Source organism: Dromiciops gliroides, chromosome 4, assembly GCF_019393635.1.
Source record: "Dromiciops gliroides isolate mDroGli1 chromosome 4, mDroGli1.pri, whole genome shotgun sequence".
NCBI classification, from domain to species: Eukaryota; Metazoa; Chordata; class Mammalia; order Microbiotheria; family Microbiotheriidae; genus Dromiciops; species Dromiciops gliroides.
The window spans coordinates 188,116,322-188,188,229 of record NC_057864.1 but is presented as its reverse complement, the minus strand read 5'-3'; the positions used below and the strand labels follow the sequence as shown (position 1 = coordinate 188,188,229).

The 71,908-nt window shown below is 44.7% G+C and overlaps 1 protein-coding gene across 1 annotated transcript; it reads right to left on the bottom strand.

The window, feature by feature from the left end:
- Window positions 1–36,799: 36,799 nt before the first annotated feature.
- On the bottom strand, window positions 36,800–65,554 carry NGFR (nerve growth factor receptor). Its single transcript, XM_044000214.1, has 6 exons — window positions 65,449–65,554; window positions 58,979–59,120; window positions 50,666–51,025; window positions 42,745–42,997; window positions 41,325–41,485; window positions 36,800–39,616 (listed from the first exon to the last, which is right to left on the bottom strand). The coding sequence occupies exons 1-6, from the start codon at window positions 65,491–65,493 to the stop codon at window positions 39,315–39,317; spliced, it is 1,263 nt and encodes a 420-aa protein (XP_043856149.1). The 5' UTR covers window positions 65,494–65,554; the 3' UTR covers window positions 36,800–39,314.
- Window positions 65,555–71,908: the final 6,354 nt, after the last annotated feature.

Here is a 71,908-nt window from a genome sequence, read left to right as displayed (position 1 = left end):
TGGGGTCAGATTGATCGTGAGTTGTCCCAAAAGAATTACAAGACTCAGTGACTCAGTTTCCCAAGTTTTATTGCAATACTGTGGGTGACCACAGGGAGAGAACCAGAATATTGGAAAGGTATCTCTCGAATAAGGAAAGAAAATACAGTTATATTTATAGTATGGATAAATTGATTATCAGTCTCATTATAATATTCTCCACCTAGGGGTGTTTCAGGGCAGGGCTTATCCTAACTTGGAGTTCCTGGGGTCCTAAGCCAACCCCTGAGACGGGAACCTTTTTCAGTGGAGGTGTGTTTTGGGGGTTTACACGTCATAAGGTGAATCTGGGGACAAATTTGGCCTTTTCTGCGCATGTCTCTTTCTGATTCCCATGGCTAGTTTCAAAATACAATCATTTTTCTTTAGAATTTCTATAGCCTTGTCATTTCCTTTATTGTTATTTGACCTGACCCGTTTTTATGGGTACTGATCACTGTGGGTATGAGAACCTGGTAAGTTATCCATTAACTAGGGTCTGAATCCCTTTTAGAGCTAATATCTGAATTAAAGCTTGGGTCTTAGTTTTTTCTATTGACCCTTTTTGCCTCCTACATCACTACTACTACTACTACTACTACCACCAGCAGCAGCAGCACCACTACCACCACCACCACTACTACCACCATTATTGCTGTTGCTGCTGCTAGTATCTGCTGCTACTACCACTATAACTACTACTATTATCACCACCACACTAACTGATGCTGCTACTATACCTACTACCACCACCCCTACTATTACCACTACTACTTCTGTTGCTGTTGCTGCTATACTACTATAACTACTACTAGTTACATTGTCCCCATTTTTCAGAGTGGTAAAATGAATTGACCAGAACCATACAGCCAGTAAGTATCAGATGCAGGATTCAAACTCAGATGTCTCTAGTCAGCTCCAGTACACTACTCCCTGTACCACACTGCCTTTTTTTTTTTTTTTTTTGCGGGGCAATGGGGGTTAAGTGACTTGCCCAGGGTCACACAGCTACTAAGTGTCGAGTGTCAAGTGTCTGAGGCCGGATTTGAACTCAGGTACTCCTGAATCCAGGGCCAGTGCTTTATCCACTGTGCCACCTAGCTGCCCCCACACTGCCTTTTAAAGAAGTCAGAGGTGAAGAATTAGTTTCCCCAAAATGTAGACCAGCCTTAACCATCTGCTAGAACATACTTCTTACTAATCAAGCAGGAGAAAGAGAAACACATCCTGATGAGGGTAGGATTTTCAGAGGCCAGAATCAAAGACTTCCTGGAGAAGGATGATGGAATGCAAGGTCAGTACAGAATAGCCTAAAGCCCAGGGGATAAAAACATTTTGGAGGTGCGGGTTGGGGTGGACAGGGTAGGGTAGGGGGCAGCAGAAAGAACAGAGCTATCCTCTGTTCCTGGGTTAAGGAGCAGGGACTCTCCTGAGGAAAAGTACAACACAACCCATTTTGAGGAGGGGATGACCCAGGGACTCACACCCAGAGAGACTAGGAAGCAGATTTTGGAAAGGATTAAGTGCCTCTTAGAGGGACCAGCCAAGTCAGACTGTTCTGGACTTTAGCTAAGTTAGGATGAAAAATCTGTGTTTTGTAAACACATCTATTTCTAGGCCTTTGTGTTTATTTTCTTTTTCCTTAATTTCTCTGAAAAAAAAGTTCCTTTTGAAAAATTCCACCTTGTCTCAATTGCAATGAGGGGGACGGGGATTTTTATCTACAGACCAATTAAAACAAACAAGAGATTAGAATGTCCCAAAGAGGTCAAACAGCAACATTCCGGTGACTTGATTCTAGTGAGACATGGTGAAGCTGAGGCAGAGGGGTCCAAATGCAAAAGAGGAGAGTCAGGGGCAGTTGAGAAAAAGGATTCCTTACCTTCCAGGTAAAGTAGAATAATTTTGAGACACTTTATGATCTTCTAGTCCAATTTCCTCATTTTTCCAGAGGAGTAAAATAAGGCTAGAAATAAGAAGTCATTTCCTCAAGGTCACACAAGTGCCAGAACTTGAACCCAAGGCCTTTAACCCTGAAGTTAGTACTTCTTCTACTGTTCCTCTATCCTGTGCTCTGATCAAACAGTGTTTACATTGTTCCTTCTATTTGGAATGGTTTCCTCCTTCCACTTAACCTGTTGGAATGATTTTGCAGCCTAGCTCAAATATTATTTAGATTATTAGATTATCAGAGCTAAGAGACCTTACAGACCATTGCATCCACCTTACTCATTTTGCAGAGGAGAAATCTGTGGTGCAGAAAGGTGAATCAAAGTGCCAAAGGACATGCCACTTATAAATGGCAGAGGGGCCCTACTGGTAGCAGCTGCTGCTCCCAGTCTTACACTGTGTGGACCCAAGTTCCTACAGCTATAGTTCATAAGCCCCCACCAGTTTGCTTCCATTTAATAATCAGCCAGTAGACCCGATTGGTTCAAATCAGAAACATTTGCCGAAATTGTTTAACAGGGACAATAATTACAAAACAATAACTATAAACCTGGGGCATATTCGTCCTCTAATATAGGCAAAGTGTGTGGGAAGAGTGGATGGAAACTTAAGCTATACTGGTAGTGAAACACACACATAGGGGATATATGTGACCGAGGTAACTCAAAACTCTGTTATTGCAGGACCTCAATGTTCTTGCTTTCCTGTGATGTCTACACACTGCTCTATTTTTTTTTTTTACTTAATAGTATTTTCCCCCAATTACATATAAAGATAGTTTTCAAGATTCATTTTTGTAAGATTTTGAGTTGCAAATTTTTCTCTCTTCCTCCCTTCCCTCTTCCTTCCTCAAGAGAGCAATCAATCTAATATAGGTTGTATATGTACAATCATGTTAAACATATTTCCACATTAGTCATGTTGTGAAAGAATTAGGACAAAAGGGAAAAACCACAAGAAAGAAAAAAACCCCCAAATTTGAAAATAGTATGCTTTGATCTGCATTCAGACTCTGTAGCTCTTTTTCTGGATGTGGAAAGCATTTTCCAAACACTGCTCTATTCTTAATTGCTAGGGCCAGGTCTCTCTTGAATCCATAGCTCTTTTCTTTCTTGCCAGAAGTCTTCCTCTAGGCAGCTGCTTCTTCCCTCGATAGATACTTTCTTGCATCTATATGGAGAGTGTGGGCCTCTACTTCCTCCACTGTGCCTCAAATTCTTTCCAACTGCTGGAGAGATCAGTTACTAGATACCATGGCCATTTGGAGGTGGGGCTGGAGGAAGAAATTCTCTCCTCCTCCCTGAAGGGGTCACATTCTACAAAACATTCTAAGGCTGGCTGAAAGACATAGCTGTTTAAATGCCTACAAGGGAATGGCATCCAACTGACAGGCTCCCTTTAATTCCATCAGAAAAGGAAGTGTTTACACATCACAAAGGAATCTTTGGTATTAACACTTTGTTAAGATATTAACACCACCATCACCTGTGATTATATCCTTTGGTCCAGCTGGGGAAACCAAGTTCCCCCCTCCTATATGCCTCATGAAAGCTATTCTCAGCCTAATAATTGGAGGTGTAGTTTAGTCAACCGGTCAACACGGTATAGAAGAGAAGCCACCAGTATGAAGAACATGGCAGCCATGAATGATTCCACTGTGAGGTGAAGACTAACTTAGAGTATAAAATAGGGCAGAGCTGCAACAGAAATTCTTTTCCATCTGTGGCAAGTTTCACAAACAATAATTGGTATAGGGAATACAAACACCTTCATTTGAAAAGATAGCAACTATGCAGAGCAGGTGAGAAACTCAACCCATTCAGTCCTCTGGATAGTTGGCTACACCAAAATCAGTTAGCCCAGAGTATCCCCTTTCTGGTCTGGTAATTAAATGGATTGTCTGGGGGCTTAGAGCTTTGTGAATTTTGTTAGTTGCCTCTTTAAGCTTTTTAATTCTGCAAAAGAGAAAAGCCATGTGGAGCCAAGTCCTTTGGGGGAATTACCAACAAGGTAGTCTGGAACTTGCCCCCTTAGGGGAAGGCAGGTGGGCCCCAGAAAAGATAGGCTAAATGGGTTACATTCCTGAGGATAGAGTAGGTAGCTTATTCTCTATCAACCTCTGATGTAGGCAACCCTACTCTGTCACTCTCTCTCCAGGGCTTGTCTTCTCACCCATCATAACTCCTTTGGGCAATTAGGGAATCAAGGCATAGGACAAGGGTATAGGGACTTCTGGACAACAGTATGGAGGAAGAGTGTGCCCTTAAGTATTTATATCTGAGTAAAGCTCTTTCTGCTCTACTAAACCCATCCATACAGAGGGGTTTTCTTAAAGGTTTCTGAGGGCCAAGGACTGACATAAGGAATCAAGGTCATGGAACCACATGCAAATACAATGCATCATGAGACAGAAAGCTAATTTGAGACCTCCTGGAGGTGAATGTTTAAGTTCAAATCAACAAGCATTTAGTGAGCACTTACTATGTGCTAGACACTATGCTAAGTGCTGGGAATACAGATGTAGCATGAGGTGAGGCATGTGTCCCGTGCATGATTATCAGAAAGGCAGAAGTAGATACACCTCTGGCATCTCCTCCTCCCCCCTTCCCCAAGATAGACTGATTTCTGCCTGGAAAAGAAGCCGGATTCTAGGGTTACAGACTAGCCACCACTCTGCTGTCCTCAGAGACAGGGATTACTGAGCTAGAATTTTGTCTGTCTGTACTTTTCAATATTAGTGTTACGGATATGATTTCTAGGTTCAAGCTAAACTCCTGATTGCTATTCATTAATGGGAAAAGGGGTTCCCCCAAGCTTTAGATCCAATACTTGTATGCTAGAGGCAGCTAGGTGGCACCACAGAGCATAGCACTGGGCATGAAGTCAGGAAGACCTGAGATCAAATAATTTGGCCTCAGACACTTATTAGCTGTGTGACCCTGGGCAAGTCACTTAACCTCTTTCTACCTCAGTTTTTTCAAATATAAAATGAGGATAATAATAGCACCTTCCTTCCAGAGTTGTTGTAAGGATGAAATGAGATATTTCTAAAAATACTTACTTAGCACAGTACGTGGCACATGGTAGATACTATATAAATGCCAGCTGATATGTTGTTGTTGTTCTGTGATGAACATACCTAGCAAATAAAAGAAACCCATTTATCCAAGTCAAAAGCAAAACAGAAATCAGAGAAAGTACACATAATGAGAATATATACCAGACAATACACAGTGAAGGAGATCTTCCATTGGGAAGGGAAGTTTTTGTTGCTTAGTTGTGTTTGACTTTTCGTGATGCCATCTGGTGTTTTCTTGGCAAAGATACAGGAGTGGTTTGCCTTTTCTTCTCCAGCTCATTTTACAGATGAGGAAACTGAGGCAAGCAGGGTTAAGTGACTTGCTCAGGTCACCCAATTAGTAAGTATCTGAATCCAGATTTGAACTGGAGTCTTTTTAACTCCAGGTCTGGTACTTTATCCACTGCACTGCCTAGCTACCCTAGGAGGAAAGTAATTCAGCTCAACTAAGACAGCGAATCCCAGATCTCACTCAAAGGAAAAATTCTAGCAGGCTAGGGATAGGGAGATGATGGAGATAGCCAGCTCCTTTTATGTTGCTTCTTCCCAGAGTCTTTTTCTTCCTTAAACAATGTGAATTAGGGTTGACGTTGTCCATCTTTTTTTTTTTTGAAGCTGGAAGTCAGAAGAGCCCAAAGAAACTGAAGAGCCCAGAACTCTATTTTCTTTTACTCTTGACAACTCTCACACAAGTGCCAAGCACTGACCTTCACCAAGTTGAAGAGAGTCCCGGAGTCTCACACAGTTGGCCCCTTGAGCTAGGGTTACAGAAATACAAGCAGAGAGACAGTCCCTGGGGGCAGCTAGGTGGCACAGTGGATAAAGCACTGGCCCTGGATTCAGGAAGACCTGAGTTCAAATCCAGCTTTAGACACTTGACACTTAATAGCTGTTACCCTGGGCAAGTCACTTAACCCTCATTGCCCCGGGGGAAAAAAAAAGACAGTTCCTACCTTCAAGGAGCTTACTTTTTTTTTTTTTTAAGTGAGGCAATTGGGGTTAAGTGACTTGCCCAGGGTCACACTGCTAGTAAGTGTTAAGTGTCTGAGGCCAGATTTGAACTCAGATACTCCTGACTCCAGGGCCAGTGCTCTATCCACTGCACCACCTAGCTGCCCCTAGGAGCTTACATTCTAATCAGGGAAGACAACACATAAAAGGAAGCTGAAAAGGGTGGAGTAAATGAAGACATGGCTGGCCTAGGTGTTTGATAAAGTCTGACAAATTTACATATTTAAGTAGTTGTAAGATCCAGGTCTTCAGACCTGTGGATACTGACTCCACAGACACAAATCACAGCCTTTTCACTCCTTAGACACTTTTTTTTAATTAAAAAAAATCATTCATAATTTGTTTTTCATGACTCTATATATAATTGCAGGTAGGTGGCAAAGTACACAGAGCACTGGGCCAGGTGTCAGGAAGACTCATCTTTCTGAGTTCAAGTCTAGCCTTGGACTCATACTAGCTATGTGACCCTGAGCAAGTCATTTAACCCTGTTTGCCTTAGTTTCCTCAGCTGTAAAAATGAGCTGGAGAAGGAAATGGCAAACCACACCAATATCCTTGCCAAGAAAACTTCAAATAGGGTCATGAAGAATCAGACAGAACGGAAATGATTGAACAACAACGTATCATATTTCTTGCCTTTTCAATAGCTGGGGGAGGGAATGGAGGGAGGGAAAGAATGTAAAACTAAAACTAAAACTAAAAATTTTTTAAAATCATTCAGTGTACTTAAGTTTAAACACATTGGTCACCTCCCAGCAATCCCATATGAAGTACATTCCTATTAAAAGTTAGTTTATTAATTGTTAACCAAAAAGAAGGATGTGTCTTTTAACTTTGACCATGTGGTACAAACACTGACTAAACAGTGAATGAGGGCTTTGTTGTCTCTGGGCTGACTTTATTTACATAATAGCAGTCACTGTATGTTGTTCTTTTGGCTCAGTTTTCTTTTTTTTTTTTTACGGCAGGGGCTGTGCGGGGTGGCAATGATGGTTAAGTGACTTGCCCAGGGTCACACAGCTAGTGTCAAGTGAGGCTGGATTTGAACCCAGGTCCTCCTGAATCCAGGGCCAGTGCTTTATCTACTGTACCACCTTGTACCAGCTGCCCCTTGGCTCAGTTTTCTTTACTCTGCAAACTTCCATATAAGTTTTTCTACATTTCTTCAAATTTCCTCACATTTATAGGATCATAGAACTGGAAGGAACCTTAGCGGTCAGCTAGTCCAACCGATTCATTTTATAGATGAGGAAATTGAGGCCCAGAGAAGTTAAGTGACTTGTCCGAAGTCACACAGCAGCTAAATGGCAGAGCTAAACCTTGAACCCAGATCATATAACTCCAGATTCAGCATTACTTTTCACTGTACCAATGTTGCCTCCCTCTGTCATTCTTTGTGACCCAGTAATATTCCATTATTCACATATGACAGTTTGTTCAGCAATTTCCCAGCTACTGGGCACATGTTTTGTTTATTGCTTTAAGTTATTAAATAATTCTGCTATGAACATTTTTGTACAAATGGGTCTTTCCTTATTGTCAATAACTTCCTTGGGGTATAGCTTCAGTGGTGGAATCTCTGGGTCAAAGGTTACAGGCAATTGAGTAATCTTTCTTGCGTAAGTCCAAATTATTTTTCATAATGTTTAAAGCAATTCACAGATCTACGAACAGAAAATGTCTCCCCGTCTTCCCATAGCTCCTCTAATGATGTTTTCCTATCTATGCTAACTTAACAGATGTGAGAAGATAACTCAAGTTTGTTTTAATTTGCATTTTCTCTGTTTCTAATGATATTGAAAATATTTTTTAATGGTTATTGATAGTTTTTTATTTCTCCTTTTGAAACTTGTATCCTATTTGCATCAATTCCCTATAGATTAGAGGTATCAGACTTTTATCAGAGATTTTAAATATAGATCAGTCAACATGCAAATATTTATTTCAGTTGTTTTTCAGTCTTGTCTGACTCTTTGTGACCCCATTTGGGGTTTCCTTGGCAAAGATACTGGAGTAGTTTGCCATTTCTTTCTTCAGCTCATTTGACAGATGAGGAAACTGAGGTAAACAGAGTTAAGTGACTTCCTCAGGGTCACACAGAAAATAAGTGTCTGAGACCACATTTGAACTCAGGAAGATGAATCTTCCTGACTCCAGACCCAGCACTCTACATCCACTGATCTACTTAGCTTCCCAAATATTTATTAAGAGCCCACTGTGGGGGCGGCTAGGTGGCGCAGTGGATAAAGTACCGACCCTGGATTCAGGAGTACCTGAGTTCAAATCCGGCCTCAGACACTTGACACTTACTAGCTGTGTGACCCTGGGCAAGTCACTTAACCCCCATTGCCCCGCAAAAAAAAAAAAAAAAAAAAAGCCCACTGTGTGGGGGCAGCTAGGTGGCGCAGTGAATAAAGCACTGGCCCTGGATTCAGGAGGACCTGAGTTAAAATCCAAACTCAGACACTTGACACTTACTAGCTGTGTGACCCTGGGCAAGTCATTTAACCTTCATTGCCCCACCCAAAAAAACCAACCACACACATACACACACACACAAAACCATCATATTTGCCCCCCCCCCAAAAAAAAGAGCCTGCTGTGTGCCAGGCACTGGGCTAGGTGCTGGAGATAACAAAGACAAAACTAAAAATCTCTGTCCTCACAGAACTTAGATTGTATCAGAAAAAAACATGTACACATATCAATAGATACAAAGATATATACTAAGGAAATACATGATAATTTCAAGGAGTGGGAAGCTCTGGCAATTGGGATGATCAAAAAAGCCTTATAGAGGAAGTGGTACTTCAGCTAAGCTTTGACAGAAACCAGAGATCTGAAGAGGCTGAGGGGAGGAAGGGCATTCCAATCATGAGGGACAGCCTGTGCAAAGACCTGATGATGGGAGATGGATCATCATGTGTGAAGTTCTAGGGAGAAGGTGAGTTGGAATGGTCAGTAGAATGTACGAAAGGGAATAATTTGCAATAAGCATGGAAAGGCAGGTTGGAATCAGTTTTTGAAGGGCTTGAATGAACAAAGGAGTTTACAAAAATATTTTCCCCAACCCATGTCTTTTCTTCTGATTCTAGTTGTATTGATTTTATTTATGCAAAACTTTTGAAAAAGTCGTGTAATTGGGGGCAGCTAGGTGGCGCAGTGGATAGAGCACCAGCCCTGGATTCAGGAGTTCCTGAGTTCAAGTCTGGCCTCAGACACTTGACACTTGCTAACTTTGTGACCCTGAGCAAGTCACTTGACCCCCATTGCCCCGCAAAAAAAAAAAAAAAAGTTATGTAATTGAGATTTGTTTTGTCTTTTATGATCTATTCTAAATGACCCGGTTATAAATTGTTCTACTAGCCACAATCATAATATATAACCTTCTATTCTCTATTTTTTATGATATGACTAAATTTTTAATATTATTTTTTCAGTGAAAAAAAATCATTTCCCCTTCCTCCTATCTCCATCCCCCCTTCCTTCACAGAACTTTTTATATTTAGATAGCTACTGAAATAAATATTTGCAGATTGATTGATATTTAAAATCTCTGATAAAAGTCTGATACCTCTAAGCTATCTAAATAGTTTATTGTAGTATTTGATATAAGGTGCTTATCTAAACCTTTTTTCTCCCAGGTGACTTTCCAGTTTCTTTAGTCATTCTTGTGGAATAAAGAGTGTGCTCTCGGGAGCAGGTAGGTGGTTCAATGGATAAAGCACTGGCCCTGGATTCAGGAATACTGGAGTTCAAATCCAGCCTCAGACACTTGACACTTACTAGCTGTGCGACCCTGGGCAAGTCACTTAACCCTCATTGCCCTGCAAAAAACCAAAAGCCAAAAAAAAGAGACTGTGCTCTCTAAGTACTTTGTGTTCTCAAGTTTATTGGATGAGAGGTTGCTCTATACATTTGCCTCTGGGTCTTCCTTTTTGAGTCTACTCCCCTGATCTCTTAGTAGGCAGTTTTGTATGTTCCTGTGGGCCAAAAATGCATCACCTGGGAGCAAACTTCTGGTGAATGGCCTCAGCATACCTTGGCTGGTCCACTGATAGCAAATGGACCATCTATCACCAGATCTCTGCTCTAAGCCTTTCCATCTTACTAAGACCTTCTAGGCATCTGTTCTGTCTTAACCTTTGAATTCTTAGGCTCACCTGCACATCATACAGGTACAGAAGTGAAGAGGAAGGTTTCACTAAAGGGAAAGATAAGTCTATAGATCATGTTTAGATTTGATTTGATTTGATTTTTTAGGTCCACTTTTCTCCCCCAGCCCTTCTGTCCCCTTGTTGAGAAAGCAAGAAAAATAAAATGCATTACAAGCATGTAAAACTAAGCAAAACAAATCCCTGTCATATGAATATATACACTTGAATCTGCCTCTGATTTCATCACCTCTCTATCTGGAGGTAGGCACTTTGTTTCATCGTGAGTCCTCCATAATTGTGGCTGGTCATTAGGTTGATCAGTTTTTAAGTCTTTCAGAGTTGTTTGTCTTTACAATGTTGTTCTTTTGTAAATTGTTCTCCTAATTCTGCTTGCTTTACTTTGCATCAGTTCATACAAGTTTTCCCAGTTTTCTCTAAAGCCATTCCTTTAGCTTTTTTTTGGGGGGGGGGCAGGGCAATGAAGGTTAAGTGACTTGCCCAGGGTCACACAGCTAGTAAGTGTCAACTATCTGAGGCTAGATTTGAACTCAGGTCCTGCTGAGTCCAAGGGCTGGTGATTTATCCACTGCCCCACCTAGCTGCCCCCTCCTTTAGCATTTCTTACAGCACTATTATATTCTATTGCATTTATATACCATAACTTGTTCCCTGTTAAAATAAATATTTGAGTAAATATTGACTGAAATAAATATTTGCAGATTAATTTATCTATATTAAAAATCTCTGATAAAAGTCGGGCACCTCTAATCTATAGAGAATTGATACAAATAAGAAATGAACCATTTTCAAAAGGAGAAATAAAAACAATCAATAACCATTAAAATTTTTTTTAAATCACTAATAACCAGAGGAAAATGCAAATTAAAATAAACCTGAGGTATCTTCTCACATCCATTGAGTTAATATAGGTGGGGAAACTTATCATCAGAGTGGTTATGGGAAGACAAAGAGACTAGTTATGAGATCCCCAAATAATAGTTATTCCTGCAGTTTCTAATTCTTTGCCACCTCAGACTTTCTAGGGAGCAGCTAGGTGGTGCAGTGGATAAAGCACCAGCCCTGGATTCAGGAGGACCTGAGTTCAAATTTGACCTCAGACACTTGACACTAGCTTTGTGACTCTGGGCAAGTAACTTAACCCTTATTGCCCTGAAAAAACAAAAAACAAAAAAAGAAAGACTATATATTTATACACATGGGTCCTTTTCCTCTTTCTTTGATCTCTAGAGTATAGAACTAGTTGTGATACTGCTGAGTAAAAGGACATGCACAAATTAATCGTTCTTTTGTGGGGTGGGTTCTGCTTCCAAAATGATTTCCAGAATGTCTGAGCCACTTCACAGCTCCAACCAACAATGCATGAATTTGCCTTTTTCCACAGCCTCTCCAGCATTTATCATTTTTCTTTTTTGTTAGCTGTGCATGGCCCACATTTATATAGATTGCCTGGAAGTTTAAGAATTGCTTTTCTCTTAACAGTTCAATGAATTAGGCATCATAAACATTCTTCTCCGTGTTCTGCAGAGGAGAAAAGTGAGGGGGCAGCTAGGTGATGCAGTGGATAAAGCACTGGCCCTGATTTCAGGAGGACTTGAGTTCAAATTCAGCCTCAGACACTTGACACTTACTAGCTGTGTGACCCTGGGTAAGTCACTTAACCCTCATTGCCCCACCCCACCCCCAAAAAAAATTTAAAAAGAAAAGAAAACTGAGACTCAGAAATTAAGTGACTTGCTCAATCTCCTGCTAGTGGAAATTGATGTTACTTAGGGGGAGAAAGCACTGAGAAACTGATCCCTGGGTCCCCTAAGAAATCCATTATTTTTTTAGATGAATTTTGGAGCATACAATTTATTTTGTAGGGTCAAAGAAAGCATCTTTGAACAAATTTCTTTAGCAGACAGGAAGACAGAACTGTTTCCATAGGTTTTCTGTTTCTTCCCGCATATTTCTGCATTAGTTTAGAGATCCTGAGTATTGACTATCACTATTCTCCATTTCTCTCCTTGATTTTTTTGTTTAGAATTTTATTTTCCAAATTACATATAAAAACAAATTTTGACATCAATTTTTAAAAACTTTGTGTTCAAGAAATCCATTATTATTTTTTATGAGATATTTTATTTTTTCTGTTACATGTAAAGATAGTTCTCAACTTTTGTTTATACATGCTTTACAATTTCAGATTTTTCCCCCTCCCTCCCCCCTCCCCTAGACAGCAGGTAATCTGATATAGGTTATATCTATATATCTCTATACATATACATATAGATATATATATATATACACACACATATATATACACATAATAACATTAATCCTATTTCTGCATTAATCCTGTTACAAGAGAAAGAATCAGAGCAGTGATGCAAAACCTCAAAATAGAAAAAAAAACAACAGCACCCAAAATAAAAGAAATAATATGGTTCAATCAGCATCTATACTCCACAGTTATTTCTTTCTTTTTTTTTTTCTTGGATTTGGAGATCCTCTTCTATCATGAGTTCCCTGGAACTCTTCTGTACCATTGCATTGGTGAGAAGAATATAGTCCATCACAGTAGGTCAACACTCAATGTTGATGATACTGTGTACAATGTTCTTCTGGTTCTGCTCATCTCACTCATCATCAGCTCACGTAAGACCCTCCAGGTTTCTCTGAACTCTTCCTGCTCATCATTTCTTACAGCACAATAGTATTCCATTGTATTCATATACCACAACTTGTCCAGCCATTCCCCAATTGATGGGCACTCCCTCAACTTCCAATTCCTTGCTACCACGTAAAGAGCAGCTATAAATATTTTTGTACATGTGGGTCCCTTTCCCCCTTCCATGATTTCTTTGGGCAAAAGACCTAAAAGTGGGATTGCTGGGTCAAAGGGTATGCACAGCTTTATCGCCCTTTGGGCATAATTCCAAATTGCTCTCCAGAATGGTTGGATCAGCTCACAGCTCCACCAACAATGCATTAGTGTTCCAATTTTCCCACAGCCTCTCCAACATTTATTATCTTCCTTTTTTGTCATTTTAGCCAATCTGATAGGTGTCAGGTGGTACCTCAGAGTTGTTTTAATTTGCATCTCTCTAATCATTAGAGATTTAGAGCATTTTTTCATATGGGAATAGATAGCTTTGGTTTCTTCATCAGAAAACTCCCTGTTCATATCCTTTGACCATTTCTCAATTGGGGAATGACTTGGATCAAGAAATCCATTATTAATAATTATTTTCTCATAGCCAGTATTCTAATTCTGCTCCTCTGATTCTGAGATCAAGGCTCTTTCCCCTGAACTGTGCTATCTCTCAACAGAACAATGTGGGGCTCTAGTGATGGGAAGCTTTGCTAAAAAGGAAGGAGAGATCTGAAGATAGATCTGCCTTCCCACTTAGGTAGACTTGAGACTTGTTAGTTAGAAAAGGGAAGTGACTACCCAAGGTACACTAGCATTGTCAGAATTTGAAACCAGCTCCTTTGCCTCCAAACACAGTGCTCTTTTCTTTGTTTCTTTGTTTGTTCCTTTCTTTCTTTCTTTCTTTTTTAGTGAGGCAATTGGGGTAAAGTGACTTGCCCAGGGTCACACAGCTATTAAGTGTTAAGTGTCAGAGGCCAGATTTGAACTTAGGTACTCTTGACTCCAGGGCCAGTGCTCTATCTACTGCGCCACCTAGCTGCCCCGACAGTGCTCTTTCACACAGCACTGCCTCCCAAGACCCAAGCCAGAAATGAGGGAATTTGCATGACTGTACATGTTTGTAAGAGGTTTTGTTTTTCTTGCATAATAATAGCTAACATTTCTATGGCACCTACTATTTGCCAGGCACTGTGATAAGTGCTTCACAAATATTATCTCATTTGAAGTAACCCTGGGAGGTAGGTACTTTCATTATCCCCATTTGACAGATAAGGAAATTGACAGAGACAGAGGTTGTGACTTGCCCAGGGTCACACAGCTAGTAAATGTCTGAAACTTCTTGACTCAAAGCCCAGTGCTCTATCCATTGCACCATCTACCTACCCTTTTGATGGAGGAGGGAGAAGGGAGGGGGAAGGAGAGCATTCAGAACTGGAAATAAAGTAAAATCGAATTTAGAAGAAAAAGAAAGAAAAAAGGGAGAGAGGGAGAAAAGAAGGAAAAAAGAAAGGAAGAAAAGAGAGAGGGAGGTAGAAGGGAGGAAGGAAAAGAAAGAAGGGAGAGAGGAAGAAAGGAAGGAAAGAAAGAGAAAGAAAAATAAGAGAGGAAAAGCAGGAAGGAAGGAAAGAAAAAAGAAGGAGGGAAGAAAGGAAGGAAGGAGGTAGGAAAGAAAGAAGGAAAGAAGGAGGGAAGGGGGGAGGGAAGGAAGGAAGGAAGGAAGGAAGGAAGGAAGGAAGGAAGGAAGGAAGGAAGGAAGGAAGGAAGGAAGGAAGGAAGAGTAGCTGATTTAAGTGGCTATAGAAAGAGGTTTTAGTCTGGAATTGAATAGTGCATCTGTGGCCCATCAAGAAAGCAAAGAATGGTCCCCAAGAACCAAGGCAATAGAGTGAGCATCTGGCCTGGAGCAACAGTAAGAACCTGATGTTTTTACTAAATCCATCAAGGTGGATTAAATGAAGAGACAATGCACTCCAGAGCCTTCTGTACATCAAGTGCTTGATAAGTGTATTTAAAAATAACTCAGTGGTTAAAGCTTTACAAAGTGCTTTTCTTATTACCACCCAGGGAGGCAAAGAGAGATTAAAGATACAACTGTTATCATTCCCATTTTGCAGATGAAGAAACTGAGGCTCAGAAAAATGAAACAACTTGATCACATATATAATAAATATCAGAAAGAAGATAGGAAAACGGAGTTCTCCTAGTCCCAAGGTTCTTCCCATTTTACCATGTTCCCTGGATGAATGGATGAATGAATGAGTGAGTGAGTGAATGAATGAATGAATCTATAATTTATCTAACCTTATCTTGCTTGTGGCAGGAGTTTTGATTATGCTATTGTACAATAAAAAGTCTTAATTCCAAAGGACTCATAATGGAAAATGCTCTCCATATCCAGAGAAAAGAACTGTGGAATCTAAATGCAAATTGAACCATACTATTTCTACCTTTTTTTGTGTTTTTGTGTTTTCTTTTTTGAGGTTTTTCCCTTCTGATTCTTCTTTCACAACATGACTGATGTGGAAATCTGTTTAATGTAATTGTTCATATATAACCTATATCAGATTGCTTTCTGTCTTGGGGAGGGGGGAAGGAAGGGAGGAAGGGAGAAAAATTTGGAACTCAAAATCTTATAAAAATGAATGTTGAAAACTATCTTTACAAGTCACTGGAAAAAAATTAAAATACTATTAAGACTGAAAAAAAAAAAAGAAGTCTTTGCTGACCAAGCACAGGTAGTGCTAGAACTCCCTAAGAGAGTGAGCCTCTGAGAGAGAAATAAAAGAGAAAATTTTCAATTCAAAAAAGCTCTGGAGCCCCACCCTTCCCATCCCCATGCAATCTCTTGGGTTATGTTAGGAAGTATAAGTGACTATCAACAAATGCTGGAAAGCTCAATGGTGCAGACCATAAGAGCACAGTGCTAAAATTAAAGTCAGGAAGATCTAAGTTCAGATCTTGCCTTTGATACTTCCTAGCTATATGATACTGAGAAGCTTCCTCAGTCTCCACATCTGCAAAATGGGAATAGTAATAACACCTATTTCCCAAAGTTATTGTGAGGATCAGGTAAGATAATGTGTCTACAGAGCTCTCAAAACCTACACGTGCTAGCTATTATTAGCCTTCTGTTTGCTGGGGTCCTGGGTGATTTCATGCTACTGACCCCTGTGGTTTGGAAACTCCATACAGATTAGCAAAGTCCAATGTAGCCAACACAGGATGCCAAGCAAGGGACCATGGGAAAGGGAAGAGTTAGGACTGGGGGCACTGTCAGTGTTCTGTGGCATCAAGAGAACCCTGATGTAAATTATATGCAAATGACAGGCAGAAACTAAACTAATAGCCTGGGCCCATTTCTTTTTTCTTTAACCTGGCCAGCAGTGAAGTTATGAGGTAGGAAGGGAGAGAGAAGTAGGTTCTCTCTAAATGGAAATGCCCATCTAAAGGGCAAGTTGCAGCAAGCCTCCGTCTCCTGTGCCCAGCCCCGTATGGCAAGATGCCAGGTCTTCCTCTGGCGCCAGCCTCCCTTAACTGGTGGAAGAGGAGGGAGTGGGGGAGGGGGAGTTGGGAAGGCTGGTTGGGAATGACTGGCGGCACGAGGGTTAAGGAGACAGGCTCTGATCAGGGATCCACTTTCTTCTTCTCATGGGCTGAGCCCCTCCAGAGTCCACAGCTGTCCCTGTCAATCTCTGAAGTTGGGGGCTGGGGATTGTGGGAAGAAGAGGACCCTTGAAGAGAGTCAGCCCCTGGATTAATTGTGAAGTGGGAAAATCACCTTCCCCATCTCCATTCTTAAGCACCCACTTCAGGCAGCATCTCCATGGGCCTGCATCCCCACAGCTTCCCCCATCCCTGTTCACCCCGTCATCTCTATGAACACCAACACTCTGGATGAAGCATAGGGGACTGAACTCTCCTGTAGAACCACAAAAACAGAGACTGGCAGGGCTAGAAAGAGCCCCAAAAGGCATCTATCTGCACATGTGCCCCACTCCTTTCAGTCTTACTGCCTTTTTCATTGATACCTTTTGTTTTACTACAACAATCACGTCTCATTTAAAAAAAAAAGTTAAGGATAAACTGTGGTGACTCTTAGAACACATTTACCTTCCTGCTCTTAAAGTTGACCATTTCTTCACAGAGAAAAAAGACTCGTATTTAAATCTCAGTCCTCTGGAACCATCCTTCAGCCCCTTCATTTTGAAGAGGAGGAAGCTGAGAACCACCAGGGAGGTGAAGTGATTTGCCCGGCTAACTCATCTCCCTGGGGCCCAAGGCGACAGCCAGCTAATCTGCTGAAGGATTCTGCCTGAGGTGTTAATAGGGGGCCATAAGATCCAACCCCGAGTGAATTTGCTTTTTGTTTCTTTTTGAACTGGGGCTTTCTGGAAACAAGGAGAGGTCTGGATGGTGAACCTCTGGGACTCTAACCAGACCTTTGTCTTGCTCAGATTATAAGAAAGAACTAGAGTTAGAGATGACAGATTCAGAGTATAGATTTACATGTATATTTTGGAGCATAGCCAAGGTGGGAATTTGTTTTGCTTTCATGGGGTGGCTAGATGACCCAGTGAAGAGAGCGCTAGGCCTAGAGTCAGGAGAGACTTGAGTTCAAATCTGGATTCAGACATTTACTAGCTGTGTGACCCTGGGCAAGTCACTTAATCCTGTTTGCCTCAGTTTCCCCATCTGTAAAATGAGCTGGAGAAGGAAATGGCCAACCACTCCAGCGTCTTTGCCAAGAAAACCCCAAATGGGATCACAAAGAATCAGACACAACTGAAATGATGGAACAAACAACAACATTATGGTTTGTAACACACTTTCCATATTTGGAGTGAGGGTGGGGGGTTGACTGGTTATAGATGGGTGATGTGTATGTTTGAAGTACTTGACCTCCAGTCTTCAGTCAGGTCAGCTCTGCTGCAGTATTCACTCTAATGTTGAGCAGATCGTCTTATTCCCACCCCCATTCATCTCTACATGATCTCATTTGCTCCTCCCAAGGACTTGGTGAGAGAGATGTTATTGTTATCACCATTTTACAGATGAGGAAAGAGGCTGACAGAGGTTCCTTGCAGATGTCAGAAGCAAGATTTGAACCCAGATCTTGCTAGTTCCAAGTGCAGCACAGTTATCCACCATCTTCATCTGCCTCTCAAAGATGACATCATCATGGTCAGCACACCAGCCTATAACAAAGAATTGTCCTTAAAAATTGACCCCTTGGGCAAGTCACTTAACCCTCATTGCCCTGCAAAAAAAAAAAAAATTGACCCCTTGCCAACAATATGCAGGATATTCTTCTCCCAGGGCAGAGAGATGGGGGAGTGGGGGGAGGAAGTACTGCATTAGGCACCAGATTGTAGCCCTGGCTCTGTCTAGGGGTAGGTAAGGGAGAAATTCAGTCATGGCTGTTCTCTGGGCCTCCTGTAAAGTAAGGAAGATAACTAAATAATCTCTCAGGGCCCTCTCAGTTCTGACATTCTTTGCTTTTGTGACATCACGGGGCTACCCCTGGCCTCACCCCCAGCCTGATGGGAGCCAAACTACTTTGCCTCTGGCACCAATACCATGACACACCTAACCTTCCGTGGCAGGGGCATCAACAAGTCCAGGTTGGATCTCAGTGTTCCCTTCCCCATTCCCCAGCCTGAGTCACCACCTTAGGTTTGCCCGGCTCTCAGGCATCTGGCAGCTGCCCTGGAGAGGAGCCGAGGCAGGCTGGGGCCTGATGGGTATGTGGCACCAGCTGGGCACGTGCCCTTCCCACGTGTTAACCCAGGACACACAGAGGGGAAGCACAGAATGCCCAGAGCCTGGGCCTGGGCCTGTCTGGTCCCTGCTTAGATCAGAGAGCCAAGGAATGCTCGAACTAGAGTCAGGAACAGCCGGCTCAGCCATCACTCCTCCTCCTCTCTGTCACCCTATTGCTTGTGGCACCAAGGAGCAGAGCTGGGATGGATTGATTGGTTTGTTTATTTATTTTTGGTGGGGCAATGAGGGTTAAGTGACTTGTCCAGGGTCACACAGCTAGTAAGTGTCAAGTGTCTAAGGTCGGATTTGAACTCAGGTCCTCCTGAATCCAGGGCTGGTGCTTTATCCACTGTGCCACCTAACTGCCCCCAGAGCTGGGATTTAAACCGATGTCTTTGACTCCAAATCCACTCCAAATGAACTCACGGCCTGCCTCTCATCCCATGGCTGGTCAGGGGAAGAAATGAAGCTAGAACTGAGATCACTGGGTGGCAGTCGGGGAATTACCCACCACCTGCATCTTTCTTAGGGATTCTAGAGTTTAAAATGCCAAAGGTGAGTGATTTGGTCCAGCGGACTAAAAGCCATGGATTTAACTCCCTTTGCCTTGGAATCTGCTTCAGGAGCTGATGGAAGAGAACAGTGGCCAGCAATGAGGAGCTACTTACACAAGGGCCATCTGAAAAGTGTCAGGAAGTCATTTTAGCCAGTTATACCTCACCTCTCTTTCCTGTAGGCTAATGGAAGCAGAGAGCAAGGACATTCTTCATCTGTAAAATGGACGTGTACATGGCAAAATGGATAGAATGCTGGACTAGGAGTCAGGAAGATCTGAGTCCAGATGTGGTCTCAGACATTTACTTACTAGCTGTATAAAACTGGGCAGGTCATTTAACCTTTCTGTGCCTCAGTTTTCTCATCTGTAAAATGGGGATAATAGTAGCTACCTACTCTTCAAGATTGTCAGGAAGATAAAATGAGATAGTAAATGGTCTTTTTCCCTTTTCTTTCTTTTCTTTTCCCCCCTTCAGGGCAACGAGGGTTAAGTGACTTGCCCAGGGTCACACAGCTAGTAAGTGTTAAGTGTCTGAGGCTGGATTTGAACTCAGGTCCTCCTGAATACAGGACCAGTGGTCTATCCATTACACCACCTAACTGCCCTGCTCATCATTTCTTAGAGCACAATAGTATTCCATTACATTCATATATCACAACTTGTTCAGCCATTCTCCAGTTGATGGGCATTCCCTCGATTTCCAATAAAATAAGATAATTGTAAAGTACTTTGCAAAGCTTACAAGTATAAATGTTATCTCTTCTTAATTTTATTCTTCTTATTAATAATCCCTCCTTCCCAAGTGTGTTATGAGAATCAAATGAGACAACCTATGCAGTGATTTGCAACCGTTAAAGTTCTATTATTATTGTTACTATTATTTCTTCATCTCTCTTTGCCTCCATTTCCTCATCTGTAACATGAAGATAATAATAGCACCTACTATTCAAGATTGCTATGAAGATATTTGTAAAGTGCTTTGCAAACCTTTTTTTTTTTTTAGTGAGGCAATTGGGGTTAAGTGACTTGCCCAGGGTCACACAGCCAGTAAGGGTCAAGTGTCCGAGGCCGGACCCGAACTCAGGTCCTCCTGACTCCAGGGCCAGTGCTCCATCCACTGCGCCACCTAGCTGCCCCGCAAACCTTATTTTTTTTAAGTGTTTTATTATTTTCCAGTTACATATAAGGATAGTTTTCAACATTTGTTTTCACAGTTCCAAATTTTTTTCTCTCAGCGTCCCTTACCTCCCTCCTCCCCAAGACAGAAAGCAGTCTGATATGGGTTGTATATGTAAATCACATTAAACATATTTCTACATTAGTCATCTTGTGAAAGAAGAATCAGAGCGCAAGGGAAAAACCTCAAAAAAGAAGGGAAAAAAAAACCAGTCCAAAAGTAGAAGCAGTATGGTTCAATCTGAATTCATAATTCACAGTTCTTTTTTTCTAGATGTTGAGAACATTTTCTATCGTGAGATCTTTGAAACTGTTTTGGATCATTGCACTGCTGAGAAGAGCCAAGTCTACGCCCATTGTTCATCACACATTGTTGCTGTTACTGTGCACAATGTTCTCCTGGTTCCGCTCCTCTCAGTCAGTATCAGTTCATGTAAGTCCTTCCATGTTTCTCTGAACTCCTCCTGCTCATTGTTTCTTATAGCACAATGGTATTCCATTACATTCATATACCACAACTTGTTTAGCCATTCCCCTACTGATAGCCATTCCCTCAATTTCCAATTCTTTGCCACCACAAAAAAAAAGCTGCTATAAATGTTTTTGTATATGTGGGTCCTTTTCCCTTTTCTATGGTCTCTTTGGGATACAGACCTAGCAGTGGTACCACTGGGTCAAATGGTGTGAACAGTCCCATAGCCCTTTGGGCATAGTTCCAAATTGCTCTCCAGAATCAAACCTTATAAGCGCTATGCAAATGCTAGCTCTCCTCCTCCTCCTCCTTCTAGTTTTTCTTCTTCTATTTCTTTTTCTTTCTCCTTCCCCTTCCCATTCTCCTCCTCCTCCTCCTCTTTCTTTTCCTTCTCCCTCCCTCTTTCACAAAATTTTTATGAGGATCAAATAAGATAGCATACATAAAATGATTAGCAAACTTTAAAGTGTTATATAAATTCTAACTATTATTTTTCTTATCATCACTTCACATACACCCCCCCCACACACACTCAGGGACTTGGTTTCTTTTCCTATATTACATGGATAAGAATGAGGAAAAGAGTTTGAACATAACTTGGAAGGCAAAAGAGAGCCATGGAGGATAAGGGGAGCTGATCAGAGGAGTGACATGGCCCCAGAGCACCACCCTCCCCCATGCACATACATGCATCCACAGCCAAACTCTTCCCAAGATCCTACAGAGGTGAGGACAGTGAATCTTCTCTATGTATAAACATTATTCCAGCAGCAAGATGAAAGATAACTTGGTAAGGGGAGAAAATGGAGAAGGGGAGATATGTCAGGTGATTGCAATAATCCAGGTACCAAGAGGTGTCCTTGGGAGTTGGGCCATGGGGTTGAAATAATAGCTAGCATTTATAAAACACTCGAACCTAGGGGGCAGCTAGATGGCGCAGTGGTTAAGCGCCGGCCCTGGATTCAGGAGTACCTGAGTTCGGGTCCAGCCTCGGACACTTGACACTTACTGGCTGTGTGACCGTGGGCAGGTCACTTTACCCCCATTGCTTGCAAAAAAAACAAAAACAAAACAAAACACTCGAACCTTTATGTATGCCTTCTCACTTAGATCCTCACAACAAGCACTACAAAGTAGGTGTTATTTTTATCCCCATTTTATATATGAAAAAAATAAGGCTGAAGACTTACCTAGGCAATAAGGAAATGTCTGAGGCAGGCTTTGAACTCAGATCTTCCTAATACCTGGTGCAATACTCTAACCATTACACTATCTAACTAGATGAGAGAGAAAAGAGAGGAGAGGAGAGGAGAGGAGAGGGGGGGGGGAAGAGAGACAGAGACAGAGACAGAAAGAGACAGAGAGGTAACTTGGATGAATAAGTGGATGCCAGAAAGAAGCAGAGTTTTGTCTCCATGTAAGGAAAAACTTCCCAGCAACCAGAACTGTCTAAAAGTAGAATAGACTGCCTTGGAAGGAAGGGAATGCCATGGCACTGGAATTTCTCACCCACAGGCTGGATAGGTCATTCATCATTGAAATCGTGGAGAGGATTTTTGTTCAGGTGAGAACGGGCAAGAGGACTGCGTGCTTCTTTCCAGCTCCCTGCCTCTGCTATTCTCTCTGCCCTGCCTTGCCTGCCTCCCAGGAGCAAATGAGACCATGCTGGTGAAAGCTACTCCAAACTGTTTAGTAGTCTCCTCAGAAGGGACTCTTCTTCCTATTTTATACCGAAATGGCTTTATGTCTTTGGATCAAGGCACAAGAAAGAACAAAAACCTTGGGGATAGGCTGGCACAATTAGCCTTTATCAGACAGTTCTTAGCACCTCAGATCGAATCCTTTAGCAAGATGCTGCCCCATAGAACTGGAAGCTGAAAGCAGGACATCCCTCTTAGAGATGTTCACCAGATAAGTGGAAAGTGGAATGAGAAGAGTGTCAGTGGAGATCCTCTCCAGGGAGGCAGAAGTTGGGATTGGGCCATAGCACAGAGGAGTAGGAGATACCTTGCAGGGGGAGGCAGGGGAATACTGAAAGGGGAAGTCTAGAAACACTGGGAAAATTTAGTCTCCATCTCTGTTGAACTCACCCTGTGCTTACACAGTTTGTTTTTTTTCCAGAAATATTGAGGTTACACTCTTTCTGGGATCTGAGGGTGGGAATAACAATGTAGTTTTAATTTATGTAGCTCACTGTAAATATTTCTGTGCCATGTGATAGCAATTATCTGGGGAGAATGGGCAGAGTTACACTAATTTGGGAGGGGAAAGCTACCAGAAGTTGGTTGGTGGAACCTGAACATCCCAGGAGGTCTTGGAATGTGTGTTGGTGGGGGGAGGGCAGGTATGCTGGTGTTCTGAACCCATCTGGGGTGACTTGGCAGAAGGAAGACCCATCTCCACTGGGGAGAGTAACTATTCCCCTTCTTCCTTCCCTCTCAGGCCCTGGGTAGACCCAGAACCCATCTGGGATGGTCAGGAGCTGGGAAGACTTCCAACCACTAGACATCTCCCCCTTCACTTCCTCTTTTGGCAAGACTACTTAAAAGTTCCCAGCATTCGAATGAGATAGGAATCAACAATTCTTCTCCTGATGATATGGAGGAGCACCAGGCTTCACCATTTGTTCAGCCTCTTTATACTGCAGTCTCCCAGCACTGATTCTGATCTACTTAAGTAACCCAAGAACCTCTGGGCATTGCTATTCATAGCCTTATTATCCTATTTCTGAATCTTAGAATTTCCAGGCCTTTCCATCTGCCTTGTAGCTGAACTTTATACATTGTCTTGCCCAATTAAAGGGTGAATCCCTTGAAAGCAATAACTATCTCAATTTTTCTATTGTATTCCCAGTCCTTAGCACAGTTCTTCTTGGTGCACTGTAAGTACTTAAGAAATACTTCATTAATTAATAATTAATTAATGCATTCATTCAACCAAGTATCCATTAATAACCTGCTATGTGACAGGCAATGTTCTAGGTCCTGGGGATACATGTACAAAGAATGAAACGATTTTTACTCATACCTTCTAATAAGAGAAACAAGAAGAACACGTATAAATATTTACAGCATAAACATAAAAGTAAATAAATACAAATATATGCAAAATAGCTCGATACAAGGTAGAGTAGTTTAGGAGGGAAGACAGTTGGGAAAAATCAGCAAAGGCTTCATGCAGAAGATGATGCTCCAGCTGCATCTTAATGAAAGAGGACTCTACTTGGCAGAGGTAAGGAGATACTATATTCTAGGCATGAAGGACATCGAATGAAAAGGTACAGAAATTAGAGATGGAGTGTCTTTGTGAGGAGAAATACTAGCAACCCTTCAAGATGACAGCATCTCCAAAAGGACCCCTGACACTCCTGTCAGGGGACTGGAAAGGGATTTAGCTCTAAGTAGTATACAGATCTTGCCACTAAATTCTTCTGATGCCTCTTTGTGACAGAGAAATGTTCCCAGGTTTGAAAAGGGTTTGAAATGGTGGAATGCAAGTTCTCTTCATTCTTATCAAGCCGGAAGTTCTCAAGTATGGGCCAAGGATGGACCATATGTCTGTCTCCCAAGGACCAGAATAACTAAATTTGAAGAGGATCTCCATGAAGGTGTGGGTGGTGATTCTTTAAAATACCCAGAGGGGCAGCTAGGTGGCATACTGGATGAAGCACTGGCCCTGGATTCAGGAGGACCTGAGTTCAAATCTGACCTCAGACACTTGACACTTACTAGCTGTGTGACCCTGGGAAAGTCACTTTATGTGCATTGCCCTGAAAAACAATTAAATAAACAAATGAATGAATGAATGAATGAACATAGATAGTAGATAGATAGATAGACAGACAGACAGACAGAGAATAAATAAAATACAATAACTCAGGAAGGCCACCTCCTAAACCAGAGCAGGTTTACATTGGTCAGAGAAGGACTGATATCTATGAAATGCCAGATTCTGGAGTATTGACATTTTAAAGTATGTGGGGACCAATTTTTAATTGGGGAGTGTTAGCTAAGCGGCTCGCCACAATATTGGGGCAAGGAAGGAGACCGGCAGCCTCCCTCAAAACAGAACAGGATTTATTTTAACAAGAAAGAACTGGGGGCAGCTAGGTGGTGCAGTGGATAGAGCACTGGCCCTGGAGTCAGGAGTACCTGAGTTCAAATCCAGCCTCAGACACTTAACACACACTTACTAGCTGTGTGACCCTGGGCAAGTCACTTAACCCCAATTGCCTCACTTTAAAAAAAAAAAAACAAACAAACAAGAACGAACTTAAAAAAAAACCCACACAAACAGGATCAGTAGGATCAAGGGAAAGGAAATAAAATGGGGAAAGGGAAATTATACAACCTCAAAAGATACCACCACCCAGGAATCAGCTGAGAATAGGCAGCAGACCTCCTGTCGTTCCAGCTTCCAGCTAGAATGCCCAATTCTCCTCCCCCAATCCCAGAAAAACCCCACACCAACTCCAGCCAATGGGATGGCTGCTCTGACAGTCACATGACTGCCCTCACTAGGCTTCCAATCATTATAATTTTGCCAGGCCCATGTAGGCGTTGGAGAGTGGTGATGCTGTGAGGTGCCAGCGCCATGGCAACGGCTACAACCAGTGGGTGGAGCCCCGTGTGGTTTGCTGAGCCCCAGGCCAGTGCCCGCCCAAGGCATAAAAACCTCAAATAACAATTAATTCTTTACAAGTATAAGTGTACTAGTCATGTATTATGAAGTCCCAGTTTTCCAACTGGGCATTTCTGTAATTACACGTAAGCTCATTTGTTGATATTTTTATCTTTTTCCCTGAAATAGAAGAAAATCCCTTTTTTTGAATACCTTCTTTCATTTGTGGATCTCCCCAAAAGTTATCCAATATCAAGGGCCCTCTGTGGCTCAAACCTTAGCTCATGAACCCCCACCAGTGTGCTTCTATTTATCAGTTAGCCAGAGTACATTAATTCAAGCAAGACATCTAAACAAAGAACATGATAAATAAAGTGCCAAGATTCTCAGATTCCCATGTGCATATGGGATATACTCTCCCACAGGTTATCATACTTCCAGTGGCGAAGGAAACACATATAGGCAACATGAGTGCCTAAGGACCACACATGGAGGAAACACATGTAGATAAGAGGTATGGCCAGGGAACATACATGAAGAGAAACATTTGGCAAGTGCATGTAGTCAGAGAATATATGTGGAAGGCACATCCATAGGGAAGACACGTCGTAGAGACACTTCCATGTCCAGAACAACTCACATCTCTGACCCTGAAAGGTAGCTATGTCTACTGTTAATACCACCATGTTTCTATCTTTTTCCTCTACTATGTGTGTTGTCTCATGGTGGTATTTCCCCTCTGGTCATTGCTTGACTGATCCACTTGGTTGGTAGATACCAAGTTACCACTTTAGGCTTTTCTCAGGACTACCTGCTGGTCATCTCATCCTTGAGGGTGGAATGACTAGTTCCTGGGGCAGCTAGGTAGCACAGTGGATAAAGCATCAGCCCTGGATTCAGGAGGACCTGTGTTCCAATCTGACCTCAGACATTTGATGTTTACTGGCTGTGTGACCCTGGGCAAGTCACGTAACCCTCATTGCCCTGAAAAAGAAAGAAAGAAAGAAAGAAAGAAAGAAAGAAAGAAAGGAAGGAAGGAAGGAAGGAAGGAAGGAAGGAAGGAAGGAAGGAAGGAAGGAAGGAAGGAAGGAAGGAAGAAAAGAAGAGAAAAAAAAGAGAAAGTTTCTTCCTAATAAGAGTAGGCTGATATGTCTTTAGTCATGGCCAGAAGCTATGAGCAATAACAACCATCTCAGAAAGCTTCCGGAAATAGCCAGGAAGAGGGTACCTAGGCTAAGGTTGTCTCTTCTTCCATACTACCTTGCTTCCCACCTCTCCCCTCCCCCTTCCCATGCTTGAATCTGAATCACAATCCTTTGTTTCAGACAACAACCTTATTTTATTAAGGCCACTAGGTGAAATGGTAGGTAGAGTGTGGGACTTGGCATCAGCAAGACCTGAACTCAAATCCTGCCTTGGACATTTACTAGCCATATGACCCTGGGCAAGTCACTCAACCTCTGTCTGCCTCAGCTTCCTCAACTGTAAAATCTGGGTAATTACAACACTTATCTCCCAGAGTTGTTGTGAGGATAAAGTGTGAAAATAATTGTAAAGAACTTTGCAAAATTTGAAGTACCATATAAATGTTAGCTGTTGTTATTTTAGGGTTAGAAATTCCTTGGAACTTCTGTTTCATTGTCTGATAGGGATACCATGCTCCTGAACTCATTTTAAGGTACTCTGTCAAAGAAACAAGAGTTAGGAGGGTTAAAAGTATTCAGGATAGGGGCAGCTAGGTGGCACAGTGGATAAAGCACTGACCCTGGATTCAGGAGGACCTGAGTTCAAATCTGACCTCAGACACTTGACACTTACTAGCTGTGTGACCCTGGGCAAATCACTTAACCCTCATTACTCTGCCAAAAAAAAAAAAAGTATCAAGGATTTCCTGAACACCAACCCAGCCCTAACCAAATCCTCTGGGGCTGGCACATAAATATATTTGAGCCAAAACAAAAGCTACGGGAAGGAACCAAAGTCATTTTCCATTCTGCATTCCTGGCACATATTCCTGACTTTATACACCAATATATATGCACATATGTATTCTATATAAAATCCACAGACATATATGCTACACTCTGAGGCTGGCATATGAAGAGATAGTATCCAAGACAGGAAGACTTGGGTTCAAGGTCCCCCTCTGACATACATTGGCTGTATGACTTTAAGCAAATTGCTAAACTTCTCATTGCCCTAGGCAATTCTCTATGACTATAAGTTGGAGAGAAGGTGGAGGAGAGGTTCTTTGTCCAGAAGACACTATACACGTGAAATCAGGGTGATTCAAGTCACTACTCTTCAACTAATGGTCATACATGTGTGTATATACATATGGATAACATATATACAAACATCTGTTAGTAGGAAAACACCAAATAAACCCAAATAGAACATCTGACTTAATACTGTATTTCACCCAGCCAAATGCCTCACTGTCTCCTACACCATTTTGAAAACTCACTTCAGATGGGATGAGCTGGTTGCAATAAAGGAGATGGAACACAAAATGAGACACTCCCAAGAACATTTCAGGGTGATAGACACGCAGTGCTAAGGTCAGAGCAAACTGGAAGGAAGGGTTAGGTGAATTGCAGTTGGGAGTTGCCTTCTGATTTGTTCTCATTTCCAGAGAAAGCTGGTAGAGCATTTTCTCTGAAGCAAGTTTCTTAATAGAGACATTCGTGCCATTGGAAGGCTCCGCCCCTTCCAATCACCAGCGTGGCTGGGCTAGGAATGAGATTGAAAGGAAGTGAAGAGAAAGCATTCCTGGGGTCATTCCACAGGGAGCAGACCAGACTCAGGGAGGAGTCTCAACCCCAGATATCAAAGGATTCCATAGGGAATATTTCAGGAAGAAAATGAAGGAAGGATTGCAGGGAGAGGGAATCTGGGATTAAGATGTGCTGGAAGACAACAGAAGCAGGCTGGACTGGGTACACTTTGAGTGGGTGGGGGGTGGGATCTGGAATGTTCCTATATGCAATTCTCTAATGGAATCATTTGGACGTTCTCTTGGCCTTAGCTCCAGATGGGATTATGTGGGGAGGGTGGAGGGGGAAGAGGTTAGGGTAAAGGAATGGAGATCATTAGAGGAAACCACAAATCGGGGCTGTGGAGGAGCCTTGAAGGGACATCAAGACTATTCCCCTATTTAAACCCATATAGGTGAACAGGAAGATGCATAGAAGAAGGGAGAAGCAGGGCCAAGAAACTTCAAAGATGTTTTACCCTTCAACTTTCACCTGGAATAAAAATACTAAACAGTGATGCTGATAATAATGGTAACTGACATTTTCAAAGCACTTTAAGGGTTAGACAGATGCTTTACACATTATCTCATTTGAGACTCATAGCAGCTCTATGAGATAGTTATACAGGTATTGTTATAAGGCTAAATATCTTGTCCATGGTCACATAGCTAGTAAACAGTGAGAGGAGGATTCAGATCTAGATCTCTCTGGCTGCAAGTTTAGGGCTCTTTTTAGTACACTAGTACAACACTGCCTCCAGTACTACTTTCCTTACTCCCACTCACATTGGCAGGCTGGTTCCCCAGAAGATAGCTACTATTACTACTTCTCCCTTTGGGGTTCTAGGGATAACCCCGAAGAGCTTATTTTAATGTATTTTTAATAATAAACATTTTTATTTAAAGTTTTGAGTTCCAAATTCTATCCCTCCTTTCCTCCCTCCCCTTCCCTCTCCCTGAGGCAGGAAACAATCAGATATAAGTTAGACATGTGCAATTATGTAAAACATTACCATATTAATCATTTTGTATAAGAAAACTTGAATAAAAGGAAAAAAAATGAAAGTGAAAAACAAATTAATTAATTTTTTTTAAAGGAAAAAAAGAAAAATAGTATGCTTCAGTCTGTGTTCAATCAATATCTTTCTTTGGAGGTGGAGAGTATGCTGCTTGGTTAATCCTTTGGGATTGTCTTGGATTTGAAGAGCTTATTTTTAAAAATATTTTCACCCATAAGCCCCCACTGGTGTGCTTCCCATTGATTATCAGCCAGAGCTAATTAGCTTTTAGAAAGGGTATATTTACTAACGGTTTACAGCATAAATAATTACTAAGGTATAGCAAGGACAGTTGTTAGAGTAATATTTCCCCAGACTAAGGATATACCCTCCCCTTCTACATACAAGATCTCTAGGGAGAGTAGGCTCAAACTTAAAGAGCACATGTGATCAAAGGGTAAATTCAGACTCCCTGAAAGTCTTCCCCACCCGCCTTTCAAGTAGTCATGACATTCCTCTTATGAATTAGCTAGGCTCTGAGGGTAGGTGCCTTTTTAGCTGCCTTTCCTCAGGGTGTCTAATTGGTCTTTGGTGTGCTTCTCAGTTGCTGACACAGATACTGCTATCAGTCACCACTGCCTCAAGGAGACTGTTACTAATAGTGGATGAGAACTCCAAATCTTTGACCTCTCAAAGTGAAGATCATCACCTGGTCAATAGGGGTGGGGGGAGAAGGGGAAAATTTGTTCCTCCTTCTCTCAAGGACAAGGCTTTCTCATCAGTCCTTTACCTTTGACCTCCATTCAACTCACTTACTGGAATGCATTATTCCAACTATCTTGCTATATTATACATAGACTGAAGGGTGTATCTAATTCAACCAATCACAAGACACTTCCTATGTGGCATCATCTGTCTTCATCCGATCTGTCTTTCTCTCCACCCAAATTGTTTAACTGACTAGTTTGAACTTAATTTATGCCTTTGATATTCAGCTATTTGGACCTTCTATGATTATATTAATTGGTGTGGGAAGGATGGGGGTAAGGGGGAGGCATCCTACAGTGGTGGAATTTACACTGCTCTCTACAGTAAACAATCAGTCAGACAAATTTGATATCCAACGTGTAATCTCTTTAAGGGCAGAACCCTAGGTGAGTGGCAGCAAGAGATTTAGAAGACTGTAGAGACATTCCCTGCCTTTTGGTAGCTCCCAGTCTTATGGAAGTGGCAGACACAAATATAAGGGTTTCTGTTAGAGATTCCATCTGTCTAGCTGGACAGAGCTGTGCATAGCATCCCTGGGAAGATAGAAAAGGAGTGATGGGTATTCCCTTGATTTCCAATTCTTTGCCACCACAAAGAAAGCTGCTATAAATATTTTTTATATGTGGGTGCTTTTCCCTTTCTTATGATCTCTTTGGGATACAGATTTAGTAGTGGTATTACTGGGTCAAAGGATATGCACAGTCCCATAGCCCTTTGGGCATAGTTCCAAATTGCTCTCCAGAATGGTTGGATCAGTTCACAACTCCACCAACAATACATTAGTGTTCCAGTTTTTCCACAGCTTCTCCAACATTTATTATTTTCCTTTTTTGTCATATTAGCCAATCTGATAGGTGTGAGGTGGTACCTCAGAGTTATTTTAATTTGCATTTCTTTAATCAATAGTGATTTAAAGCATTTTTTCATGTGGCAATGTCCATCAATTGGAGAATGGCCGAACAAGTTGTGGTATATGAATATAATGGAATATTATTGTGCTCTAAGAAATGATGAGCAGGCAGATTTCAGAAAAACCTAGAAGGACTTAAGTGGACTGATGCTGAGTGAAGTGAGCAGAACCAGGAGAACATTGTACACAATAATAGCAACATTGTTCCATGATTAACTCTGATAGACTTAGCTCTTCTCAGCAATACAATGATCCAAGACAATTCCAAAGAACTCATGATGAAAAATGTTCTCCACATCCAGAAAAAAGAACTGTGGAATCTGGATGCAGATTGAACCATACTGTTTCTGCTTTTTTTTTTGGTTTTTGTTTTCCTTTTTTGAGGTTTTTCCCTTTTATTCTGATTCTTCTTTCACAACATGACTAATGCAGAAATATGTTTAATGTGATTGTACATATATAACCTATATCAGATTGCTTTCTGTCTTGGGGAGGGGGAGGGAAGGGAGAGAGGGAGAAAAATTTGAAACTAAAAATCTTATGAAAACAAATGTTGAAAACTATCTTTACATGTAACTGGAAAATAATAAAATACTTTTATGATTTAAAAAAAAAGAAAAGGAATGAGGAATACAGAGGATGTCTAAGAGCGTCCCATGAAATGAGGAGCTGATGTGGTGGAAGAGCAAGGTTAGTCTTATACCAGTGTGGTAAAATAATGGAATTTGGCAGATGCCCAGGGGTCCAACTTGATAGACTTGGTAGTGTTTGAATTGGGTGTGAATGAGGAACTACTAAGTACTAACTTAAAGGTGATTAGATTTTAGCCACACCTGGCCTGCCCAGTTAGCCACCTAGTTTAAATTTAGCCAACTCTGAGGAGAGTGTGTTCTTAGAGGCTATGGATTGCCACATCAACAGGAGACCACTCTCAGCCAATCAACTTGAAGAACCTCCCATTTCTGGGAGGAGGACAGGAAGTAGGAAGTGGAGACTGGCGGCCCAGGATCTTTCTCTTTTGGTCTGAGACATTGGTTTGGTGGCAGGACTTCACATGGGCTGTTAGGAAAAGCTAGGATTTCCATGCTAAAAGAAATCTGTTCTCAATCTTTCTCTCTCTTCACTATCTTATATCTTTTAATAAACCCTTAAAAGCCTAAACTCTTGGTGAATTTATCAGTGATTTTAGCCAGTTTCCCCCAAAAAACTGGGTGGGGAGGACAGATTAGAACCCACATTTAGATTTTTAAACAACACACCAGGGGGCAGCTAGGTGGCACAGTGGATAGAGCACTGGCCCTGGAGTCAGGAGTACCGGCCTCAGATACTTAAAACTTACTAGCTGTGTGACCCTGGGCAAGTCATTTAACCTCAATTGCCTCACGAAAAAAAAACACCCCCCCCCAAAAAAAAAACCCCAAAAACCCCCAACACACCAGGAAGGAGAAGGCGGATGCCTGGGTCACAATAGTGACTTGTACAAAGCCCCTTCCCACATGGGTATGCCACGGTGCCTGCAATCCTCGAATAAGGATATCCTTACAGAATCCTAGGATGTCAGAGCTGTAAGGGACCTGAGAGATCATCTAGCCCAGTACTCTTGTTTTACACAGCATAGTGGCAGGAATATTGGGTCATGGGACATGGGTTTAAATTCAAGGTGGGCAACTTGCCACTTTAGTTTCCTCATCTGTAAAAGGAGGGAATTGGATTCAGTGGAGCTCTGATGTGGGAACCGTGTTTAAATGCCAATGGGAAGTATAACACATGAAGTCATTATCAGCCCTTGACACCTCATGGCTTCAGGCAGACTAGGAGGGAGTGAGAGCTTTAATGGAAGCTATTAATGGAAGCAGGAAACCTTTAAGGCCTGGGAAACTTCAGGAGAGAGGGCAGGCTCAGGTTGGGTACTGAAATATGGGGACTCTTTGTAGAGGGTATTGGAATGGGAGGGACTCAACATGGAGGCGCTGGAATCCTGACAGAAGGGATAAGAAGGGGTTGTAGGGAGAGAAGGGGAAAGAGCAATGGGGGCAAGTGCTAGTCTCCCAAGGCCAGATTTCTGGGTCTCAAACATTGCTGGACCCAGACAGCTTGGGGCCCAAGCCCCCTTCTTCCCTCTCTCCCTTGGCAATCAGCCCACCAGCTGCCACAGAGTGAAAGAGGAATCTGCTTTGCATTACTAAGAAGCTGCCTCCCCACAGACATATGGTCAGCAGACCCCCCTACCCCAGGGCATCTTGGGAAGTGTCTCCTCCTGAATCCAACCCTAACCCTGGTTTCTCCTCTCCAAAAAGAGCCCCTGAAGTCACCAAGTCCCTGGATTTGAATGCTTTGTGTCTCCTTTGTGTCATCCCAAGTTGGGGAGCCAGGATAATGGAGAGGGATGAAAATTCTCAGTTTGTCTTCTTCCCACTCTCCAAATTCCAAGAGTGAGAAAGAGGGGCTGTGATTCAGGAACATGATGAATGGAAGACTTTACAATGACAAAATCACACACTTCAGGTCCTACAGTAGTGTATGAGGGTGAGTGAGGGGGGCAGTGCCCTATAAACTGATCCTACTGAGGTCTTCAAAAGAGCAGATAGGCCAAGGCTACACTGAGAACTACGATCAGAAATGCGGTGGGTTGGGGCTGGGGAGGGGCATTCCCTAGTTCTGTCAAATGTTCTAGAGCTGGTCATTGAGGTAAAGCTGAATGGAAGGTGCTAAAATAGGAGGAGTTGAGATTAGATAAGAGGAAGAAAAAAGAATTCCTCTTTCTTTCCACCCCCAGCCCTGAAGGGGTTTTCCAGAATGGAAATTCAATTCAAACATCCACTGGTCTGGTGCTAGTGTGTGGGTAACTACAGTCTTTCTTTAACACTGGAAACTCCCTGAGGGCAAGAATGATGTCTCTTTCTTCTGAACCTTCTCCTAATACCTAGTTCAGGACTTTGCCCACAGGTTATACTCACTTTGGAGGACTGACTGGTAAGAGAAAGAATGCTTAAGAGGGTGGATTTAGCAGACAGGAGCTGGGATTTTTTTCCCCCCAAAAGTAGAACCCTCTGATTCAGGGCACTTTATCTATCTCCCCAACAGGAACCCTAAATTGGTCCCACCAATACTACAGCATCTCTTCCTCTGATGGGCACAGCCCTCTGAAATGTTTCCAACATCTGTCTCTCTCAGGGGAGGGGATGCCCCAGAATGAAAGCAGAGGGGTGGGAGGCCCCCAGACATCTAGGTTCCGAGGGTCTGAGTGATAGAGTATCTCCACTTCTTCAGTTTTCCCTTTCTTCTCCCCTAGAGAGATTCTTCCCAAGACCGGGGCATTATCCAAATCCATAAGGTCACTCTCTTCCAAGTACCTTGATAGCACTGTAGAACCAGCCTCTCAGGAGGCTGAGTGAGGTAATAGGAAGAGCTGTGTGTTTGAAGCTCGAAATCTGGGCTTGAAAAGCAGTTCTTAGGAACATAGATTTAGAACTGGAAGATAGCCCAGAGGCCATCCAGTCCCACCCTCCCATTTTATAGATGAGGAAAATGAGGCCAAGAGATTAAATTAATGAGAGTCGGTGTGCCTCAGTTTCTGCATTTATGAAAGGGGGAGTTGGTCTTGGTGATCTCTAAGTTCCAGCTAGGTGGCCCAGTGCATAGAGTGCTGAGGCTAGAGTCAGGAAGACTCATCCTCCTGAGTTCAAATCTGGCCTCAGATACTTACTAGCTGTGTGACCCTAGGCAAGTCACTTAACCCTGATTGCCTCAGTTTCTTATCTGTAAAATGAGCTGGAGAAGGAAATGGCAATCCACTTCAGGATCTCTGCCAAGAAAATCCCAAATGGAGTCACAAAGAATTGGGCACAACTGAACAAACAACAAGCAAAGTTGCACTTCTAGAGAACCCTTCAAAGCGTAGCCTTTGCCAACAGTTTTGGCAATGTTTCTTTGGTGATCTTCTCTGAGGTCTTATTTGCTCCTTTACCTCTCCTTCCTGGGAGAAGGGGGTTCAGTCTGTAAGTTATCCTGGTGCATGTGTCAATCTGTTCTGAATGTGTGTCCTCCCTTTCCCCATGTCATGGGAGGATTATGGGCCCCGGTCACCCCAACAATTCTCTGGGGGGTTCAAGGAACCTTTTCCTTGAAACCTCAGGGGTTTTCCCTTGAAATCAAGTAGGCCCCTCCTTGAACACAATCAAGGACACACACACACACACACACCTAACAGAGATAAGCGGCACAGATTGAACTGAGCATGCTCCAGGACCATCACCCCACATTCCAGTCCTCCTAAGCATCTGGATGAGGTAATCCAGGAGAAGACCACCTGGAACTGCCCATCAGCAGACTGCTTAGACCCATCAGGACAAAGTTGACAACCACCACCAGATCTCTCACGAGGGATTCTTCCTACCACAGCGCAACTCGGGAAGACCACCAGCCCCTCACCCAATAAGAGACTCTTACCCACCCCCCATCTAAACCCTATAAAATGGCACCCCACAAGTCAGTTAGGGGGGAAAGCGTTTTGTTCTGGCAAAACCTTCCTCCCGGCCGGTTTCTCTTGTACCCCAATAAACCTGTTCTCTTATTCCTGATTAGGTCTTGTGCGAGAGTGTAATTCTTTACAGAGGAATCCTAAGGACCCACGTGCTTTCTCCTATCGGTTTCCCCATATCACCCATCTGCTTGGGAGATGCCTGAGATCAGGGGGTCTCCCCATTAAGGTTACCACAAGTATTGTTAAATAGAGGACCTTTCTTTTGGTCTTTGACCATCTTGTGGCAACTATTAACACCAAAGATACAGTCTAGTTACTTGCCACATTCCAAATACTTTTCAGAATGACTGGACCAATTCACAGCTCTACTAACCAAGGGTTACTTCGTAGGTAACTTCTGTCTTTCCATCTCAGACGGGAAACTCTCTAAGGGTAAGGATGGTGTATCCATCTGAATTTTTCCTAGTGCTTAATATAGGATATCCAGAGGATATCTTCAGTTTGTGGGATTGAAGAGTGAAAGAAATAGTGGCAACCCTAAATACTTCTCCTCCTCCTCCTCAGTCTCTCAATGATCTCCAGTCCCCCAAACTGTGCAGACTTCTGGCTGAGGCAATTCTGGCTTTTCTCCTTGGGCTCCAGAGGCTGATGTTGTTTGTTTTTCCTTTGGAGCATCACCCCCCAATCTTCCCAGCCTACCACAGAGCCAGAACCTCCAGTGAACAAAGCCAGGGAGCTGTAGAGGGCTGATGAACTCTAAGAAGATTCACAGACCCTGCACTCCCTTGCCAGAGACAATGGAAGAAGAGGAGGAAGAGGGCAGAAGGGCTGAATATGGGAGAGGAGGGCAGCAGAGAACAGCAGTAGTGTTGGATGAACTTCTGAGAGCAGTGCCAAGAGTTGGCACCAGCTGGGTCAGGATCAAAGCTGAACCAGGCTGGCAGAAGCCAAGGAAGGATTCAAGGGATTTGGGAATTTTGGCCCAGGTCTTTCCCTGGAGAACTGGGAGGGGTGACCTCCCTGCCTGACTCCAGGATGAGGTCCCGACTGACATCTGGAATCAGACTCGTTAGGAGGGGGTTGGTTACTGGCCAGGCCATCTGAGTGAGTGGCTGTAAGGTGTTGGAGAGTGAGTAAGCTCCCTTCATCGGGTCCATTGTTCCCCTGTGATCAGTTTCACTTATGACATACAGGTCAAGTTCGCTGCTGGTCATTTTCATGCCTAGTCAATTTCACTTTCCCTCTCTAGCCTCAGAAGAGGGGGTGGAAGTGAGAAGGGTTCCCTCCTGCTTTCCAAATCTTCTCATTAGCTTGGAAAAATTAACCACTTCATGACTGCAAATTTTTACTTGATTTTGGTTTAAATCCTTCCCTATGGAGGGGTGAGGGAAACCAATCTTGAAGCATGGATTAGATGCTTGGTTCCCCCTCCTTTTCATTTTTACCTCTTCCCCCAATATTTATTCCCAGAAAAATCTGTACTTTTTTTTTTTGCTATTTAATTATCATCCTTTATGTTTTATGTGTTGGTTTTAAGAAGGTTCAAGAGACAATTACACAGGATGCAAGAGGACAGGAGGGTGGGCAAATAAAGGGATGGATCTGGAGGGTGTGGACAAGAGTCCCCAGTTCCCATGGAGGAAATGGGGGCACGTCACCTCTGATCCAGTGGGGGTGGGGTAGAAAAAGTAATTTCAGGGTTAGAGGGGCCAAGCACCCATACACATGCTAAAACATACTTGCAAAACCTTCTCCCAAGTGGAGCAACTCCCACCCCCACCCACATGCCAATTCCCTCCTTCTCAAAGGGAGGGAGAAATAAATAAAACTCTACTTCAGGGAGTGACCACGAGGACAAGCCTCTCATTTCCCCAGAGAGAACCGAGTCAAGGAGATGGCATTATATACAGTTTCTGGGTCTCCACAGTTTCCTTCATGATCCTGCCCTGCCTTCATGCCAAAAAAATTAAAATAAAAAAAAAATCCTTGCTTTCTTACACAAGGCCTGGAGAGCCCTCTCCCAACCCAAGAGGAAGGGGCACTCAGCAGGCTTCTGCCAGAGGCTGAGATCTCTTCTTTACTCCAGGATAAGAAGAAAGAGGATCATGGTTATTGCAACATCACTTTTCCAGGCCCGAGTGAAGCAGGATGGGAGCAGAGGGCAGTGGAAATTGCATTGATAAACATGATGGTCATTCCCCTCTGTCCTTCATCTGTCTGATGACCAAGATGGGAAGAGAAGTCCCTTCCAAGTCCCCGATACATGGGAGGGATCTCTTGCTGAGCACAATCTAATCGTCCCAACCATGCTGCTTCTCTGATTCTGAAGTTTACCCCCTCAAACAGATCCTCCCCTGCCTGGCCCCCAGCTTAGATCTGATCAGCCTTCATCCTTCATCCCAGACCTAATTGGGCTTGCAACCTCAATGGAAGGAACTCTGCTGCCCCTCCCAAGGTGTCTAGGAGCTGGGGTGGAGAAAAAGACATTCCCATATGATCAGCCTGCCTCTGTTCTCCTGCTCTGGAGGGGGTGGGGTGGTGGGAGGAGAGAAGGGGTGGGGGATCACTGGCTTGGTCCAGGGCTGGAGCCGCCAAACCCGGGGTGAAGAAAATAAAGAGGGAGGACAGATTCCAAATTCCCTCAGAATCTTCTCTGGCAGCTTCCCGAGACGGGATCCTGTCCCAGCCCAAGAGACAAAAAATAGTTGTTGAAGAGAAAAATGTGTGTGTGTGTGTGTGTGTGTGTGTGTGTGTGTGAGTGATGGGATGGGATGGGTGGGGGGCCCTAGTGAGGGTAGTAGCCATCAGTTGGATTCCTCAGTCACACATTGATCAAAATAGCTCTGTCCCAGGGCAGCTAGGTGGCGCAGTGGATAGAGCACCGGCCCTGGATTCAGGAGGACCCGAGTTCAAATTCGGCCTCAGACACTTAACACTTACTAGCTGTGTGACCCTGGGTAAGTCACTTAACCCCAACTGCCTCACCAAAAAAAAAAATTCAAAAAAAAAAAAAAAAGCTCTGTCCCATGGCCCTGGTCCCTTTGGCAAAGGAGTAGGGACACCTAGAAGTCAGGGGTAGGGGTGAACCTGTATCTGCAAGGGAAATTCCTCTATTTTCCCCTTTTCTACTTCCTTAAAAGGGGGAAGAATCCATCATCAGTGATGAGTGTTTGTGTGACCTTGGGCAAATCATTTCCCCTTCTCTGGGCCTCAGTGTACTTGTCTGTAAAAGGAGGGGTGGTTGCTTAGGTCCTTGCCAAGTCTGACTTTGTAAGATTCCGCCATTTTTCACTGACTGGGGCTCTGGCCAGAAGGGTAGAGTAGGAATAATAGAACAGTTAGGAATAAAAGCTCATCAGAGGACAGTTCCACCCCCAGGGTTCACAGTGTCAAGTCCATATGACAATATTTTCCTGTTTCCTACCAAGTCCCCTTTCTGTCACTGAGCTTGTAGTCATAGGGGGAAGAGGATGTCTTTTCTCCTTACCCTCCACCCCAAGCTCCTTCTCCATAACCAGACACCCAGTGCAGTATTCCTATTAAGCAGGAAGGGGTACAGGAAAGAGGGAGGTGAGAGTGGAGGGAGCGCTATTACGGATGGAAATCAGGATGGTCAAGAGAGGGAAAGTGAGGAAAAGAACCGGATTCCCGCTCCCTGACCTTTGACCTCTATTCCCTGGAGAGAAGAGAGTGCTTTGCCCTCCAGTGGAGCTCCTTAGGGATTTGGCTCGAGTGTCAGACAGTCTGAAAGGGGGTCTGAGGACCTGCTGAGGGAGTGAAGGGGAAGACACCCCAGTGATAACCATTAGCCAAGAGGGTGAATGTCCCCTTGGGTGGAAGGAAGTCTCTCCTCCCTCTCCGGTTTCCTTCACATCTGAAGGGCTCTGCCCCATGGGATGCTGAGGGGAAGGGGTTGAGGGGAGGGAGGGGAAGCCCGATGCCTGCTCAGACAGGGGAGGTGGCAGTGGACTCGCTATAGAGGTTCTCCACAATGTCCCCCCTCTGGATCCGGCGCAGGGCAGCATAGAGGGCATCCAGGGTGGCGCTGTCCTGGGCAGCCCAGTTGTCGAGCAGAGCCCGCACAGGGCAGTCCTCTCGGGTGAGGGAGTCTATATGCTCGGGCAAGTAGCCCAGCTCCCCAGCCAGGTGTCGCCATGTGTCCTCGGATGAGCTGTTGAGCAACTTTTCCACTTCTTCCCGTTTGGCTGGTGGGAGGCTGCTGTAGAGACCTCCATCCCCCTTGAGAGCTGCAAGAGAGAGGGGGGGCAATAGTCAGGCAGGGAGAGGTTTGCCCCTTACAAGGTGGCCAGCAGAGAAAGCTCCCTTCTAGGGAATAAACTGACTTTGTAGCAGCAGGATTTGGAAATTAGTCTGGTAGAAGGACTGAAACCTTGGATAAAGGACCTAGAATAGGTAGTGCCTAGGTGGCGCAGTGGATAGAGTGCTGGGCCTGGAGGCAAGGAGACCTGAGTTCAAGTCCAGCATCAGACACTTACTAGCTGTGTGACCGTGGGGAAATCAGTTAATCTCTGTTTGCCTTAATCCACCGGAGAATGAAATGGAAAACCACTCCAGTATCTTTGCCAAGAAAAGTGTGGGTCACAATCGAATCTATCGAACAAAGGTTGTATCATCTTCCCAAAAGTTGGTTCGTGGAGTTTAGAGTTGGAAGTACTAAGACTAGTGAACCATTCACTTTTAGCCCTCGGTTTTCTCATCTATAGAATGACGGATTAGCTCAGTGGTTCTTGAACTTGAATCCATGGACTCAAGGGGTCCACGGATATAATTCAGAGATGAACTTGGATGGAAAAATAATTACATATTTATTTCAATATAGTTGGTTTCCTTTGGAAACCTATATATTTTTTCATGCATTTAAAAAACATTACTCTGATCTGGAGTCCATAGGTTTCACCAGGATACCAAAGGGGCCACTATCACAAAAATGGTTCAGAACCCAAAGATCCCCTTCAGTTCCAAATACTATAAACTGAGAGAAAAGACAGAGAGAGAATGTGACCACTCTCAGCCCAGGGCATGGCCAAGACAAAATCTGCAGTCCTTGCTCCCAGGTCTGCTCCCTCTCCCTCCAATCAACCAGTGATGGGGGAGCTGATGGTGGAGAGGGAAGAGGAGGGGGTGTGAGACAGAACTTCTCAGCTCTGCATAATCTATAGGAAAGTACAAGTGCCTAGTGGGTGAACTGGAACCAGGCTATGGGTGGCTAATTAGGGACATAATTAACCACTTGTCCCTGGGAAGTCTGGGGCAGGAGGCTAATTGCAGCCACTTTCTGGGGTAATTAGCCCCAGGGGGGCAATTAGCTTGATGAGTCTGGAAGTTTTGGCTTAGAAAAGGCCTCCCAGCTCCTCTGGCTAGAAAGGGCTTCCAAGGTCATCCCATCCATTTCCCAGAGTCCAGGTTGACCAATTCCCTGCCTGGGTCTGGATGCATAGAAACAGTCAGATGGTCCATAAAGTGCTGGGCTTGGAGTCTGGAACATTTGAGTTCAAATCCTGCCTCAGACACTTACTAGATGTGTGACCCTGTGCGGGTCACTTCACTTTCTGTTCCTTAGTTTCCTCATCTGTGAAATGGGGGTAATAATGGTACCAACTTGTCAAGGTTGTTATAAGGATCAAATGAGAGATAACATGTAATGTGTTTTGCAAACCTTAAGTTGCTGCATAAAGGCTAGCTAAGGTGCTTATGAAGATCATTACAGACAGTTCTCTCATTCTTTCAGATCACTCCTGGGAAGGAGACATCACCATCCACTTGCCTTGGTCACTTTCTTCCTCTTTAAGCCTAACCTCCATCCCTACTCCAACAGCCTACTTTGTCAGAAGGCAGAGGAGGGTGCCCTGGGGGGTGGAATCAGCCACAGTCCCAAGGTATAGGGAAATTTCTCCCCACTGACCCTCTTCTCCACAGGAACCCCAGCCCTCGCACCTTGGACTTGAGCTGTCTGAGTCTGGGGCTGCTGGTCATGGAGGCTCTGGCTATCCACAGAGATGCCGCTGTCACTGTGTAGCTTCTCCCCCTCTGGTGATGGCGTCTGGTTCACAGGCCGATTGTTGGCACCTTGTTTGTTCTGCTTACAGCTGTTCCACCTGTGGTCAGAGAGGGACAGGCTCAGAGCCACAAGTTGTTACAGGTCCCTGTTTGCCTGTTCATTGGGATAATCATGTGTATGTTTGTGTGTGTGAGAGAGAGACAGAGACAGAAAGACTGAGACTCTGTTAATGGATATCATACCTACTGCATACATGTGGCTGCTTGTGTACATGGATGGGACATAGAATGGGGTATCAGTGACCTTGTTTTCCACTTCTCTCAATGCATTTATTTTGTATATTATAGTTAACTCTCTCTCTCTTATCTTTCTCCTTTAGTTAGAATGTGAGCTTCATGAAGGAAGGAACCACATCTTACATAAGTCTTCTGCACTTAGGGAGTGACCACCCTAGCAGGTAAAGCTCAGGAGCCGTGGAAAGGACATTAGGTGAGGGCTGAGCCCTTAGTGAGGGAGAGAGGGTGGGAGGAAGGAAAGGAAAAAAGGGAGACACAAGGGAGGAAAAACAGAAGGGAACAAGGAGGGAGGGAGGAAGGGAAGAAGGAAGGAGGAAGGGAAAAAGGGAGAAAGGAAGGAGGGAGGAATGGAGGGGAGGAAGAAGGGAGGGGAAGAGGAAAGAAGAGAAGGAGGAAGGGAAGAAAGATCTGATTCCTTTTCAGCTCTCTGATTGATGGTTTTCAGCTGAAGTGAAGATGTATGTATATTGTGGGATTCAGTTCAAGAGTCAAAGACCCAGTGTCCATAATCAAAGGTCGAATATCCTCACAATGATGACTCTCCAAACATGGAGTGGGTTACCACAAAGGGAATAGACTGCAATACTACCTGCTGGAGATGTTATATAGTACTCAGGTATATGATGGACAAAATGTCCTTTCCAACTCAGAGTTTTAACATCCCAACCCACAAATGCCTAGAGAATAGGAATTTAGTCCATAATTAAGAGGAAAGAAGTATGTGACTTTGGACAAGTTGTTTTTCTCCCCGAGTCTCAGTTTCCCCCTCTGTAAAATGGGAGAGTTGGACTCTATAATCTTTAAGGTCCCTCCCAACTGTGACATTTGAAGGTTCTTTCTAGATCTGACATTCTATGTTTCAAGGTCCCTCCTTGTTCTGACATCCCTTGTTGTAAGGTTCCATTGCAATCAAATATCTTGTGATTTTGTGATGCTGGGTTACATCTAACCAGAGGCATTCCCTTTCTGTAAATGGAGAAAAATCTAAGGCCAAAGGTAAAAGTCTGATATCTGAGCTGAAAGACTTCAAGCCTCCAGACCCTTACCTCTCTTAACTTACCTCTTGAAGACAATGTAGGCCAGCAGACCCACAACCACAGCAGCCAGGATGGAGCAGTAGACAGGGATGAGATTATCAGTGGTGCCTCTGGTCACTACAGGTTGGGAGCTGCCCATCACAGTGGTCACCACATCAGCCACCGTGCTAGCCTCAGCTTCAGGTTCTGGGGGCTCAGGGGGCTCCTGGGTCATTGGGGGTGGGCTGTCAGAGCTCAGCAGAGGTGTGGTCCGGGTTGTCCATCGGGCTGGGATCTCTGCCCAAAGATTACAAGACATATGAAGTAGGTAAGTCCTCCTCACCTTGTACTTTGAATTTCTTCCCTCCACTTCCTCACCACCACTCCCAGCCTTCCATTCTTACACTTTCCCTTTCCCTAAGGCCCAAGTCCCAACTCAGAAGTACCCCCTTACCTTAAGACTCCCTCATTGTACATTTCAGAGGCATGGGGTGGTAGGAATGGAAAGGGTGTGTGGAGAAAGGTGTCATGGCTAGTGGAATACTACTGAACTTGCCGTCTGACGTGGGAGACTGGATTGTGATGTTCACTACCTCTGCTAGTGAGAAAATCACTGAACCTCTCTGAACCTATTTCCTCATCTGTAACATGAGGATGTTAGTGTCTACTAACAGGTTGTTCTGAGGATCAAATAATATAATGTATATAAAACTGAAAGCTCTATAAAACATTATTTTCACTGTTTGTGGATGCCAGGAGGGAAGGGCCAGGGCCAAGAACATAGCCGGGAAATGTACACAGCCATGGCTACAAATCAGATTCTTCAATCCCAGCTCTGGACCCTACCTCTTAGGAGAGGTCTCTCACTTGTCTGGGTTTTGCTTGCTCTCTAAAGCCCCCAGCAAGCCTCCCCCGAAGGATCATATATACTGGCTCAGCTTTAGACAGAGGAGATAGGCAGCTGGCTTCTGTGTCTGTCCCATGCCACTCCCTGCCCCTCAGTCCATACGTCCCTCCCTTCCCCATGCCACCAAGACCCCTTGGGAATTGAAGGGCTTGGCTGGCTCCCTCTCCTTGGCCAGTGACCAGGCAAAGCCCAACATCTGTTTTCAAACGGGCAAGGCCCCTGCCTGGCCCAGGCCCCACAATATGTCTGGTCTTGCCACCCAAAGAAATGCTGTAGGGCAGACTTAACCCTTTATGAGGAGGAAGCAACACCCACACCCTGGGAAATAAAGGGAGGTTGTAGGGAACTGAGCCAAGAAAGCAAACAATGCCCGCTGGTGGGAGAAGGGAAGAGATGGATACCTTAGCCCTCTGCTTGTGCTGGTTGGGCACCGGCAGCTTCCCTGCTAGATCGGGCATCTCTTGGCATGAATAGTGGGATTTTCCATTTCACCACCCTGCCAGAGGGCACCCAGTGCCAGCTATTGTAACCTCTAGATGCCCTGGGGTATCTGTCTGGGCATGAGACTGTCTACCCTCACCCAAGTCAGGGCTGATTGAGGGGAGAGAAGAGACAAGATGTCTTATAGGCTGCATCTACCAGGCAGGCGCTTCTCCCTTCCCATCCCTACTAAACCAAAAGTCTCCCCTGGTTCACCCATCCAAGCGAGAGCTACCTTTTTTACTTCCTGGATTTCCTCAACTTGAGGATGAAGCCACTTCAAAGCATCTATATTTCAGTCCCTGCTGAGGGATGTGTCTTCCAGATGTGTATCTGGAGTCCATCTGATTGGGAGAGATGGTGGGGGCGGGGAGGGGTACACCATCTGCCACAACGCCATCATCCCGCCCCTGGGGTGAGACACTAGCCACCAGCCGTGTTATCTGGCAGCAGCAGAGAAGGCACCAGAGCTTCCTGAACTTTTGCCATGACCAATCTGTATGGCTTTTTGGGTAAACTGCTCTCCCTTGTGGGCCTCCAGAACCACCGTGTCCCTGTAACCTCTCCCTCTTCCCTCCCAATAACCGTCCTTCAGATTTTGTCATGCCCTCTTCTCAAACTGTAGCAAACATACCTAGTCAGACTGAAGGGACTGGGTTATCAACAGGCTGGGTCAATTTACAAGGGGAGAAGTGGTGAGTCAGGTCATTATGTTGATTACCAGGGAGGTCCAGGGTATAGGAGGAAGGGAAGAAGAGAGGGCTTTTAAGGGCCAAAATCTGGATGGAATTTGGGTCAAAAGCCAACAGTGAGTATTATCCCCAATTCAGGCCTCCTTTCCCCCTCCCCAATTCCCTCTAATTTTTTTTTGGGGGGGGGGGATGAGATCCAGATGTGGCCACATCCCCTAGCATCCTAACCTGCCAAAACTTTGGCCTGTCTGGACAGCTGTTTCTGGCTAGAATCTGGCTCCGGGTGGCAAGAAAGGAGGGAGAAGCTTAGGATGGTAGATAGATAGACCTAGTTTTGCATCTCTCCCCCCTCCCCTACTTTTCATTTTAAACCTAACCTGGACTGATACCACCAGGCCAGGTGGGAGGGAAGGTGTCATTTCACCCTGGAGGGCAGGTCACTTTATTAGCATCTGATATATAACATCCAGGAAAGTATCAATCAAATTAAGAGCCTAATTCCATTTCCAAGAACTCTGAATCTAGGCAGCCTGTTAACCCTTTGATGTTCTGGGGAGGAAGAGGTTTGGAAGGAACCAGACTAGGGGAGCCAGCAAGGTGTTTACAAATGTCCCCCAGTGGCAAACCATCCACCCCTCCTTCAAAGATCTCCTTCCTCTGCTTCTAAGCTCTTACCTGGCTTTTCCCCAAACCTGGACTGTCCCAACTTGCCCAAGGAGAGACGCTCAGCTAGGGAGGCTCTTCCCTTCCTTGCTCTGCCTGGAAGCAATGAGTTTCCAGGCTTTTGTTTTTTTTCTCCTTCTACCCACCAATCACCTACTCTAAGATCTTTTTCTACCAGGGCACAGCACCCCTACTCCTTTCCATTCTCCAGAAGCCATACACACACAGAGAGGCACCGTATACAAACATAAAAATCACACACACACACACACACACACCTGTATACAAACATACTAATAACACACACACCCTGATTTGAGCCCAGATGGAAGAAAAAATAAACCTTCCCCACCCACTTCTCCATGGTTTTCTTGCTTCTGAGAGATCTTAAGGCTGATGAGGCACAGTCTTTTTTTTTTTTTTTTTAGTGAGGCAATTGGGGTTAAGTGACTTACCCAGGGTCACACAGCTAGTAGGTGTTAAGTGTCCGAGGCCGGATTTGAACTCAGGTACTCCTGACTCCAGGGCCAGTGCTCCATCCACTGAGCCACCTAGCTGCCCCGAGGCACGGTCTTAAGGCTCCCTGAGGGCAGGACTGGAAGCCCTCTGAGGGTGGGCCTAAATTTCCTCCTTCCCACTGCCTAGGCCAAAACTCTGCTCACAGTGAGGGCTTAGCCCTAAGGGTCTAACCCTTTGTAGCAGCACTACTAGAAAGCCTTTTCTGCTGACAGAAACCCCCTTCCAAGTTATCTTGAGGTTAGGACTCTGTTCCTGAGAGAGCACAGCTCTCATTTGCCAACTTCCCTCTTCCCCCTCCCCTGATGTGGGGCTTCTTCACTGATTCTCAGATTGGAACTGCCCGGCCTCCCCCACGTAGCCACCACATTTCTGGGAACAGAAATAATAAACCAAGGACCAAAAATAACTTCGAATTTCCTCTGGTCCTCTTGGCTCCAGCATCCCTACAGAGGATGACCACCATCATTTTCCTAGTTTTATCCCTGGAGGAACTCCTGTTGCCTACCCTTCCTCATGCTTCCCTTCCTTCCCCCCCCCCCCCATTTACACACTGACACCTTGAGAGTTCTATCCAAACAGACCCTGGGTTTCTGAGTTCCCTGAACAGAGCCTCTTCAAGCCCTATATTTCCTAAACACCTTTATGTCCCATGAGCCCTGTTGTCCACAGCTATACCTGCCCCTTTCCCTTCCTTTCCCTTCCCCCTGCCTTTTTTTTTTTTTTTTTTTTGGCAGGGCAACAAGGGTTAAGTGACTTGCCCAGGGTCACACAGTTAGTAGGTGTCAAGTGTCTGAGGCAGGATTAGAACTCACGTCCTCCTCAATCCAGGGCTGGTGCTGGTGTTTTATTCACTGTGAAACCGAGCTGCCCTCCTTTCCCTTCTTTTGTGGTAGAAGAGCACAGTTCTCTGAAGCTAGAAATCGGTGCTAGGAATGGCTCTAGCACTGAGTAATTGTGTGATTTTTAACAAATCACTCCCCCTCCCTAGATCCCCATTTTCTTCTCCATAAAGCATTCATTTCAGAAGGGATCCTTGCTCAGTTATTCACATTTTATGATTCTATCATTCAAACCTCTACTCACCTCTTGTTCTCCATCCCCCTGTCCTTGAGCCTCACATAGTGGTAAGAACCATGACTTAGATTCGGGAAACCTGAGTTCAAATCCTATTTAGACATGCACTGGCTGTGTGACCCTGGATAAGTCACTTAACCTCTCTCAGCCCTAGTTTCCTCATCTGTACAATGAGGGTAATAACCCTTGCACTAATTATCTCATAGGGCTGCTGTCAGGCAAGAATTTAGCCAACTTGAAAGTGCTAGAAGAAGCAGCTTGGTGTTGCAGTGGATAGAGCACTGGCCCTGTAGCCAGGAAAACCTAAGCTCAAATCTAACCTCAGATACTTACTAGCTGTGTAACCTTGGGCAAGTCACTTAATCTCTGTTTGCCTCAGTTTCCTATAAAATGGGGGGGGGGGGTAATCATAGCAACTATTGTTGTGAGAATCAAATGAGATAATATTTGTAATACTAAGCACACAGTAGGCATGTGAAAACAAATTCTTTTCCCCATTCCCTCACCAATAATACTATTATCAGTGTACACTCTATTCCTAGACTTAGTCTCTAAGCCCTTTACTTCAATATTCTTCTTCTTCTTCTTCTTTTTTTTTTGGTGAGGCAATTGGGGTTAAGTGACTTGCCCAGGGTCACACAGCTAGTAAGTATTAAGTGTCTGAGGCCGGATTTGAACTCAGGTCCTCCTGACTCCAGGGCCTGTGCTCCACTGTGCCATCTAGCTGCCCCACTTCAATATTCTCTTGCCTAATACCTTCATTTTTTTCCTAATCTCTTCATTTTACTGAGGAAAAAAACAACAACTCAGTCCCAAAGAAAAGTAATTTGACTCAAGGCACACAGTGAATTAATAACTGAACTAGAACTAGAACACAGGACCCAGTACCCAGTCCAGGGTTCTTCCCCACTATATCCCAACACTCCTGGATCATCAGAACTGGAAAGAGACTCAGAGGCCATCTAGTCCAACTCATAACTGAACAAGAATTATCTCTAAGGAATAAATTCCTCAACAGTGGTCTCCCAGCCTTTACTTGGCTAAATCTTGGGTGACTTTTTTTTTTTTTTTTTTAGTGAGGCAATTGGGTTAAGTGACTTGCCCAGGGTCACACAGCTAGTAAGTGTTAAGTTTCTGAGGCAGGATTTGAACTCAGGTACTCCTGACTCCAGGGCCGGTGCTCTATCCACTGCGCCACCTAGCCGCCCCCAATCTTGGGTGACTTTTAATGGGGCTCCCACTAGCTCCTGAGGCAGCTCCTTTCACTTTGGCATCACTCTCAATCTTAGAATGGTTTTATAGTTAGCAAGCCCAGATTTTCCTCTCTGCGTCTTCCACTCAGTGCTTCTGATTCTGAGGAGAAGCTCTCTGAGGCCAAGAAGAACATATTATTCTTCTTTTCATGTAGCAACTTTTCAAATACTTGAAAATGCCCCTCGTGTCTACTCTAAGTTTTGTCTTCTCCAGGCTAAGCAACCCCATTTCTTGCAATTGATCATGAGCCAAAGACCCGTCGACCTCCTGCTTGAATTCCTCTGCATGATCCCCAGCTTATTAGTTTTCTTCCTAAGAGGTAGCACCTATAACGGAACATAATATTGCAGATACAGTCTAACCAGATCAGAATCTCAAGAAACTGTCACTTCCCTAGTCTTGGATATTATGTTCCTCTTAGGCAACCTAAGACTGCATTATATTTGTTGGTCACCATAGTAAACTGTTGATTCATACTAAGTTTTAAGTGCTCTGAGACCCTCAGATCTTTTTTCAGGTAAACTACCTAGCCATGATTCACTCATTTTGTTACTTGTGAAGTTGATTTTTTGAACCCAAGCCTAAATTTCTCAGGTGAAAATGGGTTGAGAGTGGAAAAAATTTAAGAAGCCCTATCCTAGAGCTCTCCACTAAAGACCTCCTGCCATCTTGACATGGGCACATAAGCAACTGCTCTTTGGGTCCAGCCATTCAATTAGTTCCAAACCCACCTAAATGTACTATTATCTGGCCTGTGTCTAACTTTGTTGTGAGAATAGCAAGAGGTGGGGGCGGAGCCAAGATGGCAGAGGAAAGACATTAAATGCACAGAGCTCCTGACACAATTACTCCCACACCACCAAAAAAAAAAAAAAAAAAAAAAAAAAAGAACCTCTGGAGCAGTAAAACCCACAAAAAGATAGGCTGAGATTATTTTCCAGCCAAAGACAGAGAATAGCAAGAGGTTCTTTCTCAAGTGCTTGGGTAAAAATCTAGTCTCTAACCTATCAGTTTAGTATCCCTCCCTAAAAAAGAATGGGGTTAGAAAAGAAATGTTTCACATGTATAACCTATATCAAATTGCTTGCTTTCTCAATGAGGGGGGATGAGAGGTAGAGAATTTGGAATTTAAAAAGTTAAAATTGTTTTTACATGTAATTAGAAAAAAAATTAAAAATATTTAAGAAAGAAATGACCTATTCTTCATGATTACTACTTCCTTCTTCCTTTTATAAATGTTCACTAATCCATATATCTTTAATAATATTTTTTTTTTTTTGCAGGGCAATGAGGGTTAAGTGACTTGCCCAGGGTCACACAGCTAGTAAGTGTGTCAAATGTCTGAAGCCGGATTTGAACTTGAGTCTTCCTGAATCCAGGGCTGGTGCTTTATCCACTGCACCACCTAGCTGCCCCCAATAATATGTTCTACAGGAATATAGTGCAATATTACTCCATCCTAAGAAATGATGAATATGAAAAATACAGAGAAACATAGAAAGACTTATATGAACTGATGCAGAATGGATTAAGCAGGACCAGGAAAACAACATCCTCAATGACTACAACAGTGGAAATTGAAAGAACAATAAAATGAAACTGAATGCTATATAATTATGACCCCAACCCTAGGTATTGAATATGGCATCTAGAGGCAGCTAGGTGACAGTGTATCACTGCCTAGAGTCAGGAAGACCTGAGTTCAAGACCCTCTGATCCATACCGCCTGAATAATTCTGGACAAGTCACTCAACTTCTCAGTGCTCAAGGCATCTCTCTAAAACTCTAAGTTGGGGCAGCTAGATGGTATAGTGGATGGAGCACCAGCCCTGGAGTTAGGAGTACCTGAGTTCAAATCTGGCCTCAGACACTTAACATTTACTAGCTGTGTGACCCTGGGCAAGTCACTTAACCTCAATTGCCTCACTAAAAAAACCCCACAAAAAACAAAAACAAAAACAAAACAATAAAGCTCTAAGTTGCCAAGAAGGTGCCACCCTGCATAGGTGGAGGGAGTTTTCTCATCCAAGTATTCCCTATACAATTAAATCACTGGTTGAAGTCCCTTATCCCTACAAAGACACTACCCCTCTTCCCCCCCCAAAAAAGTGAATTGAAAACAAAAAGCATTAACAAAAATGTAAATATGGTCTAGAATTCTGTGAGAAATTGAAATCAAATTCACTTGTAAACTATTTTCTTTCCTTTTTTGAAAAACTGGGCCAACATTTCTCCTTCCCCAGTCCTGTCTTATCCCTCCCCTTCTTGTCTTTCAAAGCCACTCTGAGGGGCTCTTTTTGGCCCCATCCTTTGCCTTTACCCACAGGTATCCAGGATCCATCCTGGTTCCACCCTCCTGCCCTGTTCCCTGCTCACCCTCACACTCCCTGTCGGACCATCGGGTACATTCCCGGGTCTCTCGTTCGGTCTCCTCACAGGCTGTGCAGGGCAGGCAGGGGTCCACGTGGTTGGCCTCATCTGAGTAGGTGCCCTCAGGGCACTCCTCGCAGACCGTGTTCTGCTTATCTTGGCAGGAGAAGACGAGGCCAGAGCCTGGCTCGCACACACTGCAAGGCTTGCAGAGCCCTGACTCTTCGTCTTGGTAGTATCCGTAGGCACAACGGCACACAGCATCGTCAGCCTCCACGCAGGGTGCAGACATGCTCTGCAGCCCCACACACTCAGTGCATGGCTTGCAGGCTTCTGTGGCACTGATTGTGTCTGAGAAAGTCACACCTGCATGTGCAGAAGACAGCAGTGTCAGATCTTGCTGGCACCAACACCTGGGCTCCCCCTCATCCTGGGAGTTAGCTTCTTCCACTGGCAGCAGACCTCCATCCCACCTAGTCTCAGATACTGTGCCCTCATCCAAGGTCAGGACAGAGTTTAAGGACTGTAAAATCCTCAACTCAAACCCTAACATTTAGCTTCCTTCCCACCCCACACTGATCTACCACACAGTCCCATCCCCAGACATTGAGCTCTCCCTCACAAACCCCAGACACTGGGCTCTGCCCTCACCAATTCCCAGACACCGAGCTGTTCCCCCACCTCAGTTCCCAGACACCAATTGGCCCTCCCAATCAATCCCCAGACACTGAGGTCTTCCCTCCCACTGTAAACACTGAACTGTCTCCCCCTTCCCCAGACAATTGACATTCCATAATCTCCAAAGTCTTCCCACCCCATAATCCCCAAACATCGAGGCCCCACAATTCTCAGAAGGTTGAGCCCTCTCCCCAAGCCCCAAACATTGACACCTTCCTCTCAGTCCTCAGACATTGAGCTTTCCCTTTCCCCCTCTCCCTCCTCCTTCCCCTCCCCTTCTTCCATTTCCAGCCACTGATTGTTCTCACAGCAGGGCAGGACTTAGGAACTTACTTCCCCTGGATCTAAAAGGGCTGAAAGCCTCACTCTCAAGTGAAAAGTCCCCAGCCACAAGGGTGGAGGGGTAAAGGGCCTACTTGGGGCACAGAAATAATTGTTGTACCTCAGGCCCTGGAATCCTCTTGCCTGGACTGGTGCTTCTGCTTTTTGGTAAGATTATAAATGAATTTCTTTGGGGTTCCCACCTTGCTTTCCTCAACACCTGGTCCGGATGCCAGGGGAACCAGCTGGGTTACAGATCCTTCAATCTATTGATCTTTCTCCCTGCCTTCCACTCCCTTTTTCCCCCCCTCTTCTTTAAGAACTTAGGGAAGGAGGAGGGGGAGGGATGGGGAGGAGCAGGAGGTTTAAAGGGCAAAAACATTTGGTTTAGCACTGAAAGGGGAACAAAGAAGGGGCTTGGTCTATAGAAGAAGGGACTAGGGTTAGTTAGACCACAGGTAGGATGTCCCCAAAACGCCCCTAACCCAAACTTCCAGTGTTCTCAACTCTGAAAGCTACTCTACTCTTATCGATTCCTAACTAATGCCATCTAAGCCTATGGGTTTAGACTGGGAAAAGATTGGGTCAGGAACAGGGGAGGATTATGAAGTAAAGAAACTAGGGCCCAGGGAAAAGGAATTCATATGGAGGGTAGAATTAGATTATTTAAAGCTGAGCCCTGGGTTCTATTCTGTTGGTTCTCTCTGAATATGGACCTCAAAAATAAAGGAAGGAATACAACATCTTCCTCAAGTTCTGAACCTGAATGCTTTGGTGGAACCATGTAATTCAACGTGCAGATGAAGAAGGGGTAAGAGAGAGGCCAAGGTTATACAACAATAACAACAAAACAATAATAATAATTCCTTCATATTTGTAAGGAATTCTATAATACAAGCCTATTGTTTCCATTTAGCAGATAAGAAACTGAGATGAAAGGAAAGGGAATTATTTGCCCAGAATAAGCTAGCCAAAACCAGTACCACACCATCCTCCATCACATGAGAAATCAGAACCCTGAGGGTGTAAGGACTCTAATTGTGGGGTAGTCAATGTCTAAATGGCAGGAATGGGGGAGAATTCTGAGATTTAAAAAAAAAACTGAAATCTCTCTCCCATTGGAGGAAAGTAGAGGCAAAGCTGGGGTATGCAAAGATATGAAGAGGTGAAAAAGTAGTCTAAATGTCCTAAAATAGGAGGTGGAGGTGGGGATGTCAGAAGGGAGGAGACAGGGAAAAAGGGAAGAATATAATGGAAAAGCAGGAGAGGAAGGAGAAGAAAGAGAGACAGATTGAGTAAGAAAGGTTAAATGATCTTCCAGTCTCTTAAGAAAGAAGTCTTGGGGGCAGCTAGGTGGCAAAGGATAAAGCACTGGCCCTGGATTCAGGAGGACCTGAGTTCAAATTTGGCCTCAAACACTTAACATTTACTAGCTGTGTGACCCTGGGCAAGTCACTTAACCCTCATTGCCCTGCCAAAAATGAAGGAAGGAAGGAAGGAAGGAAGGAAGGAAGGAAGGAAGGAAGGAAGGAAGGAAGGAAGGAAGGAAGGAAGGAAGTCTTACAAAATACAGCCTATTGGTGTCCCTTTCAGAGAGGCAGTGTGTATGGTGAAAAGGGCACCAATCTCATTTGAGAGTCAGAGGAGCTCAATCTTGGCTTTGCTACTTAATATCTATACTATGTTGGATAAGTCACTTCCTCTCTCTAAGCCTCAGTTTCCCCAACTGCAAAATCAAGGGAATAGATTAGATGATTCCTAAGATTCGTTGTCGGTCTAAATTTATGATTCTTGAATGGGTCAAACAAGAAGACTTGAGATTAATTCGTAGGGGGAGCAAAATTGGCTAGGCAGCAGAAAGTCCATTCCAGCAATAGCTAAAGCAGACCATGAGGTCTTTAAGAAGAAGAGAGCCAGATGGGACAGCCAAGGCATAGACAGAGACAGGGGGATGGATGGCTGTTGTAAGTGTGTTTGTGTGTGAAGGGGAGGGTGCCCTCTTCTGTCTCAGGGGGGTGAAAATTGGCAAGTAATCTCCTGGGAACTTGTTTTAAGGGGTGTGAAATATGTGGTGGTTTTTGTTGGGGTTTTTTAGCTACTGGGGAAGATGGGAGCAAAGCTGGTTTCTGGGTGGGAAATGTTTTCGGAACAAGGAAAACTCTGTTGGGGTCTCTCCTTCTGAATAAAATAACTCATTAAGCCAGGTCAGTGATGGAGCTCAGGGCCTGAGGTGAATTCTTGGCATGGATGGAAACACTCTAGTTCTAAATGAGGGGCAGTGACCTCCCTCCTCCAACTCTCTCCCTAGGTGTCTTCACTTCCTAATTTACTCTGAACTCTATAGCAGATGGTGGAAAGGCTATGCTGAAGGATGAAGTCTCTGCCTAGTTTCTGTGAGCAATAAGCAAGGGAAGTACTGGCCTCAGGTGCTTTTGGGTGAATCTGAAATATGAAAGGGAGGTTCAGATAGACCCAGTGATGGGGATGTCAATTTTGGGCATGAAGACTTCAGAAACTGATCCCTGCTCCGGGCCTAGGAATTCCTACAGAAGGTGCTAACTAACCCTTGTTATGTTACCAAGCCTTCCTTTTCTCTCCCAAGATCAAAAGATCACATATTTAGAACTGTAAGGAACCTCAAAAGTCATCAGATCCAATAGATGAGGACACTGCAATTATGAAAGGTTAACTTGACCAGGTTACTTGACAGGGGTCAAATAACTAGTCAATGTCTGAAGCAGGATTTGAATTCAGGTCTTCCTGACCCCAAACCGAGTACTCTATTCACTGTGCTGTTTCTAAGACTCTTCACAGATGCTTCTCCCTTCCTCCCAGGATCTCATGCCTTCTCTAACCAGCTCAGAGAATCTCCTTCCCACCTACCCCCCACTCCCCCAAGTCCCATGAGATGCTTCATGAATAAATAACAGGCCCCCATTAGTTCTGGTCTGGAAGAAGAGGCTGAGTGGGCATATTTCAAAGGTGGGGGAAGAGGGAGAAGTTGAGCTGGGAGACTGGCTTTCTCTCTATGGGTACACCTGAACCACCCCAACCCACCCCAGTGTTTCCAGATGATCAAGTCTCAGAGAACAGAAAATACAAGGGGGATCATCAAGGAGGGATTTACTGATGGAGTTTCCCAAGGCATGTGGGGGAAAGGAGGGGGGGAATAGAAGGAGGGAAGGAGGGAGGGAGGGAGGGAGGGAGGGAGAGGAAGGGGAGGGAGAGGGGGGGGCTGGATTAGGAGGAAGAAGATTTAATACCAAGTGATTCCTGAAGTAATTGTATCTCTAACACTGTGACTTCTCCCCAAAGGTGACACTGACCTCTACCCCAAAGCTGATATTGCTGGGCCCACCCCTACAAGGCCCCCAGCTCTTTCATCCTATGCTTCTCACTGCTTCCTACCCCCACCCCTTCATGAAGAAGACTGGTCCTTTGGGTGGAGGAGGGAAAGGGGGAGACGTGTTATTTCCTCTTTTCTAAGAATTCTGACAAGTTCTGGGACTGGGGCCAATTGAAAGGCTGGTTTAAAAGGGGTCCCAGGGGCCTAGAGCACCCACCTTCCCTCAGGGGCAGATTAAAGGTCCTCCAGCCTCCCCAGGACAAACAGGAAGCATGGAAAAGGAAGGCCTGTGCTCTGGGAAGTTAAGGTGGGGGAGGAGAGGAACCACATTAGAGAGTCATATGGAAAGGAAATGACTTCCTGGGGCCCAAGAGAGGTGCCTGCTTGGCCTTGAGCAGATTTTTCTGAATTGGGAGTCACAGGAATGAGTTAAAGCCTCCATCTCTGTTAGAAAGCTAAGAGAAATGGGACTGAATCCAGGAGCCTGCGTTCCAGTGACTTGGGGAAAATCACTTTCCCTCACTGGGCTTCAGTTTCTTCATTTGTAAAAAGAAGCAGTTGGACAAGATAACCTCGAAGGAAAAGTCCAGCGCTAAACCCCCAAACACAGACCTTGCCATTTATTGCAACTGGGTGTCAAAGTGGATAGAGTGTTTCCTAGAGTCAGGAAGACCTGAGTTCAAATCCAACCTCAGCCACTTACTAGCTCTGCGACCTTGGGCAAGTCACTTAACTTCCGTTTGTCTCAGTTTCCTCAATTGTAAAATGGGGCTCATAATCGCACTTACCTCTGAGGGCAACGTGCCTGGCACATAGGAGGTGCTATTATGATTATTTCTATTACTGGCACAAGTCACAATTGCCTGAGTGTGTTTCCTAGTATCCAAAATCGGCATCCGAATACTGGCTCCCTGCATTCCACAGAGTTCATGAATCTTAAAGTGCTATAGGAATATCATTGTCATTATCATTATCATCCTAACAGGACACAGGGACCCAAGGATTCGGACCCAGGATAGGATCTGTGCCCACCAGACAGGTGTGCTGGCATCATGCTGGGCACAGCAAGAGAGGGCATTAGTTCCCTTGCCTGGACCAGATAAAGGTCCTGCCATGCTCTCGGTTTCTTGGTTTCTCTCTCTCTCTCTCTCTCTCTCTCTCTCTCTCTCTCTCTCTCTCTCTCTCTCTCTCTCTCTCTTGTTTTTTTTTTTCTTCCCAGAAGCATTTCTCTCTTTCAGGACACAGCCTCTTCCTCCCTCCCCTCCTCCACCCCTCTTCTCCCCTTCCTACATCTGTACTGGGAAAGAGAGAATAATTGCCATGTCCTCGATGGGATCCCCCAAGGTCAGACTTCCTAGCTTGGTGGGGATTCGATCTCTCATCCCCCAGCCCCACTCATCCAAGTGAAAGAACAGCCATTGATTTTGCTGCTTAGCTGATATTTTTAGCCCAGATCTTCATCAGCTCCTCCTCCCCCTGCCTGACCCAGACACAACATTCTCTCAGGAGATTCTTTTGCTTACCTCCAGGACAGGGTTGTTGGGTTGTTTGTTGTTGGATTTTTTTGGGGGGGGGAGGTTAACTATACTACACTCCCTTTCATGATCCAATTTAATTCAGTTCATCTAGGATTTATTAACTATCTGCTACATGCTAGGCCCTGGGCTAAGAACACGGGAATCAGAGAGAAAGATGAAACAACCACAACCTTCAAAGAGGTTTTATTCTATTGGATGTTCCTTTAATCTCACCAAGGCTTTATAGGCCACCTATAGGCATAGTGGAAGGAGTGTTGGACTTGGAGTTAGGAAGACCTGAGTTCAAATCTCCCCTCCAATACATAATAGCCATGCCATCCCAGGCAAGTTGTTCAACCTTTCTTAGCCTTAGTTTCCCATCTATAAAATGGGATGATGATGCTACTTGTAGCACTAACCTCCCAGGGTGGGTGTGAGGTGAAACTGATTCAATTTAGGATGTCTAGAAAGTCTATTATGTAATTATAATTGCACTAATATTTGGGGGGCATCCTGTCTATATAGAGCATTTTGCCCGACATATTTTTTGGGGGGTGGGGCAATGAGGGTTAAGTGACTCACCCAGGGTCACACAGCTAGTAAGTGTCAATTGTCTGAGGTCAAATTTGAACTCAGGTCCTCTTGAATCCAGGGTCAGTGCTTTATTCACTGTACCACCTAGCTGCCCCAATATATAGAGCATTTTGTAAACATTAAAGCACTTAGATAAATATCAGTTATCTATTCATTATCATTACTACTCCCATGCTGAGAAGACCCACTGAATTCTTTCTGCTAGATGGGGTTACTAATAAGAGGTTCTCCTTTCTCACCTCTACCTCTTGGAACCCAAATGCCCCTCCCTGAAGGTGGCCTCTCCCAGTTCTCTGGTTAATGGTGTCCTCCCTCATTGCCCTGCCCACCCCCCACCCCCCACAAAGATTATATCACTAGGAAGCAAAATGGACAAAGTGCTGAGCCTGGAGTCAGAAGGACTCATCTTCCCGAGTTCAAATCTGGCCTCAGACACCTTATAGCTGCATAACCCTGGGCAAGTTACTTAATCCTGTTTGCCTCAGTTTCCTCATCTGTAAAATGAGATGGAGAAGGAAATGGCAGCTTACAGTATCTTTGCCAAGACAACCCCAAAAGGAGGGTCATGAAGAATAAGACATAATGGAACAATGAAAACTATTTCTTCCTCTCTAATAAGAGGAAGAAAGGAAATCAAACAATGTTCAGGCTGGCCCCCACATGCCTGTCATTCTCTCTATAAATGTATAACATGACTGGAAGAGAAAGTGAGGCTGCTGTTTCTGCAATTCTGCTTCACTTAAATTCAATTGTTTGAGTCAAGATATCACCCAGTGATGTCATTGGACAAACAACATTAAGCACTAGGCCAAGCACTGTACTAAACACTAGTGAGACAAAAGATCGACTTGCACAATGACTACAATAAGGAAAAGTGAAATAGCATTGAAAGGCATTAGAACTCTAACCAATTCAATGACCAATTCCAGCTTCAGAGAACTGACATTGAAAAGCTTCCTCTGTGCAAAGAGGGAACTAAGTGGTGCAGTGGATAGAATGTTCGACATTGACTTAGAATAGACCCGAGTTTAGGGGCATCTAGGTGGCGCAGTGGATAGAGCACCAGCCTTGGAGTCAGGAGTACCTGAGTTCAAATCCGGCCTCAGACACTTAACACTTACTAGCTGTGTGACCCTGGGCAAGTCACTTAACCCCAATTGCCTCACTAAAAAAAAAAAAAAAAATTAAAATAGAATAGACCCAAGTTTGAACCTGGTCTTGGACACTTACTAGCTATATGACCCTCAGTAAGTCACTTAACCCTGTTTGCCTCAGTTTCCTTATACGTCAAGTGAGCCGGAGAAGGAAATGGCAAACCCTTCCAGACAACCAACCAACTAGTTGGCTTGCTTTGCTCAACTGTAAGGGAGCATTTCTCTTGCAGGCAGGGAGGTTTGAGAAATAACGATATATATTTTTTAAAAAGCATCAATAAAAATTTTATTATGAAAAATAAAATAAGGGGGCGGCTAGGTGGCACAGTGGATAAAGCACCAGCCCTGGATTCAGAAGGACCTGAGTTCAAATCCATCCTCAGACACTTGACACCTACTATTGTGCTGTCAGTTTAAAAAGTGGTTTTGATTAATTCTATTTATAACTGTAACTAGATAAAACAACACTTTTGTAAAACCTAATAAAATAGGGATGTTGGACTGGCTGGTGTCTCTGCTTCCTTCCAGCACTGCCATTCTGTGGCTCTATATTCCTGTAGCGGACCACCCCAACCAGGGTTCAGAGGTCCCTGCTGAGCATTCTCCCAGCAATTCGGATTTGTTCTTATGCTTCTGCTTCAAGCTTCTACCTCAGGAAACTTCCAGCCCCACCCCACTGCACCCAATCTCCTCTTTTCCAGCTACTCACTGTCTAGGCAAGGCTCACAGACAGTCTGGTTGACCCCACAGGGCTGGGCCACACCCTCGCCCAGGTTGCATGCTTGACAGCACTCGCCACTCTCGGTGTACAGGTTGGTGGCACAATCCTCCTTCACTTTCCCCTTGGACACCTGTGTAGGGAGAAGGAAAATGGTCAGCCTGGGAAAGATCCTCAGGAAGTCCGGAGAATGGAAAGGAGGTGTGGTGGAGTGGGGTGGGGAAGAGAGTGAATCTTCTGATGGATCAAATGCCCCTTCCTAATTCACTCGATTAGAAACACCTGGCCCGGGGATGAGCTCACTTGGGAGGCATTAGGAACATCAAAGCCTGGGGAAGAGAGGGACACTGGGTGCCTCCCTCCACTGATTTCCCTCCCCCCCAAGTGTGAGGGAGTGAGGTCAGAACACTTGTAACTAACCAGCTGCTAAGTTCACTCCTAGGTTAGGTCTCCTTTGAATCGGGGGAACTTCCCCCTACTCTTAACCACCCTCTCCTCAATCCCTGGTCTCTTTCGTGGAAGTGTTAGGGAGTGGAGGTGGGGCAGAGAAAATGGGAACATGTAAATAGGGGTGCTCATGCATGTGGAATACAGATCTGGGTTCCAATTCTTTCTCTGTCATCTACGTATTTTCAAATCCCCTTCGGGTCTCAGTTTCCTTCATCTGTCAAAAGACATAGACAATGCCTAAACAAAAGTCAGCCAAAGGGAAATAGTCTGGCATGCATAAAGAGAGTACTTGTTATAGATGACAGTAAAATAGCTTTATAACCACCAGGCTACCCTGCCTCACAAGGTTTTGATTTCCAAAGAACAGAGGACTCCCCCGCCTCACCACACGCATACACACAGAGAGACACTTGGAAGAGCTCAGTAACCAGGGGAAAGGGGAGTCAGATTCCTGCCGCCGAAGCATCTTTGGCCAGGGATAGGAACAATTTAGCACTAGATTCTCCTGAGGGTGGGGGTGGGAGGGCTGCTGAAGTCTTGTTTTATTTTCTGCCTCTTAAAAAAAAAGGAAAGAAAATTAAAAGCATCATAAGTTTTATGGAAACTAGAAAATCTGCCTCATTGACTATAGACCACCCAGCCCCATTCAAGTCCTGGTGTTATGGGACCAAAAGAGAAATCACAAGGTCATTTTGTCCATTCCACTGCTCCTCCATCAGCTGGCTTAAACTTCATCCCCAATGTCTCAACGCAGACAAAAAAAAAATCTGGACCCTTTTGAAAGGGATGGAAGAAGGAGCAGGGTTGACAAATTGGAACCTCATGGGAGGAAGCTGCTCTTTAGATGGTGTGCAAAGGACCTGTGTGACCCAAGAAGGGGATAGACAGATGTCCCCACTTCCCAACACTACACCTTCCCCAGGAGGCAATGATATATCCTAATCCTGGGAGGAAAACATCTGCATCCCAGGAGGCTTCCTGCCCTGGTTTCACAGCTGCAGGTTGTTTCCCACAGCTTTCCCCCAACAAGACAATATTCTTTCCTTTTTGTGATGCTATTATGGGGTAGTAGAGAGAATTGTAGAGATGGAATAAAGTATGTCGTCTGCATGTGTATCTCAGCTGTGCCCTGTACTTGTGACCACCATGACTTAGGGGAATCATTTCCCCTTTCTGGGTCTCAGTTTGTTCATCTATAAAATGAAGGTGAGTGGGTGATATCTAAGGTCCTTTCCTCTGAGCCGGAACTTTGCTTTGCAGAGCAAAGATGTAAAGAATGAATTAAAATGGAAAAGACTGACTAACCCTACCAAGCACAGAATGAAAAGGAATCAGCTGAGACTGCAGTGAGATTTCAAGAAGGACTTTCAGGAAGAGAGGTTGGTGGTACTACAGAGTAGGACAGGAGAAGAAACAACTTCAGTCTGGGAAGATTGCCATCTTCCTGGGATAGTGTTGGGGGGCATAGGATCTGTATCTAATAATAACAAGAATTAGCATTTATATAGCAATTTAAGGTTTGCAAAGTACTTTACATGTGTGGTCTCCATTTATCCTCACAACAACCCTGTAAGGTAGGTACTAAAATTAACACCATCTTATAGATGAGGAAACTGAGGCAGACAGCAGTCATGTAACTTGCCCAGGGTCACACAGCTAGTAAGTGTCTGAGGCCAGGTTTAAACTCAGGTTTTCCTTGATTCTATGCCCAGTATTCTATCACTGTGCCACCTAGCTGCTCTGTAGAACCCCTTCGATGATCTGATGCCATAGTTTTCAAATTTTTTGGTCTCAGGACCTTTGACACTCAAAAATTGTTGAGGAACACCCCCCCACACACGAAGCTTTAGTTTATAGCTAGCTATATTTACTGTGCTAGAAATTGAAACATTATTATGAAAATAGTTTTAGCATCATGGATCCCTTGAAAGGATTTGGAGGACCCCTAGGGGTCCTGGGATCGAACTTTGAGGACCCTGGTCTAATGCTTTAGCAGGCTTCAGGGGGAAGGTTGTGAGACCAAAAAGGGCAGAGGAATAAGTGCCAGGAAAGAAAGGGGGATTACTAGAGTCATGGGTTGGGGGAGGTGAAGGACCTGCATTCAGATCCTTTTTTTTTAAGTGTTGGAATTTTGAGTTGGGCGGCAGCTTACTGCTTCTATGATCTTGAGACTGAGCCTCAGTTTTCTCCTCTGCAAAATGAGGAGATCCAACTGGTTGATTCCCCTCCTGCTCTTTTAAGAGCCCAAGACTTTTCAAATGACCTGAAGACTTCTGAGACCTGAATGCACTTTCAAACGCCTGAGGGGTAGAGGTGAAAGGGGATGGGCAAGATTTGGGAATAAGGATCCAGTGCTAAAGGTGGGGATACAGGGATGTGATTCTCATTTGACTGGGACGTTAACCGAGAGGGGAACCAAGTGTCAGGCGTACCTCTGCTCAGAATGATGAAAGAGCTCAGTGGTCGGAAGGGAGAGAGATGGTGGGGAAGGACAGGGTCCCAGGTCTTTTTTCTGCCACCCTAAGGGGCAGGGGTGGGATAACCCCCAAATCTCGCCAAAGCCATTTACTCCCCCGCCCCTTCCTGGCTCCCCGCCCCCCCCCCCAGCTCCCTTTCTCCCCTCTGACTGTCCTGTTCATTTTCTGCCTTTAGCTCCATTCCTATTAGAGGCTGCATTAGCTTCCTAGGCAGCTCCGATTACAGACATCTGAATGACAAAGTGCCTCCATTACCCCAGCCCCCTCCCCCGCCTGCCTGGCCTGGGATGCTCTGGTTTCAGCACTTTCTTGCCAGGACTCAGGAAGAAACCACGACAGCATGAGATTGCTGCCAGGCAGCATCCCCAGCAGAGTTAGGGGGATGGAGATTCCTGAGCCCCTAACACTAACATCTTCCTCCCCAATTGCTGGCCCTGGCACTCACTATAATCCCTGATGCTTACCTGCCTAAACCAGCACTCTGTCCTTACTGCCTGGTACTAAGACCCACCTTCCTCTCAGAGCTACCTGTCTGGTATGGCCTTTTTTCATCTAGCCTCTGCTTCAGAACTCCCCTTTAGTCTCAGGAATTTGGGAAATAGTTCTTCTTTTCTGGCACAGAATTCTCCTCCTGGACTCTTCTCTGTCCACCCAGTTCCCCAAGATTTCTGTCACCCAGAGAGGCCCAGATAAACGACAGAGGGGAGAGAGATGTAAACCCAATTTTTCTCAACTCCTGTCCACAAGGTGAGTTATTAATCTTCCAGACTAGAGGTTCTTAACCTGGAGTCCATGGACTGCCTAGGGATCGATTTCAGGAGGAGTCAATGAACTTGGATGAGGAAAAAAAAATGCATCTTTATTTTCAGCCACCTGCAACTGAAATTTAGCATTTCTTTCAATTTTTAAAAAACATGATTCTGAGGAGGGGTGCATAGGTTTCACCAGACTATGAAAAGCGTCAATAATACAAAAAAGCTTAAGAACTCCAGGTCTGGTTCAAGCCTACCCCTAGGGAGCCAAGGAAGGTGCGGTCATAGGGAGTGCCTGATGGGAGTTCAGCCTGATCCCAACTTAGCCCCACCTGTGCCGGATCTAGGGATTCTCCATGGTGTCATTCCTCAGTCTCCCCATGACACAACACACACCCTCAAACGACGCCCCCCCCTCCACCCCCTATTCCAGGCACTTCAGCCTCAAGATCAATGCCATCTGAGCCGAACAAAACAAAGTGCTTTGGGAGGCCCCAGGGAAAGTGTGGTCTCAGCCACCTCCTCAGGCATTCAGAGCCTTCAGTGATTTAGCCACACCCACCCCATAGGGTCAATTTTGCAAGAAGGTAGCCTCCAGAATGTAGTTTCCGGAACCAGGCGATTTGAAGGTGCAGGCTTGTACCCCGTGAAGAGAAATCCTCATCTGCCTTCCTCTCCGTCCCTGTGCCTGATTTCGAGCTATCAGAAGCTGATTTAGGGCTATCAGAACCTGATTTAGGGTTGACCCCCAGGAATAGAAGCTAACCTGACTGCTCCACTCCAAGGGGCATTCCCAATAACTGCAGGACTGTGCCCCCCCCCCCCGTGGGGGACACTCTGCCCTTCACCCGAGACAGCCCCCCCCCCAACCCGGTGACTCAGCAGGAGAGGGATCCCGGAGATCCTGACTACCACCCCTCTATCCCACCTCGCCCTACTCCCAACCCCCATCCCCGGTTCCTCGCTAGTTTCTCAGAAGCCAGACGTCCCTGGGTCTGATTTCTCTATTCTCGGAGAGAACGCTTCGGACACAGCAACCCAGGCGTCAGCCCAGTCGGACTTCCCTCCCTTCCCCAACTCAGCCTCTCTCGCGGCTTCTCTTTTCTAATCCTCAGGGACCGGGACTTCTAGTCGAATGCCAAGCCTTCCCCTCTCACAACTCCCAAGACTGGGAGCAGAGTAGACTCTTCAGGCCGATAAATCTTTCCCGCACCAGACAGCGGACCCGGTTGAGGGAAGGTGGAGCTGGTCCAGGGAGTATGGGGCAGAAGTGTGCGGGACTGGGTGTAGGATCTGTAGACTGGATGCGCGGAGCAGTGCAGTACTAATTTTTGGGGGGGAATGGACGGAATGGGACGGGACGGGACGAGACTGGACTGCAGCTGCTGTGGTTGCCCCATTTCCCCCTCCCCAGAGCGCCCTCTCTTGGCCACTGGCCTCCCGGGTTCTGCACTTGATTCATTATACCCTCCGAACTGACTTAGCTGGTATCTCCCCTACCCCCTATCACCGTCCTGGGAACCCACCTTATTTGGTGCGTGGGCCAATCCAGTCTTTCTGTTCTGTACTGGGGACCCAGACAACGGGGCAAGGGATCCCCTTTCTTTGCCTTCCTTTCTGTTTACAGCCAGCTCGTTGGGGCTACCCCCTAGCTTGCTGACTGGGAAAGAGGTGATGGGGTGGAGGGCAAGAGGGTTCTGGGAAGCTCACGCCGGATGGGAGTGGGAGAAGAGAGTTGGGAGGATTCCGAGAAGTGACCGGCGGTGCCCTAAGAGAATGGAGAAGCCGGGGGATTGGCCGCTACAACGACTAGGGCCCTAGCCCAAACCCCTCTCCATCTGCAATCTGCAGGCTAGGTAAGTCATAGAGGAAAAGCGTCCTGAATAGCTCCCGTGCTTTTAGTCTCCGGCCTCTTCTCCAGCCCTGTGGTCCGACCCATTTCCCGGCTCCGTCGGCCCTTTCTCCGTCCTCCGCCCCCACTTTTCGGCTTTCTTTTCCTCCTTGTCTGCCCCTGCTCCATCACTCGTTTCATCAGCTCTCTTCTTGCTTACTGTGCCTCCAACGCCCCTTCTCTGCTGCCATCCGGCTTCATTCACTAGCGCATCCCCCTCCCCTCCCCTTATTGTCCTGCCCTGTCCCTATTGTCCGATGTCCCACCCTTGATACCTTCTGCCTACCCCCTGCCCCCAATTCCCGATCCCCATTCCCCACTGCCTCTATTAGCTCTCATCGCTGGAGTCTGCTCCCCCATTCCGTCTGTGCCGATGCTCAGTTACCCCACCCACCCGGTCCCCTTCCCCACCGCTCCCTTTGCCTCGTCGGTCCCCCCCCCCCCCCACAAGCTCCTCTCGGAGATCCAGGAGTCGGAATACTAGCTAACCCGCTCCTTCCAGGGACCAAGGAGTGGGAGCACCTCTCCTCTCTCCGTCCCTTCGTGACCCCACTCCGTGGACCGAAGAGCCCGAGTCCCTTCCTTGACTAGCTGCACCTCAACACCCCCCTCCGCTTGCAGGGGGACCCAGACATCTGAGTTGCCACCTCCTCCCCGACACGCGCTTCTCTCAGAGACTGGCATGCTGGTCCTTTCTGCGACGCCCCCCGCCCCCCCCCCCAGGTTCCTCAGAAAGACCCAGGCTTCTGTCCAAGTCTCTCCCACTCTATTCCAGCGCACCGTGACCCCGGGACTCAAGTTCCCTCTTCGAGCGTCCGCCTGCTCTAGTCTCCACGGGCTGTGCTCGCCCTTCCAGCCCAGTGCGTGCGAAGAGAGGACACTTGAACTCACCCCCAAGAGCAGCAGCAGCAGCAGCCAGCGGCACGGCCCTTCCATGGCTAGGTAGGTGGACAAGACCACCCTTGGGTGCCTGGTGGCACCTCCCTCCCGCCCCCACCCAGCTTCCTTAGGTCAGTCCTTCTGGTCTTGCTTCTGCACTCGCCAGGAGCCAGCCGAGGCTCCGCTCCCTCTGGCTGCTGGCAGGAGGTACTCGGGAGAGCCAGGGCTCCAGCCCCGCCCCCCTCCCCGCCCATACCGCCCACCCGCCCGGAACCGCGGCTGCCCCGCCCCGCCACCCCTCAGCCCCGGTGCCAGGAGTGGAGAGGGGAGGATGCAGGGGGGACCCGGCTATGAAGCAGAGCTGCTCATCCATCACCCTCCCCGCCTCCCACCCCTCCACCTCGACCCCAGCTCTCTGCAACCCATCCCCTGTCCTGGGCTTCCTCTTTCTGTTTCTCCCTCTTCACCAACCTCGGCCGTGTTTTCAGGGCCTCTCTCTCCTACCCTGCATCCCTTGGCTTCAGCTCTGTCTCCTTGTCGCCTCTGCCAGTCCCCTCTTCTCTCCCCTTGTTTCGTTTCTGTGTCTCCTTTCTACAACCCCTCCATCTCCTTGCCTCTCTGCCTGTTCTCTACCTGACACTTTTCACCTTTGTTTCTGTTTATTGTTGTTGTTGCTCTCTCCCCACCTATGATTAGAGTCCCCCAATCACCCACCCCCACTCCACTTCTCCCCACATCCTGGGCAGTCATTTATCTACCTCCTGGCCTAGGCAAGAGCTCTCAGTTCTCTCTCTATTCAAAGGCCTGTCTGAAAGAGGGCAAGTGGAAATTCTTGCTTTCCCTTCCTCAGTCTCCCAGGGTGAAGTCTGTCCTCTGGATTCTGAGGGAGAGGGAATGGGTGTAGGAATGGAGTTGACAGCAATGACCAACTGAATTCTGTCTTTGCTCACAGCTGGGTCAGCTCAGGAAGGCTAGCAATCAGACACACATATATACACACACTCAGACATTGCCTTTGCTCCTCCCTCAAACCATACACATCCAGTGAAACACAGGTGAGGGCCAGGAATGACCAAGTGGGCATTTACAGCTCTGAGCTACACCAGCCTGGCCCTAGGACATTAAGAGGTTTTGAGGCTCCCCTCCTCTTACCTATCCCAACCTTTTTAAACCCTAGTGACAAAGGTGGGGCCAAGCTAGGGAACCAGTAGGACAACATGAGGACCTCACCAGTGACTCACAGAACCTAGAATCTAAGAGCTCAATGGGACCTAGTCTATTTTACAGAGAAAGAAGCTGAGACCCAGAGAGGCAAAGAAACCTACCAGAGGTTGCACAGTTAATAGGACTTCTGCCTCCTTTTCAGTCCTCTGAGCCGCTAGGCTCAGGAGAAGACTTTGTTCCTGTGTGCACTGGACACTTGTTACCTTACTAGTTTATTACTTGTGGGACTAGTGTTGGCTTCTTAAAGGGGAGAATGAATACCCTCTTCCTCATCCTCCTTTTTCATTTTTTTCATTTCAATTTATCCCTACACAAAATGACATCAGTAATTTTATACCCACCCTTTCCTTGAGGTAGGTACTATGGGTATAACTATTCCCACTTTTTGGATGAGAAAAACTGAGACTTAGAAAGGTTGAGCAACCTGCCTATGATCACATAACTTTCATCAGAAGCAGAGTTTGAACCCATCTTTCTGACGCCAAGCCTATTGTCACATGCTGAAAGGGACTCAGAACCACTGGGGAAAGATCAGTGGAAATAAGAATTGGTTTCATTGGCTATTCCAAACACCACATTTGTTGATGGGAAGATTTTTTTTCTGTTTCAGTTGTTCCCCCCAAATAAATGTCATTTATTAATGGGCTTATTTCTCTGAGCCAAAGGTTGGAGTACAGAATGGTATAACCCTTCTTTTTTTTTTTTGCAGGCAATGGGGGTTAAGTGACTTGCCCAGGGTCACACAGCTAGTAAGTGTCAAGTGTCTGAAGCTGGATTTGAACTCAGGTACTCCTGAATCCAGAGCCAGTGCTTTAACCCCTTCACCATCTAGCCGCCCCTGACCCTTCTTAAGAAAGCTCTTCATGGCTTTACAAAAGAGTTGGAGAATTCTACTCCTTCCCCCTTACTTCCAACAGAAGCAACAAATAGAAGCAGTTCCCTTCTTACATTACTTTTTTTTTGGTAGGGCTATGAGGGTTAAGTGACTTGCCCAAGGTCAAACAGCTAGTAAGTGTCAAGTGTCTGAGGAGGGCTTTGAACTCAGGTCCCCCTGAATCTAGGGCCAGTACTTTATCCACTGCACCACCTAGTTGCCCCTTTCTTACGTTACTTTTATGGGCATGTTCCTCTCAGAGGATGGAGTATATGGGAAGTTATCAAGTATAAGGAATGTTGTTTAGTCAATTAGTCACGTCTGACTCTTTGTGATCCAATTTGGGGTTTTCTCGGCAAAGATACTGGAGTGATTTGTTATTTCCTTCTCCATCTCATTTTACAGATGAGGAAACTGAGGCAAACAAGGTTAAGTAACTTGCCCAGGGTCACACAGCTAGTAAGTGTCTAAGGCTGAATTTGGACTCAGACTCCATGTCTGGCACTCTATCCATTGTGACACCTAGCTAGTATAAACACTGATATCAATGGTATTGACAGTATAACATTAATTTTAATACTGGTTTTCACAATCAGCAAGTGTTTATTAAATGCCTACTGAGTGTTAAAAACTTTACTCAACACTGGGGATACAAAGACAAGAGTGAAAGAATTCTTGCCTTCAAGGAGCTTACCTGCTAAAGGGGAAGATACAATGAACATCTATATGTATTTATAAAAAATAAAGAAAATGAATACAAGAAGGTCATAGCAGCTAGGGGCAGGGCTAGGAAAGGCTTCATCTAGAAAGTGGCATTTGAACTAAATCTTGAGGGATTCCAAGAGGTAGAGATGAAGAAGAAGTATATTCTAGATATGGGTTACAACAGATGCAAAGGCATGGTCATGGAAGATGAAGTGTCCTTTGTGTGGGAAGAGCAAGTAGGTGAGTATAGATTGAGTACAGAGTTCTTTGAAAGAAATAATATGTACTTATTAATGGTAACATAATTATTGCTGTTCATAAGAGGACAGAAACATAGATTTAAAGCTAGTCCAACACCTTAATTTTACAGATGAAGGTCTATGATATTGTTGTGTGTCCTTTGTTTTCTAAGAGGACCAATGATACCACAGGGTGATGTCTTCATTTGGGTATGAATTGGATTTAAGTGAAGCAGACTTTCACAAAGTTGTCAGTCTCATTCTCTCTTCCAGAGTCATCAAAGTCCAGTGGCAAGACAAAAGTTGAGATGACTGTCGATGGTCCTGGGATGCAGTAAATGACCTTGGAGGCTTTGATGTGTCTGACCAAGCTCTAAGCACTTCACAGTGTCTGCTTCAGCTGTCTTCGTGGTCATCGAAACAAATTGTTCTCATTGGCCCATTCCACTAGGGGAAGTCTTTACATGATGAGGAAACAGGACCCAAGGACCTAAGGTCACACAAGTAGTTAGAAGCAGTCTAGCAGACTTCCATTCCTCAACAGCATTTACAATGGAGTCATAGAGAGAGGCCATGCATAACTGAATATTGTCTTTTTTTTTTTTTTGGCGGGGCAATGGGGGTTAAGTGACTTGCCCAGGGTCACACAGCTAGTAAGTGGCAAGTGTCTGAGGCCGGATTTGAACTCAGGTACGCCTGAATCCAGGGCCAGTGCTTTATCCATTGTGCCACCTAGCTGTCCCTGAATATTGTCTTAATGTGTTCCACTAAAAGACTGCTTGTTGTTAATAACAGTTCTGTGGATGGTAATATATTAACAGTTTTTATAACACTGATCACTTAAACAGCAATATTATTTTTACAGATAATAATTATTAAGAGTATGATATAGTAAAGACAGCTTGCTATAGAAAATAGAGTGCTATACTCATAATGAAGAAGATGTGAGTTCAAATCCTGCCTTTGAGAATTATTATCTGTGTGACCATGGGCAAATCACTTAAGGTCTAAGAATTTCAGTCAAGTAATACTATGTTACCAATAGGGTGTAATCCATGTTAGTGGAATTCTCTCACAATGGAAATTACTCCTAGACCTTGAGAGCTGGAAAGGGACCATAGGCATTATTTAAATCCAGGTCCTAATTTTATGAATGAGAAAACTGAAGCCCAGGGAAACAATGTCATATAGCTAGTGACAGAGTCAAGATGAGAATGTAGATTTTCACACCAGTCCAGTGCTCAGATTCAGACCAAATTCATTTGTATTGGCCCTTTATTTATTTTATTGCTCATTTATTTAGGGAGATCCTAGTCTAATAGAAGAGGTAGGATCCCCACATTTTTGTTAGAGTAACATAGTTCAATACTTTGAGAAATTGTGATTCCATGACTGTGTTGTCTTCTTCTACTGATACTAATTACAACTTATCCATACCTTAGAAGATGGTTTCAAGACTGGCTTATACAAAAGAATTCATCCCATGGCAGCCAACTTTGGGTGATGAGAGTCTCCATATTTAGCTAGGCTGATCCACTGACAACAGGTACAGTCTGTCACTAGTCTTTAAAATTGTTATCAGTTTATTTACCACTGACACAGCCTTAAAAGAACCAGGATCACTTCTACCCAAGCTAAAGCATCAGAGTAGAAATTATGGGATAAGGAAATATTCACTGAAACAGATAAGCTTGATCCAAGATAACTCTAAAGGTCTTATGAAAATTGCAATCCATCTACAGAGTAAGAACTAATGGTATCTGAAAACAGACTGAAGCATAATTTTTTGATAGTTCCTTAATCTGAAGTTTTGTTTTTGTCTGTTTTCTTTTACAACCTGGCTAATGTGGAGATGTTTTGCATGACTACTCCCATATAACTTATATTTAATTGCTTGAGTTCTTGGGGGAGGGATGGGGAGGGAGGGAGAAAGAGAAGTTGGAATGCAAAGCTTTTTTAAAAATTGATGTCAAAATTTGTTTGTACGTATAATTTGAAAAAATATAATTCTAAAGAAAAAAAAAAAGAAAAGAAACAGATAGGCTTGCCCAGGGGTCGTATGTTGTAGAAGAAAAAGGAGATCTGGTTTTAATATTTTCATGGTTTTATCATTTCTAGACCTAGCTCAGATTCTCCTTTTTATTTCTCCAGGCAGCCTTCCTACACTATTCCAATCCTATCCCAATCACTTCTTTCTTTCCAGTCACTCCCAGCATTATTGTCTCTGGTTTGCACTCTGTTCACTTCCTGTACCCTAGGAATGGGTTCTATCTCCCCGCAAATATGGAACAAATTTGCCAGCATCTCTCTAGCAAGTTTTTTTTTAGTATCAATGGCAAATGAACCATCAAATTTGGACTATACAGTGTGAGGACTGAACTGGGAGTCTCAAAACCTGGATTGTTACTGTTACTAAATGTGTAACATTCTCTCACTGGACATCACTTTCCTTGTTCATAAAAGGAGGGCATTGGGCAATTGATGCCCAAGCTACCTCTTTGGTCTATGTCCATGAAGCAGAATATGTTATTAATTGACTCTAAGTATGCCATACAAGAAAGTGGAAATGTCACTAATGACAGCTGGGCCAGATCATGTTCATGCAGAAGAAATATATGTTCAGGAACACAATTTTTTTTTCAAGTACAACAAACATTTATTTTATTTTTTCCAGTTACATGTAAGGGTAGTTGGTTTTCAACATTCATTTTCACAAGATTTAGAATTCTGAATTTTTCTCCCTCCCTCCCTTTCCTCCCCCCTCCACGAGACATCGACCAATCTGATATAGGTTATATATGTGCAATCCACAAGTGCTCTTTTTTTCAGTTCTTTCTATGGGGGTGGATAGTATGCTTCATCATTAGTCCCTTGGGATTGTCTTGGATCACTGTATTGCTGAGAATAGTTAAGTCATTCACACTTGCTCATCAAACAATACTGCTATCACTATGCACAATGTCCTCCCAGTTCTGCTCACTTCACTATACATCAGTTCATATGAGTCTTTCCAGGTTTTTCTGGGATCATCCTGTTTGTCATTTCCTATTGCACAATACCATTCCAATACAATCATATACCACAGCTTCTTCAGTTATTCCTCAATTGATGGACATTCCGTTGACAGGAACACAATTTTTAAAGCACTAAGTTTTCAAGATACAAGAGAGATTAAGTAACTGAATGATTAGAGGAAAAGACACATATGGTTCTAATACCAAAAAAGGGGAGGCAGCAATTGAGAAGACTGCAACAAATGAATTGGAGTTTGTGCAGCCTTGAGTTAGAGAAAATGATTAGGAGAATACTGCAGAAGGGGCAGTTAGGTGGCACAGTGGATAAAGCACCGGCCCTGGATTGAGGAGGAGCTGAGTTCAAATCTGACCTTAAACACTAGTTGTGTGACCCTGGGCAAGTCACTTAACCCTCA

What these genes read in the sequence shown, in the direction of transcription:
- NGFR (XM_044000214.1), bottom strand. Translation starts at nt 65,493, where the DNA reads ATGGAAGGGCCGTGCCGCTGGCTGCTGCTGCTGCTGCTCTTGGGG. An exon ending in GTCCGACAGGGAGTGTGAGG is followed by an intron (nt 42,998 to 50,665) that starts GTGAGCAGGGAA and finishes ATCTTTGGGCAG; the next exon opens with AGATCCCAGCCCGATGGACA. An exon ending in GCCTACATTGTCTTCAAGAG is followed by an intron (nt 41,486 to 42,744) that starts GTAAGTTAAGAG and finishes CTCTGACCACAG; the next exon opens with GTGGAACAGCTGTAAGCAGA.